This window comes from Centruroides vittatus, unplaced genomic scaffold (genome assembly GCF_030686945.1).
Source record: "Centruroides vittatus isolate TY-2023 unplaced genomic scaffold, ASM3068694v2 contig_378, whole genome shotgun sequence".
In the NCBI taxonomy this organism is placed as follows: domain Eukaryota; kingdom Metazoa; phylum Arthropoda; class Arachnida; order Scorpiones; family Buthidae; genus Centruroides; species Centruroides vittatus.
In genome coordinates, this window is record NW_027122199.1 from 165,868 (window position 1) to 225,990 (window position 60,123).

Sequence of the window (60,123 nt, forward strand, 5' to 3'; positions counted from 1 at the left end):
ATGGAGCGTGTCGTCATATCGCTATATTTGATTATTGATAAAATATATAAAAATAATAAAAAAAATAAATCAATTCGTTTCATCTAATCGTAGATTATTATTATTAATATCAATTTTAAAAAATTAAAATTAATTGAATATATAAGTTACAAAAATTATACACATCTGATAATTCCGAATTATCATCAATTAGAGTGATGGAGAGAAAGGAAAATGGCGGCGGGTTTTAGCTCGGTTTTGAAACTTTCCGACTTGAACGATTTTATCACTCCTTCTCAGGTGACTCTTCTTTATTTCTATTTACTTATCTTTATGATTTTTAAAAATAAGGTGAAGCAGATACGAGCCGAAAACGAATTATAATTTCCTACTCTATGAATTTCGTTGTGTTGTTAAACACTACAAGGTACAGTACGAGTTAATTTTTCGCGTCATTCATAGACATCGATATATTTACTTAAAAAAGAAAAGTGTAATTATTTAAAGATGCCATTTGATATGAAATAATCTTATGTATTTACGAATGTAAATAAAAGGTAACTACCTGGAAAAATTATATGTATTTATTTTTTTCTTTATTTTTTGTGTAACTGAGAGGGCGCTATTTCTTTAAGCATGTGCTTGCCATAACTTCGACGTCACACGTGCCCTCGATTTTCACATTGTTGGAAGTGAATGACTGTATTAAAAGTTTGTACCAAGCACTGTATATTTGAAGAATACTCTGTCATCTGGCAGGAAGGTCTGCCAGTCTCACACATCTACCGACAACGGTACATACCTCTGAATTTTGTCCAAATCCATTCTCGACTCAGCTTGGCTAATTTTCCAATGTCCACTTCAAGCCTACTTGGGGGATACTATAGATTGCCACCTATGGAATTTGGGTCTTTGAGTATATATCTGAACTCAGGAGACCGAGACGAGTTCAACGATACCCTACTTTTGGACCAGAGACGAAAAATAATAAAGTTATCATACTTTTTTCCAGCGATCGCACGATGATCAGAAGTTGCGTTGCTCTCTCTGCTCTCATATTGCGTGTTTAACTCTACTGGAGATGACTGTAGTCCAACGTCATGGTTTGCAGACTTTACCGCAAGATGGCAGTACTAGCAACTATGGTGCCGATCTTCATGAGAGCATTAAAAAAGTATGGTACTTAAAAAGTATGATAACTTTTTTATTTTTCGTTCCAGTCCAAAAATAGGGTACTGTTGAACTCGGTCTCGCGTCCCCTGAGTTCAAATATATCATCATTGACCTGGCAGAATCTATCAGTTTGTATACCGCACCCATCATTCATATGGTGGACTCTGGGCCATGCAGGTATCCTCCTAAACGAGGCCGCAGACAAAGCTGCTGTGGTGGATGCTACTGCTGTCTGACCTCTCCCATCACATGTGGAGTTCGACGATACAAATGTTAATCGATACTTGGTCACCAATCTTTGCTACAAAGGGTGAGATCACCTTTGCCTCTTTGTTATGTGGGTTTACAATCATGCTTCAACCTGACAGGCAGAGACACTGCTGACTCGTTTGGGGAAAGACGGCCCCATTGAATAGTTTCCTATACTCTCGTTGCCTTTGTGATTTGCCGGACTGCCCCCCTGTGGCACACTGGAAATGACGATCCACTTCTGGCTTCATTGCCTGCAGTACAACGGGGCCTGTCATGATCTCTGTACCACTTTGCCTCTAAATCTCACTGTAGTACAATCCCTTATGCCAATATATTGGCTGAAAGTTGACACCTCTCCACGACAGCAAGTGGTGGCATTAGAACTCTATATCTATCACACAGGTTGCTTCTTGTAACCACTAGGTGGCACTCGTTGGAGAAAAGAGCCTATGTAGCTGTAGTCTCCATATGAACCTAAGCATAGAAAGAAAGAAAGAAAGACTGTATTAATAATGGCAGCCTAATTGCCTACTTAATCCCAAATTTACTTAATTAATTTGAATTGTTATAGCTTGAAACTAAATTAGAAAATTTGGTTTGTTATTTGTTACAATGGAGAATTACCTGGTAAAATGGCTTTAATGTAGCTGGATGAGCAAGCCAATGACATAATCTGTTTTAAATGAAATGGGCTATGTCATTGGCTCACTTACTAGGATATTAAAGCCATTTTAACAGACAAAATCTTTAATGTCTAAAGATTGTTTGATATTTAAACTTAAATACATGTATAAGTACATAGTTGAATGCTTTCGAAATAAAAATTTGTTTGATAAGCTCTAAAAAACATATTCAGATGTAAATAAATAAAAAAAATGGATTTAGTTGAACATATACAAGCAACTTTCTAAAAGCTCTGCGATTTGAATACCATCTTCAAGTTGGAACATAAGAATTTAAAGAAAACTGTGACCATTAATGTTGTGGTTCTAACTTGGATATAGCGCTATTTGGAAGTATGGGAGTTGTGGCAACCGTGTTTGAATGAGCACAGTTGGTTTTAATGTTGAAAAGACAAGATAACCTGTATCGAGGGACATGTTTTATGATGCTGGCAAGAACAACATTTGTTGCACTCTGTGAGGAATGTGCGCTCTGTGCCACATGGCAAAAGTAGTTTATCCGTGTTTTTTAAAGTACAGGGTTGTCCAAAATGAAAACTACCATTTTAATTTACTACAATTATGTTAATTATTATCCAAGAAATGTGTGATGTATGCCACTCGATAGAATAACTCGGAATTTCTTCTCTATCTGCATTCAAACTTGTCTACTGCCTCCGGGAAGTGACATAAACAAAAATAGTGATGCTGCAACAGAGAAGGCATTCTGTGTTCTCGGTTTGCAAAGTAAAAATCACACATTATTGTGCAACATGAGTAATCTTCAACAGCTGTAGAATTTTGGCTACCTTGGGAGGACAGACAGCAGATATGGCATAGTAAGCATAGGAAGAATTTGAGTATTGTCACATGTGCCATGTTATATGAGGTGCACACATTGAGAAATTGTTATGGGCGAATGTAAACCTTGGATGGTTTTCCAGTATTTTAATGAACATTACAACATTCTTGGATAATAATTAACATTTAAAATGGTAGCATTCTTTTCGGAAAACCTTGTAGTTTGTGTTTGCACTAGTTGTACCGGATAATAAAGTATTTATTAGGTTATGTTAATTATAAAGGTAATAATTATATGACAATTTTTTTAATTTTAGGAATGCATAAAGCCTGTAAAAATAGAAAAAAAGGAAGGTAAAACAGGTTCTATCAAAATTGGAAACGATGGAGACTATTTCAGTGTTTCAGAGGTCAGTACTCATTCGTGATACTTCTGTAATTGATAAGTAATATTTTGAGATAACTACATTATAAGAATTGATTTTTAATCACCATATCGGGATGATTAAACAAAGTTTAGTTAATGTTACCCTAGGTATACAAAATGGCGGCTCGTCTTGGACTTCGGCATACAGAAGCCAGGAAACAGTGGGGATGCACGTTTTCTAAACCTAACGTATTTTAATAATTTAGTTGCTAATAATTATGATAATTTATTAGAATAGGTTAGGTTTAGAAAACGTGCATTCCCACTGTTTCCTTGCTTCTGTGTGCCGGAATCCGAGACGAGCCGCCATTTTGTATTCCTAGGGTAACATTAACCCAAAGTTTGTGTGTGAAGTGTACACTTGATAATGGTGGTGACAAGTTTTAAATGTGATCTGTTGAGTCTATGGTAGATAAATGTTCAAGGTTTTCTCTTTATGTAACAGTGTGGTAATGCCCACCAAAACCACCAAACTGTGGTAGTCGGTTGCAGATTTGTGCCTCACTAACACTGGCCACATGGAGTTTAGAGGGTTTTCTTCATGTATCTAATACCTAAATAGGAAACGCTTTACCATGGACACTCCTGGAACCATTCACAATAGTTTAGAATAGAAGAATCAAGAAATCAAATGCAAAAGTAGACTTAGGTTGACTATATATAAAATATCAGTCTATAAGTATGGAGTATGGTTTCCTCTAACCTGAACAACTGTATAATTCAGTAGTAAATTTTAATACACAGTGACTTTAAGATATTAAGAAGTTTTAATTTTAAGCTGTAATACACAAATTTTCTCTTTATTAATGTTTCTTGTAAGCGGTACAGTTAATGCCTGCTCACGCACCTGATTAGTCCCTCAAATGCAGATTGAAGTATTCCTAAAGAAGGCATGATTCTGGATCAATTAGGAAACTTGTTCCAACCCCACTCAAGGTCAAATAATTGCCAATTAAGTCATAATGACAATAGCTTATATAAGGTAATTTACCCTACTGAGTACCCTACTACTAGAGGTAGCAGCCCATAATATGCATAATTGTACCTGTTATATGAGATGCTGGCATAATATAAGTTTTATATAAATGATTTGAAGTTAAAGAAAAATAAATAAACTGTTGGATGATATAAGAAATTTAATTATTGACATAACAATAATAATGAAATTCGTGATTTTAGGATGGAAAAACATCTCGTTTAGAAAAAGCAAAAATTTCTCTAACGGACTGCTTGGCATGCAGTGGGTGCATAACATCCGCCGAGAGCATCTTAATCACTCAACAGAGCCAAGATGAAATATACCGAGTGCTGGCGGAAAATTCTCGGTCTAAGGTAAGAATATTTTGCATAAAAATTGTAATTTTTACTTTATTTTGAGGTAAAAACCTTGAAAATTCTAAACTTATTATTCTACACTCATATTTTGTTTATATTAACAGATAAATGGCGGCTCCATGGGTGGTACATGCCTGCCATTGTAATACATGTCTGCCACTGTAGTATCTGTATATAGCACTCGCTATAATGCTACATTATATAACAAATTCAATATAGCATTGAACAAATGAAGCCCAGCACACTGCTTATAGTTTATGCTATAACTAAGTAAAATGATAGCACGGTTCTGGGATAGGATATATTTAAAGCCTGTAGTATAACCAATGGATATGCTAACACACTTTCCTTTTATTTTCTACTTGTACTGTTATAGTTCTGTTGGAAACCAACACTAAGCTGTTCCACATATTTTAAGTGCCATTCAGTCCCTTTGAAGACTTTCTTACCCACTGTGGAGGTTCTGATAGAAGAATCAAAGAGTTCTTAGATCTTCAAATAAGTGGTGAAACTCCCTTAAACTGTTTCCACTAACATTAATAGCATGCACCTGTCACTATAGTATCCGTATAAAGCACTATAATGCTACATTATATTGCTATATAACCGTTAAGTAATGAATTTGCATCCATAAAGCTAACAAAAAACATGAATTGTGAAAAGTCTGACCCTGTTTCTTTCTCTCAGACAAGTACATTTTCTATATTTTCAATGTAAATTATAATTATTTTTTGCTAGGATAATCAAAAAACGGTGGTTGTTTCCGTGTCACCCCAAGCCAGAGCTTCTCTTGCGGCGAAATATAATCTCTCGGTGATGGAGACCGCCCAGAAATTAACTGCGTTTTTTAAGAAATTAGGTAAGTAAATGTATGTTGTTGATCAAATTTGTTTCTATTTCCAGTTTAGTAAAAGTTCTCTTTGTAGAAATGCAACGTACAATTTTTCTGAATTGAAGTGTAATTAACGAGCTGCGTATATTATGTGTAATTAAATTTTATGTAAGAAAAATTTAGATAATTAATGGAATATTTTAGAAGGAAGAATGTTTTAGAAAGGTCATAAGATGGAACTTTAAAACAAATAAAAGTTTTTTTATTGGTTTTTAAAAAGTTATTAATGTTTCGTGCAAATTAAATCCCGTATCTGGGTGTACAAACGGGCCGAGAGCAGAAATACAGCAGACACTAGTACAATAATGCGATGAGTATGTCGTAATAAAACAAAGAATTAGTTCATTCTTGGGCTATATTAAAGTTAATTAAATTAACTAATTAATTGAAATTTGGTCTAAAGCTAGGCTGCCACATAGCCAATTTGTATAAAGATTAATAGTTAGAAATTAATTTTGGAATAATTAAACAATTTAGATAAGACCAGTACCTATCTTAAGATCAAATTTTGAAAATTAGTTAATTATATTAGCCTTAAATAAAATCCGAATATAATTGGGCAATTTTGACTTATATTACTTGATATTTACGTAGAATTTTTGTATTGTTAAATCATATTTGTTAAGTTTTATTAAATCTAATTCTTAATTAATGAATATCCTAATTAAATCCCTTTTAAACCTTTGTAAAAGTCAGTTTTATTCCCATCAGGTATTCATTATGTTTTTGACACAACATTTTCTCGATGCTTCAGTCTTTTGGAGAACCAAAAAGAATTTGTACACAGGTATCTGGCTAAAGACATGCAAAACGATGCATTACCGATGCTAACGTCTGCCTGTCCAGGTATTAAATTATATATTATTTATTCTTAAGTGAAATTTAGAACTGTTATGACTCGACTTTATTCTTGTAAGGATGGATATGTTATGCCGAGAAGACCCACGGCGACTATATTTTACCTTACATTAGCACCACCAAATCGCCGCAGCAAATTATGGGTTCGATAGTTAAAGATTATTTGGGAAGCAAAATTAATAGAAAACCAAATGAAGTAAGTGATAAATTATGAATTATAGAGAAAGAGATAAAAAGAATTTACATATTTGTTATCACTGTAAAGGAATTAAGGGGTATAACATGGTATACTAGGTTTTTCAATAAGTTTTGTGGTTCGATAAGAGATGGTGCTATTAGGTTTGTCGCTTTATTTCTCTAAAAACAGTACTACTATTTTATGAACATGTGAAGTTTCATGTAGATCTGTCAACTCATTCGTATATTTACAGCTGTTCAAAGTTGACGTGTCACTATTTTTTTACAATGGAAAAAATTGAATATTGTGCAGTGATAAAATTCTTATTTTTGGAAGGTGTAGCACCAAAACAAATTCATGAACGATTGTTAAAAGTGTCATAAGGACTCTTTATCTTCAATTAGAACAGTAGAAAGATGGGTTGCTGAATTTATACATGGTCGTACGAGTCTTGAAGACGATCCACGTGAAGGATGTCCAAAAAATGCATCAACACCCAAAATCGTAGCAAAAATACAACATATAGTTTTGGGAGATCGTCGATTAACCAAGAGAGATTTAGTAGAAGCCCTAGGGGATCTCATTAGGCAGTGTGAGCAATATTTTGTCTCAAGTTTTGGGATACAGAAAGATGTGTGCACAATGGGTGCTGCATTTGCTAACAATGGAACAAAAACACATTCGAATGCAACTTTCTCAGCAACATTTGGAGTGTTTTAGAAAAGATAAAAAGGATTTTGTGTGTCGTTTCATCACTGATCATGGATGAGACTTGGTGTCGTTTCATTTGGGATCATGGATGAGACTTGGGTCTACCACCATGATCCTGAATCAAAACAAGAGGCTAAAGAGTGGTGTGAGTTCGGTACTTCAGCTCTGAAGTGAGTTAGGGTCCAGAAATCGGCCAAGAAGGTGTTAGCATCAGTTTTTTTGGGATGCAAAAGGAATTTTGTTCATGGATTACTTCCAAACTGGTAAAACAATAAACTCGGATTATTATTGTAACCTTTTCGACCAGCTGGATGTAAAAATTCATGAGAAAAGATCTGGTTTACAGAAGAAGAAAATCATTTTTCATCAAGACAACGCACCCTCTCACACAGCTCAAAAAACCATCGCGAAAAACTGTGAATTAAGGTACGAATTGTTGCAACATCCACCCTATTCACCAGATTTAGCTCCCTCTGACTTCTGGCTGTTCTCACATCTCAAAAAATTCATGTGTGGGAAACAGTTTTCATCGAACGAAGAGGTAATAGCAGTCGTGGAAGCGTATTTTGACACTCTTTTGGATTCTCACTTCAGAGATGGAATCCATAAATTAGAAGATCACTGGAACAAGTGTATTGAAGTTCAGGGAGGATTATATTGAATAATAATAATGCATTTCAAACAATAAAATCGTGTTTTTCTTATCGAATGACAAAACTTATTGAACAACCAGGTATGCAGTGCATAAAAGACAAAACAATGTTGCCATTAAAGAACAAAGTATTAACTTATGAATTAATTAATCATTTTCCATGCCGATCAGCCTCTTGTAGAAGTAAGCCAGGTGAGGCTTACTTGTAAAGAACATCATTAAGGCTTATAGTATGTAAGAACCAACTCTTGTATTAACAAATGATCTTGCATTCTACAATCCTTGTCTGTTATGTACCAAAGTGTATGAACATCACATTTATGAAACAAATTAAATATATCACTTACTGAACTTTATCATGTTTTATGACTCAGGTATGTGCTGCTTAACAGCTGAGATATGTTTCAAAAAATACATCATAGAATGTACTTTGACAAACCTTGTATGGTATGATCTGCTACTCATATAGGTTGTATACAGGGTGCGTAATAAAGTTCTTGTATGCTAACATATATGAGTGATGCACGACATATGACACACAGTAATGAATGCAACACAAAGACATAAATATATGAGAAATAAACATGTTATTGTCTGCTTCACATGCACCTTAGCAGTTCGTACTTTCTATTCTTATACATGGGGTGCCATTTTTTACTAAGTTGGTCACTCTGTATGACTTTGCAATTTACTTTATCTCATATCATGCATCATTTTTGAGATAGGAGTGCTAACTTCTATTGCGGTGCGATGAATAGTCTCGTCTCGTATTGCATAATCACTTTATTCTAACTATACATCATGTTCATAACTGTAGTTATCTGCATTCATTAGTTAAGTGGGTGTATAAGGACTTTACTAAACACCCTGTATATAATGCAATGAGCTAAGTTTCTTATTGAACCTTAAGAAATCAACAGTTTGATCAATGGGCACTAATAAAGACAATAAAAACTAAACCTTATGAGACCTCTGCATATACACTCTGTCATCAAGTAGAACATTGTTAAGTGGCACTAACCTGTACTTATTTATTAAGAGAAATTAAATTTAATTCTATTGTAATAAGTATATTGTTTTTCCTATTTGTTTAGATATACCACGTTACTGTTATGCCTTGTTATGATAAGAAACTAGAAGCTTCCAGGTCTGATTTTTATCAGGATCTGTATCGGACACGAGATGTCGACTGTGTCGTTACCACAAGTAAGAAAAATTCTTTATGAATATGCCGTTGAATACTTCAAAAACAATTATAGTTTTTGCTTATCTTTTACAATTACACTTAATTAAGCTTGATGATAAAACAAATTAATATATACACCATTCAGAAATAAGGAATATCATTCCTAAATTCAGCTTAATAGAAGAAAAACAATTCTTTTGAAAAATAAATTGTTGAGAATTAACAGGACACTGAACCATATTTTTGTTTGATTTTTTTTTTTTTAACTTCTTTCACACTGTGGGCACTAAGAGCCTTTTTTCCCCATACCCATTGGGATTTGTCAGGCCCACAATTGGGGCAGTTAGGTAGTGAAGAACAAGTTTCAACATATCTGAGCATACCACACATGAAAAATTCTGGAAAATTACTTACTCGGATTCATTCCCACATTTCCCAGAGTGGTTTCGAAACTTAAAAATTATATTATTTTTATGTTTTCTTCAAATTTCGTGGACTTTTCGTAATATACCGCTCTCGTGTCACAGGAACCCAAATAGTAGCAAAGTTTTCTTTTTTATAGATTGTTTTCCTTGTATATAAAAGGAATTTCATGTAGGTTAAATGGAAGGAACTTGTTCAGAAAGGTTGTTAAATAATACTTTCAACTATTACTTAATTGTCTTTCTGTAATATGTGGACTTACTAAGAAGTATGAGGTCTTGCATGGATGAGAATGTCCAGACACTCTTGGCACTGTCTAGGGTTGCCACCTCATAACTTAGTCTCGCCCGGAGATGATGATTTAAGAAATCAAAAAAAAAAAAAAAAACAACCCCCAGGGACGTTTCTATAGAGTCTCAGGAGGTGAAGGGTCTAAAGTAGGGTGAATACTAGCTGACCGTACATTTCTAAATATTTTTAAAAAATTACACTTTTTATTGCTATTTCCGATCACCGGACTTAAACGTATATATAATAAAATTTATTAATTAAAAAAATTAAGAAACTATTGAATGTCGTTTCTGACATCAGAAAGTAGCTTTAAATAACTTTTCCAAAGTAAAATCCATGCACTAGAACTTTAGAACGATGAATGAAATTCGATAAAAAAATCCCATAAAAAAAACAATTAAGCGTTAATCGCGCGTCATTAAAGGTTGATTAAAATCGCGATAAAATTTTTTTGCGCGGGTAAAAATTTTTGAAAAAATTTGGAGACTTAAAAAACATCCGAAAATCAAAAAATATTTTTTTTTTGAGGGTCCAACAGAACCGTTTGTTATGTAACGTCATTTAACCTGCTCCAGACTGACTAGAGTGTGGGCCGATAGGAGTAACTATATACTATAACTTACCATTAATCATCAACCAACACAAACACTGATTATCAAACTATCATCTATGTAGGTTATATCATGTCACTCTCAATAGGCATTTCTTGACAGAATAGTCACAAGAGAAAGTACAACTATATAGCATGCCGCAGCACTGCGCCTACGCTGGTTATAGACATTATGTCTTTAAGCCAGCGACCACCACTTCGGTACACAGGGGTAGAAATATATGCGATGGTTTGCATATAATTTTGTACATATTCATTTCAACTTGCACAACTCGGAGAAATATTAATTAACTGCGGAGCCTGGAGATAACTCACTGAATCCCGGAGTCTCTGGGTCAAACCCGGATAGGTGGCAACCTTACACCCGTCCCCTAATAATTTTATAAAATAATATTTTTTTTATTGAATTGTTCACATCATGTGATAACAAGAATGTGTTTATTCCTGTCAGTTTATGAATAACATTCAAATCTAATGAATAACTGTCATGACACCATCAGCATTGAGGGTTCTAAGATTCACAGACATCTCCAATTAAGATCAAATAAATTGTCAATGTCAACCTGTTCCTATATCCCAATAAGGGCTAGGTTTCACCAAAAAATAGGTAAGGGGATCAATCAAATTACGAGGACAAAGATTTGAAACCAATTGGAATGTAAGATTGAGTGACCCAGTCTATAAAACATGACTTCTTTTTCTTAGTTTCTATCTGTCTTCGTTTGCCGCCAATTCTTTAATTAGCCAAACACTATCGGAGACTATTGTTTGTACTGTACCCCTCTATTGTACAAGGATCATTTTCTCACTCGATAAATGGCCTTTTAAAACAGATTAACGAGTTGTCCTTCATCTCAAATGCACTCACCTAAATACCTGTTCTTTATCCACTTGTGCCGTATAAACTCACAGAAGACTCCAAATTGTTTTTATATTTGTTTTGTGTTTGGCGAAATGCATTTAGGGAATTTATCAACGTAATAAAGTGTTTTCTCTGCACTTGGGTTTGCCTTTAACTTTTTTATTTTTCACTTTTATTTCATTATTTACATTAATGTTTTAGAGTTTTAAAGTTACCTGCCCTCCGTAAGTCAGAATGGAAATAAAAGATTTTCATGTATTTCTCTACAATACAATTACATAAGAATGAAATATATTATTAAATTTTTCTAAGTGATGTATTTATTTTATTTTCAGTTGAAGTCGATGCGATGCTGGAGAAAGAAGGAATCAGTTTTGTGGATCTTCCGAATGAGAAACTTGATTCAGAGTATGAATTATTTCATAATGTTTTATGAATTTATAAATATTTATATATATTAATTTCTGGAAAAGTTTGGAAACTTACTTAAAGACTAAATGGACTTTAATTATTATAGTCTGATGACTGAGTGGCTAAGGTTGCAGTCTACCACTCTTGGAGACCTGGGATCGAATCTGGATGGGTTGAAAAATCCCTGCGCTTTTTTGGGGGAGTGATCCATCTAGATATGTCGAGCCCTGTCTCTTGCCACCCAGCTGCCCAATTGTGGACCTGGCCGAACTTTTCTTGTAAAATGTATTATTTAAAATAAATTGATGTGATTATCACTTTACAGCAACTGGAACATGATATTTAATACCACCATACCTTTCTCACTCTTCCAGCAATAAGTATTTTTATTATCATAAACATTTTTGGTGTCTTTCTTAAATCAATGTTGTTGACCATGTTGCCTGATAAAGTGCTTTAATATAACTAGGTAAAAGCAAGCAATGACAGGGCCTGAAATCATCTATGTCTATGGCTTGCTTAACTAGCTGCTTTAAGTTGCAGTGTGTCCATTAAGACAATGGTTTTGACGTAAGCATAATTTATATAAGGCACAAATATCTTAATCTGATCTTGGTACATGAATGTCCATAATTTTACAAACAATTTACATTTGGTTATTTATGAATTATGATGTACTTCTATAATTTAGATTCCTTAATTACGGAAGTAAAGAATTAATTGGCCACTCCGGTTCCGCTTCTGGAGGCTACTGCGAATACGTCTTTTCGTACGCCGCATTTCATCTGTTCGGAAAGAAGGTGGAAAATTTACAGTTTAAAACTTTAAGGTATGGATTATTTTTATTTTGTTGGAGGGAATAAAATAATTACAAATTATCTATCAACATTATTAAAATCCTGCATGTATGCCAAGGTATGACAATCGATATCCTCATTTCAAAAATAATGCCCGTAACAAAAGTTTTATTAAGATCATGCATATATATCTTGTTGTGTCAGGAGCCATATATTGTGTATATAAGAAATTAATTATAATAATTATATATACAGGAGATGCAGTAACGGTATAGATAACTCACATTGGCTTGCAAGCCACAGTTTGGCCACCGATAGTATATATTGTAGTTTCTTGATTTTAAAGCCCTGATCACACTATGCGATTTGCAGCCATGCAGGTGACCGCAAATGCAACAAGCGCGAGTCGTGCGCGTCTTCTCGTGGTCACACATTGTGCGTTGACGTTGCAACTCGGAAACACGTGACCCTATAATAAACCAATAAAATTACAGTAGCTTGTTTTTGACTACTTCCGTGAGTTTACCGACATTTTACGTTTTACTTCATAGTATTTATGGAATTTTAGCCACTTTTCTTATTAAAATGGTAAGCAGTTTCTTTTCTGGAATGAATAAAATAAAAAAACGGCAATTATTTTGATATAGCTGGCAAGAATACACAAAAAGATAAAATCTTCGATAAAACAAAGAATTAAAATCCCACAGGTATTCGTGAGCCCGAATAAGTTCGATCAATCTCGATTCTATAAAAGTATAAATCCTCTAACTATCCGCCATGAGAACAAACTATTTTTAATGTTGTCGCTGTATGATGTGACACAAAGGTGTTTGCTGATTGGATGTGCGTTTGCAATCGGCGTGAGTAGAACAAACTTTTTGTTTCTAGTTGTGGTTGCAGTTGCGCCGGTTTTTGAGGGGGGATTACTAGTTAACGGAAACAGCCGTTGCGGTTTCAGTCGCCCGCGCGGCTGGAAATCACATAGTGTGACCAGGGCTTAAGACACCATGAAATTGAAATCAAATTTTAAGATTTTTTTATGGAGAAAAATTTAAAAAAAATCAGTTTTATATTAAGTTTTGTCAAGTAATAATGAGGTAGAAAGTCAATACAAATAACCATATTTCCATGTTGTTCTGCATATACAAGAACTATTTACTTTAATGCCTGAATTCCTTATCGGTCTTGTCAAATCCGTGACGTGCATAGAAAGGTCTCTTAATATTGGAAGTAAATAAAGATTATCTTATAATATTTTTATTTAGTTTTATAAGATATTTAAAATCTTAAATCCTATGAAAGTGCATGTTAATTAATACAAATCACGTATTTTTGATATTGATGAATACTTTGTACCGAATAAAATTTAATTTAATTTGTCTTATTGAGTTTTCTCAATATACCATTTAACAGGAATAGAGATTTCCGAGAAATTACGCTGGAAACGGAAGAAGGAATCGTCTTAAAATTTGCCATAGCAAATGGCTTTAGGAACATACAAAATATCATTCAGAAAATAAAACGGAAAAAGTGTCCTTATCACTTCGTGGAAATAATGGCTTGTCCTTCAGGTAATTATGTATCTATTGTGTTTTAGATAATGCTAGGGATGATCAGAACGTCTGTGATTTAAATATTTTCATTTATAAATTGCACGAGGTGTTTTTTGTACTTTTACAATACATGTAACAAGTGTATGATGCTGCTCATTGTATATTATTTCATTTAAAGTACACTATTACAGGTTTTATGATGCAATAATATTTTCAGGTTGCATCAACGGCGGTGCTCAGATTCGTCCGGAAGATGGCAAGATGCAAAACGAATTGCTGGACAGAGTCGAAGAGCTCTATCGATCGGTGAAGACAGAGCAACCGGAAGAGAATGAACTCGTTGAAACTCTCTATTCCGACTGGCTGGGAGGAACCGACACTTTGAAATGCCAACAGATGTTGCATACGAAATATCATGCCGTAGAAAAAATGAAAAATGCATTAGCTATTAAGTGGTAAATTATCATATTTGTATATTTTGTACAGAATAAAATTGTATATTAGTATAAAATTATCACGTCAGTTTCTTGTTTTTAATATAAATTAAACAATATGTGCTATATGCCCGGTGAATGTAAAACAGTGAACAAAAGTCCAGGCCATTTACTTTTTTGAGGACCCAATGTATTAAAAAACAATTTTTTTAATACATTGGGTCCTCAATTTAATACAATACAATTTTTAATAATGGCAATTTTTTCATTACCATTTTAGCCAGGTTTAGCATGGTCTGGGGACCTGGGTTTGAATCTGGACGGGTCGATAAATCCCCAGGAATTTTTCAGGGGGGTGGTCTGTCTGGATATGTCAGGTTCTGTCCCTCACCACCCAGTCACCTCATTGTGGGCCTGGCCGAACCCATAATGGGCTTGCCAAAAAGAGGTCCTCTTAGTGCCCACAGGGCAGAAAGAATTACAAAAAAAAAAAAAAAAAAAAGCCAGGTTTGGCAGTAATTGAGAAGACCCAATATATCAACAGATTTCACAAAAAATCCTGGAGCCCACCACTGGCTGATGGAATAAAACCACCAAACACTGTAAGTTTGTGCTTCGCCAACAGGTTGCCCACATGAAGCATTACCACTTAATAATAATAGCTTCATGTGTAACTCGATCTTCTCAGAGAAACTCCTCCATGGCAGGTTGCTTTGTGTTGCATTGTCTTCTACTATCAACCCTAGATGGCTGGATTGTTAAGTGATTAAGGTGGCAGCCTAGCATTCTGGGAACCCAAGATTGAATCCACACGGGTGGGTAAATCCAAGAAATAGAATGGCCGAGTGGTTCATCCATCACCACTCAGCTGCTGTATTGTGGGCCTGGCCAAACCCATAATGGGCTTACTAAAAATGGCCTTCAAAGTGAAGAGAGTTAAAAAAAAATACTATCAAAACAATTAGTGCCCACAGAACAAAAAGCTCAATTAAAGCGTAAATGAGTTCCAAAATTCAAAAATTTATTTAATTTTCGGTTATTTCATTTTTCAAAAATACATATTTTACAATTCAATAATCTTCACCGTTCGAATTTCATTGAAGAATGTAATTAAATAACTAAATTTGTACATAAATCCTTTTTGTAGTCCTTTAAAAATCTGTGTTTCATGGCTTTGCTAGTCAAAATTCTGCTGTTTGGATCTTCACAAAGGAGTAGTTGGATGCAATTTTGGCAAAGTGCAATAAGATCATCATCAAATTGCGTAGAGGGGAATGCTGTTTGTATCATTTTCGAAAAATAAGACAGGTCATTACGTATTTGAATAAGCAACGCTTGAACTTCTATCGCCCAACCGCGCCATGTTACTGAATTTTTCGCGTCGTTCCATCTTCTACTTGGGTTTTTATATAACGCTTGCTTAGTAAATGCCTCTAGGCATAATATACCAAAGGCCCACAGATCTAATTTTTCGGAATCGAATCTGCCTTGGCCTAATTGTTTCTCTTGAAATAGATAGATTTCGGGTGGCCTGTAGACGTCGGGCATGCCCATTTGGCCCAATATAACCTCTTTTTGTCTGGTCAGAAAACTAAAATCGGATAACATGGCCGTAGCTCTATCAGAAAGCAGTTCGTTTCCTAATTTTATATCCAAGTGGTACAAGTGCCTGCAGTGTAAGTAATTCAGGCCGCATAGAAGCTCGTACATCCATTTTCTCAGAAATTCGAAAGATTGAGGGTGGTTGCAAAAACTTTCGGAATTCAGCTTGCTTAACATGGTGCAATTTTTAGAAGGCATAACGAAAACTATGACCCCGCATTCGGATAAATTCAGGATGTTATAAAGAGGCACAATATTGGGGTGGAGTAAGTAGATCCAATCGTGCAATTCGGATCTGCTGCATGTAGTTACTATCTTTACTGCAACTTGCTTTTTTCTGTTTCTGTCGTACATGGATAAAACTGTTCCATATGTTCCACAACCGAGTTTCTGTATGTATTCAAATTTGTAGCTGTTTGTGAGAATATTTACAGATTCTCTTGTGCAATCGTTTAAAAATGATGCCGCCATTTTCATTTACAATGCTTGTATTTTAATTCATTGTTTCGTAACAAAGTCGAAGATAATACAGTTTTTCAAGCAGGATTATTGCATTTAGTTAAGTGTACTAACAGATAGAGTATGACGGCCGGATGGCGCGATTAAGGTGTAATTCTATCGTTCTGGGGATCAGAGAACGAATTTGAGTTGTTTTTTGGTCCACAATGGGGAAGCGTGGTAAGGGACAGACCTGACATATCCGAGACGGACAATCCTCAAAAAATTCCTGGCGTTTTTTGACCCTTTCGGGTTCCCAGATCGGTAAGCTGACACTTAACCGCTCGGCCATTTTTTTGATTATTTCATCTGACCTTTCATAACTTAAAAATTGCAAGCATAATTTCATCAAAAAACTCAAAAATTCTGTTTTTTAAAGTTACGACGTTTATACATTTCGTTTAAAATAAATTCACATAAATTATTGATCGATATTTTTGTCGGATGGCAGCTATCCACCCGATCAATAAGCCTTAACAACTTCATCTTTCATTATCATCGTCTTCATCCCATTCTATAAAGGGCGAATTTAGACCTAGCAGCTATATGGGAAGAAGGGGCAAACTTACAGGAGGTAACAATGGCTTAAGTCCTCCTCGTTGACACAAAAATAATTAAAATTTATCTGTTCGAACTTCTGGCCCACGGCTGACCACGAGGAGTTTTCCGGATTTTCATAACGTCAGTAACCCATAAATAGGAACAAGTTTCCCATAAAAAAAATCTCCCAGAACGCATTCTACTATCGGCATATCGCCCACATGTCGCGTTGCCGTATGAAACCAAACTAAACTGCTCTGGGACCCGGAATCTAATCCGTACGGTCGAAAAAAACCCGAGGAATTTATTAGGCTCTGTCCCTCACCACCCTTGCCGCTTCATTGTGAACCTGACCGAATCCACAATGGGCTTGATAAAAAGCTCCGTAAGCACTAACAGGGCTTTTTACTTTTATTTTTACGCCTTGATGGATTACTAAGTTTGTTTTGAACGTAGATTTTTCAATCGTGGTAACATATAAATTATTATAGTGTTGAGTATCTAGTGGTATGGCACGGAATTACGGTTACTATTGATTGGTTTTCTGTGTGTTTATTATTGTGAGGTAGCATTATTATAAAAATGGATGGATACAACCCTTAGACAATTAGTAAACCTGGCTGCCATATTGTGTATCTGGCCGAATCAGCGATGGACACACCGATCAGTGGCTGAGTGGATAAAACAGCTGAACATTGGTCGCGGGTTTGCGTTTCTCCTCGAGTTTTCCCGGGTTTATTCACGTTGGTAACACCTATATAGAGGCGTGTTTCTCATAGAATGTCCTTTGGGAAGCTTCCCTTTGCGTTGCCGTAAGCAAATAAGTCGAACTATGATGGATACGATTAAAAATAAGGTCCTACAGGGGAAAAAAAGCTAGACTATGGCCAGACGTAACCATGGATCGATCTATTTTCAATGATCATGCATGAAACCATCGATAGTTTTCAGGCCATCACACAGCACTGCGCAGGACTTCAGCCTACCCGAATCTGAAATGAAAATAGAAAAAACGGATTACTTGATGTCCGTGAGATGGCCGGGTGGTTAAGATGGCAACTATCGCTCTGAGGGACCAAGACTCAATTCGGACGATCGAAAAATCTTTGGAATTTTTCGGAGATGGTCCGTCCGTTCTGATAAGTTGATCCCGTCCCTCACCACCCTTTCGCCCCATCACTGGCCTGACCATAATTGAACCGTAACGGATATAAATGGTGTGGCCTAACCCACAATGGGCACGATAAACAAAGCTCTCGGGCGAAGCAAGTTAAAAAAAAAAAAGTATATTATCGTTTTTAGTGAGAATTTATTATAAATAATTTTTAAAAATAAACAATTCGTATTAAATTTTTAAAATTAAAAAGAAAACTTTTATTATTTTTATTTTTAAAAAAATAATAAAAAAATATATATTTTTTTCTGGAGCGCTGACAAATTCAACAGCGCCACCACACGTCCGAATTAAGAAAGACAAGCCACGCGGATGTGTTGCGGCGTGGGTCAAGCAGATACGAGTCTAGATTTGTTTATATAGAAGTTTTGTATATTCGTATATTAATAAAAAAAGAGGAAATGGGAGATAGTACAGAAGAACAGACGGCACCCGAATCGTGGGAACAGTACACAGACGATAGTAGAAAAGCGGATGAAAACTTATCGAAAAGTATCTCGACCTTAAACGTGGATGCACCTCCATTTGTGCCTTCGTTTGCCACCTTATCAGCTGTCCAAGAACAACTAACTTTGCATCAAACTAACGAAAACGATAGTAAGTACGCGTGTAATAACTTATATTATCTCTTCCACCATCCAATTCTATCGCTAACCTAACCACCAATGGTTAACCTATGGCGATTAGGCTTAGCCCTGGGTCACGTCGTGCAATAAGGTTGCGAAAATGTTACCAATTCGCGGATAAAATCCGATAATGGAGCGTAATTTAACACGTTGCAATCTTCTACTCGATAGAAATTACCAATGATGAGAAATTCGCGCGAGATTTTTCGTGCGGTGTGGTGTTACGTTCACAATAGATGACAATGAAACGTATTGTAAAGTTGATTAGTCATGTATAGTTAAGCAAAATCGCCCGAAATTTCCAACTTTGTGTAGCGAGAAGTGACTTTGTCTCGCGAGAAAAAAATGTAGGCCTAAATTTAGAAACGTATTTTTGACTTTTTTATTTTATTTATTTTTTCTTGCTGCCGTGTTACAAATCTACCAATTGTAAAAAACTTTTTTTTGCCAATGGTGCTGGATTATATATTTATAAAATAAATGGATGCGAATTTATCGGTGAACGTTTGTGTGGGACGACTCCATATGTTATAACATAATTGTGGTCGTGCGAGGGAGTTTAGGCGTATAAAAAATGAAGCTTTTTCCCCATTTGGACAAAATCTAACTTTGTCTTTGTTTTCGAGGGTCTTCGAAGTTCCGGATGGGCCGATTTCGGAGACTCGTAGACCGTCGATTCCTAGACTTTCTTACGCGCTCGAAGACGTAGCATACTGCTCCGACGAGGTCCGACTGCCTCGTTCGGAGTTGCATTTTTACCTATTATCGACTTCTACGTGACAATATTATGTGTTATAAATCGTGTACGAAACCATTTATATAATTGCTTTGTATTGATAGATTTACGTGTTGGAACATGTTTTAAATGTCATATTGAAAAGAAACAAGAGAACGATTAATACGTCTTTTTATTACAAATGATTTACAAATTACAAATTATAAACTCAATTAGAAAGTACAAAAAAATATGGTCAAACTATCTTTAAATTGCATTTGTTTGTTACTTTTATATATTAAATTTGGGTTTGAATTTAGCAGTGTATAGTATATCAAATGACGTATAATCAATATATAATAGTATATTGATTTTAAAGTATCAGTTTACTGAATGATCTATTGAGACCTCTCGCTGATTGTTTTCGAGATGTCTCGAATGCTTGCTTAAATGGATTCGTGTGTTGAAATGCTTATGAAAAACTATTTGTGAAGAACTGCTTAAGTTAGTAATTCATGCGAGTTTGGCCAGTTTTAGGCTGATGTCTTATATACCTTCCTTGAATGTTATCTAGGCTTTAATAATTTATCATGAGTAGTTTAGGTTACACTTCATATCCTGTATTTCAATTGTGTTGGCTAATTCTATTGTGGGTCTGACCTTGGAATGGACAAACATCTGGCCTAGCAACATACCCCCATATAATACATTGGGTAGCATGCATCAAGTAATAGTTTACGGAATTAAAAGTATAATTATAATATACAGAATTAAAAGCATTTGTGAATAGAGGCTGGTCAATGAATCGTTAGGTATAAATTACTCAATGTACATTTCAATAATAATTTATTCATACTTATACATCATAATGGCATTTTAATACATTTTCTCGTGAAACCTTTTCTTCTTCTCTTTGATACTTCTCTGAACTCATTTCCGATTTCCTTCTCTGGTTTCTCGATCGAACATCCAACAATAGTCAGCTAACATATTGACATCCCATTTTCCTTGGTAACGTCTCTCGATATCATGGGCATCCTGGCGAAATCTTTCACCCTGTTCTTCTCTGTAGGCTCCCAAGTTTTCAGGAAAATAGTCAATATGGGAGTGTAAGAAATGAACTTTTAAGCTCATCTTGCATCCTTGAGCTTCATACGCTGCCAGCATGCGTTGTACAATGGTTTTGTAGTCAGGGTCCTTAGTATATCTCCAAAAACTTATGCACTACATTCTTGAAAGAGTCCCAAGCTTCTTTTTCCTTTTCTCCCGTTGTTTCCAAAAAGAGGGGATCAGATAAAAGTTTTCTTATGTCAGGGCCAGTGAAAACTCCCTCTTTTAACTTGGCTTCAGACAGTTTTGGGAACTTGGAACACAGATATTTGAAACAATCCCCATCTCTTGGCAGTGATTTGATAAACTGCTTTATGTGCCCCAATTTAATATGAAGAGGTGGTAATAACACTTTTTCTGGGGAACTAATGTTGTATTGATGACATTTTTCTCGCCAGGGGTTAAACTGTCTCGTGGTGGCCAGTTAGTTTTTGTCCAGTGCAGCTGTCTCACTCTACTAACCCATAAACAAAGAAAGCAAGGATATTTTGTATAACCTCAACATGGTTAGTGTTTTGAAATCTCCACAAACCATTCATTGATGCTCTTGATATATGATTTTCTCAAGAATCGTAGCCAAGTCAGTATAGTTTTCTCTCATATGAACAGAGTGTCCCATAGGAAGAGATGCAAATACATTTCCATTGTGCAGCAAGACTGCTTTGAGGCCAGTTTTAGACGAATCAATGAATGTGTGCTATTCTGATGAATTATATTCTATTTCAACGCACTTCATGAGCCCATGAACATCATTACAATAAAACAGATTTCCCTCTTTGGAGAAAAACTGAGTATATTCTTTCTCTCGATGCCTGTACCACGAAAATGAGGTCTCAAATGATAGCAGGTTTTTGTTTTTTAGCCTTAATCCTAGCAATTCGGCCGCATCTTTTGAAAGACCTAAGTCTCTTACTAGTTGAGCTCACTCTGAGGAAAAAAGTTGAGGTCCTTCGTCGACAGAAAAATCTGAGCTAGATTCATCCTGGGAAGCTAATGTGTATGGGTCCTTTGACTCGCTCAGGATGTCATCTAAATTAGAAGGTGGCTGTGGAACTGGTATTTCAGAACCATGGGACACTGGACGAATAGCTGAGTCGAGGTTAGGGTAAAATATTTTATTTTTATTTTTTGTTGAAACATGATCTAATCCAACAGCAGGTTGTTTATATTTATTTCGAGTATCCCAGATAACATGTCAAAACATGCTCAACCTCACCTGTTTCTACACAATCGTGCGACCTTCCTCCTAACGCTAAAACTAACCTACTCCCTCTACCACTACTGTCTTCAACCATTAACATATTTTTTTATTTATTGCCAAGTCCAGCTATAATTGACAGAATTAATGTGAGAAGTCTTCGTTTTAAGGCCATTTTTTAAATAAAAAAAAAAAGAATACTAAATTTTAAGTTGACTAGGAATTTTACACTAAATACAAACAAAGACTTGAGCGTAACAAAAAAATTGACAAGATGGAATTTTTTTGGTGGTTTTTTTTCGTTTTTACCAAGTTGAAATCTAGAGAAAATGTTTTCTACTTGCAGACCTGTGTTATTCTTTACCTCATTCTCTAATTATAAAACTGGAGAATGAGATAAAGAAAATTGAAGACAAAGTTTCATTAATAATTTATGATTGTGCATAAACCATTACATGAGGAAACTGGTTTTTAGGAAGCCTTATTTTTCTCTCCTCAGTGGCATATACAAAATACTTTCAATGTCAGACAGGTAGAAACCTTCTTGATATCGAAGGTATTTTGTGATGATAACTGAGGGTGGAAGATAAGACTTCCCCGAAAAAGTTCTGCAATAAGAGTGGTTCCTTAAGTGATTTATTTTGTTGCGATTGTATGACACAGAGTCATCACTGTTTAGAAAATTCTACAACCTTTTAAACACACGCAAAAAAATTATATGGAATTAAACATAGACATAGACTATATTAAATCGTTGGGTTATCTTCGTGCCACATAAAGGCTAATCAAATTAATTAAATAATTAAAATTTGTCCACGTTATGCGATTATGCCATTTTGCGCGAAGATTAATACTAAAAATTAATTGAGTTTTAAGTAATTTTGGAAAATTCTGGAGGAAGAGTGTGATCGGGAACAGGATTGGGACACGAACGCGCAACTTCTGCATTCTGGACAGGCCTGTTACTAGTTGCACTACCAAAATCTTTTCTCTTCACATTGTTGTACAAAAACAATAATCAAATTCTGAATTTATCAATTATAAATTGACAGAGTAAGCTCGAAATTGGCCGAGTGCCATAAAAACCAATGGACGTAGACAAACTTGGTCGGCATAGCAATTAACCTGTATGGTTATATACTTAAAATTAATACACGTTCGGAAGGGATTAGACGGATGCGTAGGTGCCTCTTCGTCCCGGTAAGACATCTGCATGATGATAAGTTACGGGTTCAATCTTGCAAAATATAAATTGCTTAATTAAACCGAAAATTAACTTCTCGCCATTAATTTTAGCACAAGATGGTATTCTAACCGTTTCTGTTTATATTAGATTCTATTTTTCGTAAATACTTCAAATATACGAGTCGTTTTTAATATTTAAAACTATAATAAGTTAAAATTCGAGTATGCAGATTTGAAATTACCTTCAGAAAAATAATATATAACAAGTTTTTCATAGAGTGATTTATTTTTTAACATTTGCATTGATTAATTGGGAATTAATGACGCAACAAAAATAAACAAAATTATACTCCCCTTTATGCATTTTTCATTAGTTTTCTTGTTTCTTTCTTTGAAATTTCTCTTGCGTGTAAGTAACATTTCGAGGGGTTTCTGTAACGTAAATTGTCGGCATATAATTTATTAATACTTTTGTTTTTATCGTTTTTGCTTTCTGGATGGTATGTAGTTTTGCAGGTGAGTGACTGCGGCAGTGATTGATAGACAGGTTGGTGTCCGACTCTACCGGATCGGTGTAGGCATTGAAATTTTATTTTTAGATTGTTTTCTGAAGATAATAAGTTCAAAGACACGCGCAGTTGTGAGTTTTTTATATTAATCGTTTGCTCGAATAAAATATTTTTGTGTTTGAACCAAATATAGAGATGAATGAAGAGATACAATGTAATTTAGAAAACTCAAATGCTATTGGGCTCTACTATGATCATCTGGAGCAGGGATTCACATCTTTTCGAGTCAATATGCCATATAATAAGTACAGTTATCTTTCAAATATTAATAATTTGTGTATGTTGAAGTTTTAGACGTTAATTTTGAAGAAATGAAGTGAATAGACTTTAATTAGAGTAAAGTGATCAATCAGCCAATAGTGACTTGTTCCATTGTTCAAAATTTGGGAAGGAATTATATTATAATCATAGACTATCAGCAACACCAAGACATTTCATACATTTTCATATTGTTCATGGTCTGTAGTTTCTGCAATTGTAATATTCCTTCCCATATCAATGTCCGTATTTTTGGAAAAACATTGTGATATCGCTATATACATGACACATTTATTAGAAAACTGGAAAAGTGCCATCAAAAGTTGGGAGGATGAGCAATAATGTTGTAATTTTGACACCCGTAACTTCTGAGTTAGAGGTAACAATAACTGCTACTGGCAATACTGTTGATGTGCAAGAACATAAGACAACAGACCAATAAAATGGTGGTGCTTCTTCAGCAGTGTATGAAGAAGGAAGGGTGTAGTGTTTAATTTTTGACAAAAACCAATCAAATGCAGGAGACGACTACACGAGTTGCACACAGATGTACGAGTAGAGTTCTAAAATTCCAAAAATGGCCACACTTCTGTGGAAGATTCTCCATTTCATTCACTGTAGTCCCATCTGTAGAGAATCTTCCACAGATCTGTGGCTGTCTTTGGAATCTTGGAATGCTACTTATACACTTGTATACAACTCATGTCTCCTTACACTGTACCTGCATCTGCCAATGGATGTAGATTCTTTTTGTTGTCAAAAATTGGAGAAAACTACACTATTGCTTTATGCACTACTGGAGAGACACGGCCATTTTATCAGTCCGTCTCTTATGTTCTTGCGCATTAATAGTGTTGCCAGTTGCAGTTACTGTTACCTCTGACTTGTAAGTTTCGCGTTTCAAAATGACTATACTACTGCTTATTCTCTCGACTTTTAATAGCACTTTTCTGGTTTTATATTGAATATGCCTTGTATACATTTATCTGATGATGTTCATATGAGTGTTTTCTGTAATGAGGTTTAAGAGAAGAAGAACGTTTTAGTCATTTCTGTTAATGTGAAAATGGTATGCAATGCCCTTTACAGTTAAATATTTTTGGCATTGTTTCCAAAAATGACTGACGATTGGAAAATTCCATCTCATCTATCGGTCATCACTGTAAAGATAAACAGTTCATAATAATATATACTTATATATATGCATATTTTCAAACTGTTTCTTAGAACTTTCATTCAGTCCTTAACTAATTGAATACAGTAAAGTTATAAAGGACTTAACAATTCTACTTAAGGATGAATTTAGTTAATTATTATCAATAGGAATTGAATAATAATTTAATGTCTAATTGAATATGTGTGTTTTATAAAGTAGTGAAGTAACAGGTAAGTGCTGTCTAGCTCAACTCTTGAATGAAAACGTTATAGGAAAATAACAATAATTAAGCAATATCTAAATAGCTTTTCCATGTATTTATGTAGAACATTTTAACGGTAAATTTTTTTTGTGAACGATTTTAAACTCTTCTTTCTCCCCGATAAATAAAAGTGTGCAGTCTAATTTTACCTTTTTTAAACCAGAATACAGTAAAAAAACATTTGGGGCTGGTTTCAAAGTGCTAAAATACTTTTCCTGACATTTTCCGTGTTGAAATGGCGACGAATTGCATATGCCGCAAAATATGACAATAGTTTTCAATAAAAATGTATTAAGATAAACAATTAATAGTTAATTTATAGCGACCTTGGTAAGGACGGAGCATAAACTACTAGAAACCTGCATCTTCAAGGCTGTCGTCGAACATATTTTCCTTAACCGAACTTTTACAATTAAAGCAATTTTGCCGCTTCTTACGCAGATACATTTCGAAGATAATAATTTAATAAAACGGAGACTCGATTTATAATTTTACGGCCGTTCGTTCTTAGTCGTTGCCTTTGTAGTCGTTACGAAGGAATCAATAGCGAAAGTAAAGTAAAGTTAAAAAAATCCATTTGAAAACAATTAGGACATTCTATCGGAAGTTATTTTAATGTATAGCCGAGGAATCTGTCTTGTTTCCGAGAACCGAAACGGTTTTGATTAGCTTAATCAATATCTTTTTGCATGCAACACAAAGATATATTTTTTTATTCCATATTTTATATTTAATTGCTTTTGTTTGATTTGTAAGCATTTATTCATGCTTTTGTAAATAAAAATATAATTAATTTTGAAAGTAAAACGAAAGATTTAAACTTAATACAGAATAAGCACATTCAGTGTTTGCAGCAGCTCCTTTGGGTCAACGACCTCGTCACATGGAAATACTTTACAGTGATCCGATGTTGCATTGCAGTTTTTTAATGACGTCGACCTTTTTTTTTTGTTCATTTGAAACTAGAATACCTATCAATTTTTTAATATTTTATACATAAAAATCGTCTTGGGCTCGATTTAAATTGTATTTTTGTTGTAATAATCATAATGGGAAGAAGGGTCAACGACCGTCTTGGATGTCACTGTGTCTATGCTAATCCGTTCAAGGTTTGCGTAAAAATCCTTGAACTGGTTTTGTGCGTCGGAGACAAGTTGAAGGTAATTGGCATTCTTGATATTTTTTTCATTTTTACACTAATAGCTTTTTGGCATTCTTGCATTTTGTGTTAAAATTAAAAAAAAGAAAACCAATTATAAGGGACACGATGAAATTTCTACTAAATCTTTTTCTAAATATATCGTAATTTAAAAATTGTAGTCAGAAATTGAAATTCTTTATTTTTAGCTAAAGGGAAAAATACGTTGTTATAATCATTTAGTTAACAAGAGGTAAACAGAGAAACAAGGATGATTGGAGGTTGGAAACTTTTTCTTGAGAAAGTTGTCTGTTATATCCTATTTTCCAGCGTATAAGACGACTTTTTAACTCGGGAAAATATCCTCAAAAGTCTGGGGTTGTCTTATATGCTGGGTATATTCCAAAATCTATATTTTAACTGTAAAAGTCTGGGGTCGTCTTATACGTCTGGTTGTCTTATATGCTGGAAAATACGGTACTTATTTGTCAGTTTTATAATTTTACGTGCAGTAAAAGGCTGTTAGGGGAAAATAGCCCGTCCGATATACAGGAAGGAATCCGATTCTTGCCGACTTTCTTGTCATTTGTAGAGTAGCGCGTTACAAGAGCCGAGATAATTGACTATTTAAAATTTGTCGACTAAAGTTTGAGCTACGTGAAATTTTAAGTAATTATAGAGTTTAAATATTCCATAACTTTCTAAATTTAATACTTTGTTGGAATGGATTTAAACATTAAAACTTACATTTAAGGCACTGCTTAAGAGATTTGTGTTGTAATCTGTTTTAGTAAGGAATCTGCTTCGAATTTTTGAACAGCTCGAGTATATAAGAAATGAAAATTGTTTTGTGATAATTCTCATTAATTTTTGAGTATGTACACTAAATTTTTTAATAATAACTTCTTTCATGAAAAGGTTAAACCATTCAAAAACAATTTTAGTGATACTTAATACTTTGTATTCCTGGATTGTATCTGTCTTCAAGTAGTATCAAAATGTCATTTCTATGTCTATAATTTATGTTCAAAGTGTAGTTTAGTTTTAGCTCGAACTACAGAAAACTGTAATGTATGGTTACTACAGGACTATCGGAGTGGTATTTTGTTCATTTCGGAGTTAAATTTTTAATATGTATTCGTAGCTACTGAGATTTCTTTACTGTTTTCGTGAACTTTTTTTATTCCTAAGCTCGCTGGAAATGAAAGTCAAATATGATTTGACAGAGTTCGTCTGCTCGGATGCTTGGATTTTGATATTGTTACCTGGGTGAACATATGGGTAATACATTGAAAACTTGGGCTAAAACATTGGGGTAAAGACTTGAAATTAAGATCTGAGGGAATTAGATATATATTAACAACTCAAAAGCAAAAATTTTTTTCAATTTGGAGCAAAACTCGAACCCCTACTTACCGTGCAGGTGTGTTCCAGTTACGGTTCCCGGACGGAGGTTCGGGTAGTGTAAATGGCACTCGCATCCATTTTTTTTTAATATACTAATGTTCAATTGATAAAGTGCCGTAAGTAAATAAACAAACGTTAATTTACTTTTGTTTTATATAAACACTTTGTTAAAACAATCTTAGATAATGTTCATGTAACACTTTTTTGTTTAATATATTATAAAGTTTGCTAAAAATTTCAAAAAATTGACTAAATATGAGTGACTAACTGGAGTATCAGATTGAAGAGAAAGCTATATAACTGAATTATAGAGAATAAATATGAATAAAAATGCAAAGAAGGAAGTACTTTTAATAGAATAATTAACAATCCTTGAAAACTAATGCAAAAATATCTTATTTAATGCTATGAAATCCAGTACAGTCAATTAGCAGTAAGTCTTCCATTCATTCTAGAAAGAAACGTAGTTCTAAAATACAGTGGGTGATCGGTTAACGAACGTAATCCGTTCCAAAACTTTGTTATCCGAATTGTTCGTTAACTGATTATTGATTTACCATAGGTTTTTGTGGAAATTTGATTAATTCATTCTGAATATCTACAAAAATAAAAAAATATGTACTTTCTTACTACGTTTATTTATATGTAATAATAAAAATACACATATATAAATATACAGTCTTGCATTTTTATTAGTCATGTTTTTTTTGTTTGTGTGTGTTAAAGAATCTGTCTAATGTCGATTGCTTTTCTCTCTTCAGGATTTTTCAGAAGTAATTAATAGCATTGTAATTGTAAAGATCCCCTAGCCTATTAACTTTAACCTGGTTTGGATGCCATTCTAAGACCACTGTTCTGATATCTTCCCACTTCTTCAAAAGATCTTTAATAGCAGTTATCGGCATTAATCCTCTTTTTCGGAAGAAAACATGTCTCGCCGAGTTTCTTGATGTTCTTCATTCGAGAGTTCTTGGCGTTCTTCTGTCGTCGGATCAGTTTCGGGTTCCATTATGAGCTCTACAATGTTCTTTATTTCTCGGAAGATACAGTATAATCAAGAAGACTCAAGCAGCTAAAGGAGTAACAAAACTCCTTTAGCTGCTTGAGTCTTCTTGATTATACTGTATCTTTCTTAGATAAGATTGAACTGCGGCCTATCTGTTCGAGCCATACTGTCCAGCAACTTCTGCTCACTCTCTACCTTTGCTATTATACTCTCATCTTTTGAAAATAAAAACCAATAAAATTTAATGAGTGTCCACCCGACAGTCTTGCAAATACTATAAAAGAATTGTTTCTGTCAGAAAAATAAAAGGCTGGAATTATAAGGGAGAATTTCGAAGTTCAGAGGAATTCTATCCGATCAGTCTATAATGGATTGAGTATCAATGTCGATGTCTCCTGCGCTTCAAAAAGTTTTGAATTGTTGCCCGAAGACAAGGGAAGACCAATCGGTATTCATTATTTTACGTCACTTCTTGTGTTTGTTCTGTGAGGTGTTCATTATCTGAACATATAAATCTTTCGTGAAAATATTCGTTAACGGATTTGTTCGTTAAGTGATCACTCACTGTATTGATTATATTATTGTGTAAATCATTTCTATAAATTGATTTTGTATAACCATGAATGTAGCTACACAGGATGAAATTTCCCACATTAATGCTCTTCTGCATCTCGCTCTCCTGTCACTATCTATGCTAAGTCTATGCAAGCCGTCAACAGTGCGAGTGACCACATACACAAATTTCCGGTTATGTTTCCGATAACTAAAATTGTTTTAATTGAAATTCATTTTAAATTGCATTTAATGATTTATTCTATACAATGTGTTTAGCACTGTAGTAAGACACATTCCGATCAAGACCTTTATTTTTCAACATAAATTCTAAATCAAATAACTGCTTAAAGTATATATGTATGTATTTGTGTATACTGTATATATAAATACTACAGATGTAGTCATTTCCAGTTATTCAAATGTTACAGGCACAACTGTATTAAAAATCTCTCTACTTTGTACTGATGACATTACATTGTATTGGTATAGTAATACACTTTTGATATTGTTACCCACTAATTATTGTTTAATTTGTCAATACATTGGTTAAGCAGAGAAATTTTTTGCCGAAACTGAGAGGAAATTGCTTGGAGAAATTTGTAAATGCCAAAAACTTTGTATTGAAGTGTTGGCTCATTAAAAGTTTTACCAAAGCTCTATAACATCATACATTTTGTACGACTAGTCGAATAAAAGGAAGTGTAGAAAAACCATTTTTGGTTTTAACTCAAATAAATGCATCACTGACAGAACAGTGATATAGTCAACAACACACCCAACAGCCGTAAGTGAATGGGTTAAATTTAGTAGCGCATCTCTTGCGCAAACCAACAACAAGAATAATTTAATTTAGTATAAACTGGAAGAAAAGAATCGGCCCGAAGCGGGACTCGAACTCGCAACACCCGCTTGCCGTGCAGACATGTTGCCAGTTACGCTACCCGGACCTTCGTTCCGATCTCCTCTTTCGGCACATATGAGCCACGACTGGGGATACATCTGTGCCCATGGCCTGCAACCACAACACAGGCAACTCAGTCGGCCAACAGAAGCCCCAACCAGGCAAGAGTACGAGATACACTGCTTATGAATTGAGTCATAACTGCATGCATACTGTTGTGTTTGGTTACAAATATAATACAGTAGAGCGTCGATAAGTGGAACGCCGGTAAGTGGAATGGCCGGAAAGTGGAACGATTTTCAGTCGGACTGTGTCGTGCTGAATCGAATGTTTTTGATACTAAATTTACTTCTAAAGTATAATTTTCATGTTTTTTATATTCTTTAATATATTTATTTTGTTTGTACAAAATGCAGAAATAATTTTTAACGATACGATAGCCTCGATGATTATTATAAAAATTTTCGTTAGGCTTAAAATCGATGAAAATTCAACACGAAGCGACACGCAACGGAGAAAAATTCAACAGGAAGCGATACGCAATGGAGAAAAATTTGAACATCGGACAGATTAATGTATTTTTTCGTACAAAGTCGGAAACTGGAACAAATCATTAACTGGAAGGACCCCAGTCCCCAATTGGTTCCACTTTTCGACGCTCTACTGTACATTAAATCAAGACATCACAAGCGATCGACCAGTTGATTGCAATCGACTTGCATTTATTGTTTGTATATACAGTAATACCTTGACTTACGCGAACCCGAAGTTACGCAATTTTCAAATCTCATCGATTTATCTTTTGTTTGAGCGCCACGCAACTCTTGATTACTCGCTTCCCCCACACTATTGTTCAACTTACATGTTCAGACGTGTCTGCGTTGATTCCACGCGACACGTCTGAACATTGTCAGGGTAGAATCGTGCAGGAACATGATTCCTGCCTTTATTTTAAACTGGTAACAGTCGCCATTACAAAACGACAGTTGAAGAAGCGACTGTTGGAGTTTGAATGCATATCCGTTGATTGGTTGTCAGACCGTCACACAACCTGCGGACCTCCGATAAAGCTACAACCATCGGGAATCGCTGATTAGTAGACCAAGATTGATAATCTCTGATTTTATGAAGCCTTCTATATGAAAATAACTTCAGTTTACAATTTTAATAATATAATTTGTTATACATATGTATTATATAAGATTTTATAAAACATTTTTTTTTAAATTATTGTTTTCTTTAGTCTCCAGCCCCAATTAAAAATAATTTGTATGTATTTATATGTGAAATTATACTCCAACTTACGCGAATTCGACTTACGTGGTTATTGCTCGGTCTCACCTATCGTGTAAGTTCGGGGTTTTACTGTATATTGAGATTCTTTTGGATTCAGATAAATTACATTAGATTCTTTCTCATAGCATGGATCCTCAAACCTTTTTACTGTCAATCCCTTCAAGGATTTCTCGATATTTTATCTTACCATTTGTCTTTTCTTACCAATAGATTTAGTAAGCATAATAAAATATAAATCTAATAAGCCAGTATTAATCCTTACAGTGTTCTTATACGAAAGAACGACTTAGAGCAGGATCTACTTACTGCAGTTAATACTTACAGGATTTCAAAAAGATCTGCTTACTACATTTCAGTTTGAGGAATGCAGCAAAAGGCCAGTTAAATAGATGTGTATCAGACATCGGCCATATTATTTATTAAACCAAAACATACTGTAAACAAAAAAAGGCTCTAACAGAGGCCCCTTCGTCACCAAGTCTTTACGACTTACATAAACGGTTAGAGGTTTGAAATTTTTCAGCTTTAATTCTTGCACGATTTTAGAAAAAAAAGAATCAAAACTTATGCTGGATATGAAGCCTTAACATACTGTCTTCGGCTCTCGGGTTGCCAGTTTGTAACCCTGACTTAGAGCGTGAAAATTTATAACATCCCGAACTTTCAAATACATTGGATTTGTAAGAAACCATTTTCAACTGACCACTTTGGGGTTCCCTGCTATATTCTGCAGTAGAAATAATATAATTCAAGAGGGGTAGCAAGTTAGTGATACTGAAGAGATGTAAGGGGCCTATAAGAAGAATAATTATCATAACATTTACAAATTTTACTAGATTTTCATAATTTTCTCGAGTTTTAAATAAAATAAACTTGTTTTTTATGTAAATATTAGAAAATATTCCTATGTTTTACACAGTAGGGAAGAAAGACCTGGTAGACTAGGGAACCAGCCCTTGCTGGCAACAAAATCACATTTTTTCGTGGGGTAGGATCACTTGAGGCACTGGTACTAGGCTGAGGTTCATTTTCGTCGTCGTCGTCACCTTTGTCGTCTTTGTTCAACTCTCCTTCAGGAACGAGTCTATCATACAGGGCTTTGGCTTTAGTCCGAATCATACTGGTATCGAGATTAACCTTCTTTATCCGACAGTCCAATATCTACACTGATAAGGCATTCTCCATTTTCACAGTTCGCTTATTACGAGAAGTCAAAACTCGCTTAGTGTCCTTGGAGAACGATATCAAGGCGGTATTATGGATATTCACTTCATCCTTTTTTATGTAGCGAACAGTCGATTCGTTCAATCCGTAAGGGCCTGCAACAGACGCATAGCTATGGCCTGCCTTAAGCATGTCCAATAAATTAACTTTCTCGTTCAATGTCATCATTTTTCTTTTCTTCTTGGGTTCACTAGAGGATTTAGAGGGTGGAGGACGTTTAGGAGCCATTTTCAAGGGTGTCACAAGCATTATTTTGAACAAAAAGACACAAGAGAACAACAAAAATTAGCACATCTCGAGGTTAAGCATCACTCAAACATTGATTTGAATGAGCGCGGTTGTCTTCACTTTGTATGAGAGCGAAGGTGGAAGAAACGTCTAGACCAATCAGCTTGTGAGATTCCCGAGTCAGGAGGGATATCAAATGGCGGAATGCTAGCCAGCCAATCAGAGACGTGGATTTTGAATTGTGTGGCCACTCCCTGCCTTCTGCTAGCGTGCGAGCAACTTTCGCGCCATAATTCCTCAATTTTGAGTTTTTGATGAATATTTTTGAACAATCTGCAATATACTGAGGCCGCGATAAATGAAACGCAAAGTAGCGAGGGATTACTGTATAGCATTAAATACTAAAAGCAATAAGAAATTAATATAAAAGACTAATCTAAAGGAAAGCAATGGAATTGTTTGGCTGGATGCATGGGGTAATGTCTTGTCTTGTAGAAGCTAGTTGGATATGAGCTTCTAGCCTATATCGCCCTGTGATAAAGTGCGACGTAATTGTCATGTAATAGTAGTTGTATGCATTTATGATAGTCGTATCATGGGGAATAATGCCTTCCGGGAGGTCTGTTTAAGGGTAACTGGTCCCTACTCAGGCGTCATTACAGATGTGGAGAAAACCTGGAAAACTTCACCAGGACATGGCCAGCCGTCCTGGTGAACCGCAAACCCACTGCCAAATTTCCAGTGTTCAGGGAATGGAATCGTTGGTCAATGGTGGGCTATCGTGGGGTAATGCTCACGCAAACGAGAAATAACACCACACTGAGCCGGAAAACACGTGGGTTGCCCATTATTTTTGCAAAATTAATAGCGAGATCACTTGAGCACACTGACGAAATCTGAGGCAAATTTTTCGCAAATAAAAATCAACGAAAACCGAAACTGACGATGAATGAAGTCAATGAAAACCGAGGTATTACTGTATAACCTAATTGTATAATAAAGAAAATTTATACTTTTCTCACATTTTCCAGCAGTAACTATTTAATAAACAGATGTTTTTGGCCACATTCAGGGACCTACATCAGGTTAAGCTTATATGAAATCAAACATCTGTAGCGGTTTGAAGTTTGGAAGATTGCCGATTTTCTTTGATGTTGTTATTTTTTAAATTAATTTGAACTTGCTATAGACATTCAATTTTGTATAAGCTTAACCTGACTCAATGTGGCCAAATACATTTGTTTATTAAACAGCTACTGCTAAAAAGTGTGAGGTGTCTCTCTGCATTCCATATCAGAACACCTGACGTCGACGAACACCTAGCGCAGGTAAATAGATAGTTAGTAACGTGCCAAGGTGTATCCTGAGGAAGTTAAATCCAGAATGGTTCCCCATTGCTTTCTCTGGAGCATGGTCTAACGCGAGGGAAAGTGCCTTCTGGGAGGTCTTGTAAGGGAAACTGGCCCCCTATTCAGGTGTTACAAACGTGGAGAAAACCTGGAAAACTCCACATGGCCAGCCCATCCGAGCATGGCACGAACCTGCAACTGAACTCCCAGTGTTTAGCGATTTTAGCGACAGAACTGCTCGGCCACTGAGAAAGGTGTGAACCTTTCTCAGTGGCCAATAAAACAAAAAACTATTAAGATGAACATTACTTAAAATCAATGTTCCCTCTAAGCTGTGTGGCCACGCACTGCTCAAATTGTTGCTGCGCACGAGAATTTATGTGCCGTGCAGGCGATCATGCACACTGATTTGAATTGTTTGTTTACTTATTTCTCACTCTGTCTGCAACATGATTATTGCTACGTATATTTCGATTAAATACATTAAATCATTGACAAAAGATATATATTTTGTATGGAAGTATGTTTTAAAATGAATTTTAATCTCTACTTTATAATTAATTATATATATATATATATGTATATGTATATGCTCAGAATCTGCTCAGCAAAAAGTTTTTTTTGCTCAGAGAAGTATATGTTCTGCTCATATACAAAAAAAATTAGAGGAAACATTGCTCAAAATAGGTCAGTAGATTGGCACAACAGTGATTAAAAGACATCGACATTGCATTGCCGCGGTGGCCGACATTCTGACCTACTTCAAGTAACGGACAGAAGGGAACCTCGGAGAAACCTCTAAGATTCTCTCCTGTCCTTCACTTTCTTCCACCAGTTATTAATTCAGAGTTTGAGGGATTTCCAGTGTCCTTGGCAGACTGAGAACCTTGGAAGTTCTTTCAGCCGAATACCATGAATTCTTTACTTGTGCTTACCATTGATTTCATTTCATATCTGTTAATGAATTATTATTGAATATTTCAAATGTACGTGTTTTAAATTTAATTAATTTATGTCTCGTTAATTAAATTGAAATTGAACACAGCGTAAGTCGCTTTTCATCTACTTGTATATTGAGAAATTTAGACACAAACTTCAGGAGATTTATTGTTAAGTGCTCTGGTAGACTCTCCCATACTCGAAGCGGGTAGTAGAAAAATCCAGATAAGAGAATGCGATAATTTGTAAATAAGACTGTAATATATATGCCTACTCTATGTATAAAAAAATGTACAGTATAATAACATTACCAAATTATTTATATTAAAATAGTTTCAGTTATATGGATCTTGAATATTGAAATAAAAAATAAAATATTTCAGGTACATCAGAAGTTTTAGATTCAAAGAAAAAAGCTGATGGTGCAAACAAATCTCCAACAGATGCGGGAGGTGGAGATGATTTACCAGCAGGTAAAAATGATTTACATATTTTATTTCTACATAAAACTGTTTTGAGAATTGCGTAATTTCGTAGAGGCGAACTAGCCGCTTTACGTTACTCGGCAGAATTAAGCATTTTGCCTTTAGCGTCTTTTAAACTTCACCGGTTAATGTTTTCGACATGTTTAATGGGCCATCTGCGGATGTAGACGGTTCGCTTATTTTGAAATACGGGCGATGTCTCGAGGACAATATCCGCCACTCTCCAATGCAACAAACGATCGACGAAATCCGTTAAAATATTTGCAGAAATACAAAATAACAGTAATAATAAAAGTTAAGAGTAATAAGTAATATAAAAGTATATAAAAATAAGCAATGTAAAGTTTGAAAATACGCATTCTGCAATTTAAATTGGTGATTTAGGGGCGAAGGATTATAAGGTCAAAGTCTAGGACTGATGACGCTTGTTTACAAAATAGTCGCTGTAGCAATTGCAGTGCAAATATCATTACTTGTATGGTTCTGATTGGCATTATTCTTGAGGAATGCAAGTGATATTGATACTTCTAGTTGACGACGTGCCTGCTGCTTCTTGAATAGCAGTAGCAAGTTATAGCATTGTGGGGCCTAGGCAAATTTGAATTAGGGGGCCTCGTGCGCAGTGTTGACTTCCGACATTTTTCTTTGGGGAAATATTTTCTTAGAAGATTGGTAGTGCCCTAGGCCCTTTTTGCCTATAGGATAACACACAACTGCTGCGAACAGACCCTTGAAAACTGGTCTTTCATATTAAATTTCTTGTGCATTATAAGTGATTTGGGCCAGTTCTGTATAAATTATTGAACAAACTGGTCCAAATTTACTAGAGAGATAAAGTGGTTAGAATTGGGTATATATTTATATACAAGAAGAATCATTGATAAAACAATGCTGCGATAAATAATAATCATATGAGCTATTCAAGGAAAAGAGAGTGGGAATATACCCGAGATTTTAAAAGAAATAAAAGCATTTTCTGCTGCTTTATCTTGAATCCTTTCTAATTCATAATAATTTAATTTTTCGTTCATGTTAATAGAATAAGAGAGGATTATCCTCTGTTAATAAAATTAATATATAACTTCAGTTTTGGTCATATGGTTTCATGATATCTAGTTTTTGTTTTGCTTCTTTATAAATGAAGTTCATTGCTTTTTGTTGTCATTTCTTGTGTTTGTAATTAAATAATTGAAAAATGAATGTAACCAAAATCATTACATTTGAATTAAATACGTGAATTTTTATGTATTGTCTGCTCTCGATGATGATTTGTTAGCTTGCTGACATTGGTCATAGACCTGGTATTTAGAACAATGCAGAATCAATTTAAAATGAACATATCGAGCAGAGTCAAATTTTGCATTTAACATCTAATTGTAATAATCAAACCACTTTTCTGGCAATGGATCGATTATCTGGCAAACATTTTTGACTTAATTTACATCTGCCACACATCAATGTAGAACTTTCTATAGTTTCAAAATGGAATGTATCTTCATTCTATAACACTTTTGGAATTTTAAAATGATAGAAATTTCTATGTTGACTTGAGGCAAACTTGTAAATTAAGTAAAAAATGATTATCGGATAACAAATCTTTTGCCAAAAAAGTGCTCTGGTTGTTACATTTAATTATAACAATGTGCGAAGCGTCCCCCCCATGCTTCTGCACCACGGGACTGAACGGTCAGCACCACTTTTTTGATGCCACGTCAGGATTCTGATACCACTGTGTCTTTACGGACAGACGCAGAAAGCTTGATGGTTGCTAATTTCGTTTTGTGTGAGCGATCGTGTTTGTAGGCACTCAGATTTGGGATGGAGACGGTCCGAGAGACAGCGTGTCTGGAGAAAGAAGCGCACTAAACTACCGCATTTCTAAACAATTACCCGTTTTATTGTACAGACTTGTTTACACATAATATACAAATTAGAGTTAATGTATACAGCACCCATAACTATCGTCCACATCAACGATCAACATTATATCGAATCCCTAACTGAAATGAGATTGATAAATATTTTATAAAGGTGAGTTTTTTCCTGGGGACTTCAATGACTTGAGTGATGGGTGATGGAAAAGCCGGTGAAGGTTTGGTAGAAGAGCAGAAGTGGATATAATGTTTCTGGATTAGGTGTAGTTTTCTGATCTGTAGAGATTCTCAAAAAATGATTTGTGCGATATTCAAATTAATTGCACAGTGGGAGCACTGTCCGAGGAGATCGGGTTGAATTCTGACGAGATAGCGATCCTTAATCCCAACGGGATAGCAGACCCTGACTGTAAGGCCGCGACTCCACTAGCGTAAAAACGGCCGTAAAACCCCTCGCCGTAAAAGCTTTTAATCACGTGATCACGATATTTTACGCCTGAGCAGGTTGTAAAACCAACATAAAAGCGAGTTGAGCAGTGTTCAGCTTTCGAAGCGAATACAGTCGTAAAATGGTACCATCCACCAATCAGAAGTCAATGAAATCTAGGTCATCGTGACACGGTACGAAAATGGCGGAAAACGAGCTTTTGTGTACGTTCTCTCGTGGCTACTCTGAGAAGAACTAGGAATAGATCCGAAAAGTTTTATCGAAAACATCTGAAAGTATTCCTATATCTACGACAAGAGGGTATCCCAATTATAATAATGAATGCCTAAAACACGAGATATGAACTGCCAAAGGAAAATCCTTCATTTAGAGGAATATATAATAAAAAAGCTAAGCTTATGTGCTGTAAATTATCTTAATAATACAATAATAAAAGTTAATATATGAAAGTAAAGATATCATTTTTACTACATTTGTAATTATAGTACAGAAAAACTCGTAGAATATAATCATTGTCTTTATATCGATATATCACGTGCACAACCGTAATAGTACCGTCGCCGTAAAAAGCTTTGCTAGCCGGACCTCCACCGCAATCTGAGCGCAAACACAAATTGGTCACGTGATTAAAAGCTTTTACGGCCGTTTTTACGCTAGTGGAATCGTGGCCTTACCAACTCGAGATGATCGACAAACACCCCTGTCGTCATCGATCCTGTTCTTTTATTTTTGAGGTCCTCCCCCTCGTTACTCTTGCCCCTTTTTGGGTAAAGTCCACATCCAATAGTGATTTTTTTTTTTTTGTTAGTTCCCAGTGATACATCCAGAAGATGCATCACTGCTGGACAAGGAAGCAAGTCCATGGGAAAGGATACAATCATATCCTTTACGATGTTTTTTCTTTAACGAAGAAATTTTTGAAATAAAATGCTTCCCTTAAGTCCGGGCTCTCACATCACGATGGATGCTTCTTTTGATAAACTGAATGAAGAAAGCTATTTTGGTTTATCAAAAGAAGCACCTATCATGAATAAAAAGCTTTCCAAACTTATATTTTACAAGCATTTTACTAGACAGATTCCAAATTCCTATCCCTCCTTTGTGATCCACGCTTTTCATCAGGAGAGAAAGATGACAAAAATGTGGTTGTTTTTTTTAAATTCTTTTTGTTCTACGGGCACCATAATGGCAATTTTTATCGTATCCATTATTGGTTTTGCCAGCCCACAATGGGGACAGCCAGATGACAAGGGGATGGGGTTTGACATAACTGGAACACACCACCTGAAAAAATTTCTGGGGCTTTTTGACTGTCCAGATTTTATCTTGGGTTCCTCAAACAGTAGGATGATGTAATAACATATTTATAGTGTAATGACAATATATACTCTGGACTGGGGCTGGTAGATCTCTTATAACTTAACAATATTAAATGGTAATAGGAGACTAAAAATCAGTTAAATGCCAAATTGCAAATGAGATAATTATAGTGTCTTATCCAGAACTTAAAATATCGGTCAAATTTGAACAGGAAAATTAGCATTTTTCATATTTATGGATCCTAAAAGGTTCGGCAGTATTTATATCGGGTATCTGAAAAGTTACTATGCATTGAGAAATTTGTAATGATGTTAAAGTTGCGTGCATGACATTGCTTTCGAGACCCATAAGTTGTATGTCCCGCATTTTCACTTTGTAGTGGATGGAATTTCTGCATGCTTGTGGATGTTCTGGTTTTTGTAATTACTTCTTTACTGATGTCTTAATCTCCCATGGAAGCTCGGCATCTCAATTATTTGGTGAGCTTAGAACTGAGAGTTGTCTGGAATTTCTGGACCTTGTCTAAATGCAGACTTAAAATATAAAATAAACAACAGAAAGTTATAAGTGAAATTGTATGTACAGTAGACGCCCCCGTAACATGGTAGATACGTTCCGTGTTATATGAATTCGTGTCGTACGAGTCACTTAGATTTTACAAATACATGAGCCCAAGTCGATAAACTTACTTGTTATATTTAAAATAACTTGCTTTAGTAATCAGGCTTAAGGCACTACGTGACAACAATTTTTATGGCGTTGAATAATAAATGTTTCCCGCCTAAACTGTCCGTATGTAGGCGTGCCACTGGACGACGGTCATCCAATCAGTGTCCTTACTATGCTGGTAGCTCTGAAGTAGGTCCGCTGCTCATCCGCTATTGGTCCAGATTCGACCAATCCTGTTGAGACACGAGTTGGCCGTGGCAATCCTGCCTCGATTCTTTTAGCGTGTTATATGAACACGATCACAATTTTTCCGCTGTGTTATACAAATCCGTCTTATATGAAACCGTGTTATAAGGGGGTCTTCTGGAACAGATGCAGATTGAAAGTGCACACTTGTTTTGGGCCAAGAATTTTTGGCAACTACTGTCTTGTTAGCCAGAGCATTATCAAAAAGGTACCAACTACCTGGTGATGAGTGCCTAGACAATCTTTTTCTAGAAGCATTCCAGAATACTCTCATAACTGTCATGAAAGTTCATCCTTCGCTTCCATAAAAGCTCACTAACACTGTCTTCATCTTTTGACTTTTCAAGGTAATCTTTCTCTACTGTTGGTGATTATGGTAACTTCCATTCAGCATTTTGACATTTAGTTGAAGGATTTTAGTTGAAAATACATCAACTTTCTTGTTTTGAATCTTCCACTAAGATTTTGCAAATTGTTGTCCTGCTGACACCAAAGTCATATGCCAATATTCTCACAGTTGTGTAATGATCCTCTTGAATCCATTCTCTAATCCTAGCAATCAGTTCCTTGTTTTACACTGAAGTTGACATACAGGTCTGTCATTATCATTGAGGATTAAACCACATGAATATTTGAGCGCGAGATAAACATATAATACCATATAATATGCTTGCTGCATTAGTGTCGCCATCTCATATGCACTTTTCCAGATTTAAAATACAATATGATGATTGCTCTGCTCTATAGAATTTTCATGACAAAGCATTGTACTATCCTTGCAAAATAGCAGCAGATTTCATGTCATGCTTAGTGTGGGACTATATGATGTTGCTGGACTGCAGGTTATGGAACACACTACGGAATGCATGCAATTCTTGCTACATGGCATTTATGTATTGATCAGTATAACATTTAAGGGTATGTCTTACATAGCAACTGCCAGCATGAACATGCTACCGAGTGGAGTGGACAAACTGATACAAGTGAATGTGCATGTTTGGAGTAACTGTGTTTAGTGTACAGCAGGGCAAGTACAGCAAAGGGCTAGTCAAACAGACATATATCAGATGCAGGCCATATTCAATATTAATTGGTAAACTAAACTATACTGTAAACTAAACAAAATGGCTGTAACAAAGGCCATTTTGTTGCCAGGCCTTTACAACCTACTCAAATGGTTAGAAGTTTGAAATTTTTTCTGTTTTAATCCCAGCAAGACGTTAGAAACATCGGTTTTTAGAAAAGAAATCATTAAGGCCACGAGCCGGATGTGAAGCCATAATGGGCCGTATCTAGCCCGCGGACCTCCGGTTTGCGACCCCCGGTGTATGGCAACCACCGGATGATGCTTCCACATGCAAGTGCAGGAAGTAGCTACCAAGCAAGTTTGATTGCTGCTTTCACTGCATCTAAAGAAGAAAACTGGATCAACTTTTTATTTCGGGATTCAATGGCAAAATTTACTGAACTCGTAATGTTTCTTAGAAATATTGCCTGTAAGAACTTCCAGTAATACAATGTAGAAAACTTTCCCATGGAAATCATTCAATGAAGTTGTCTCTCTGCCATTTTGTAAACAATACACGTCCGTTCCAGACAGAGATCGCCCGCAAGCTGGAAGCACGTACAATGGATCCACTTGCAGTCGCCAAACGCTGCCAAGTAGGACATAGCCTAATTCATTATTTAATTGATGAACTTTGTAAATAAAATATGATGATAACATTGCACACCACAAAAGATCTGCAGACCAATGTATTAATTTTTTGATTGAAGACCTTTAGAAGGGGAGTTTGCAGCTACACCCTCTGTGCCTCCCTAAATATGATTTTCGGGAGGTGCACTGGGTGTAGCTATGATTTTATATATGATCCTGTCCTTGCTCATGTATGATTTTATTAAATTCTATCCACATAAATGAGTGTGTAAAAAAACACAACCAACCCAGTATTGCTTCGTGTGTAGACAAAATCCTGGATTCTTTTATCAGGTGTACTAAGGCCAAATAATTGTCAAGTAACTTGGTTGCAGGTAGGTGGTTAAATTGTCATCTCTTGTTAACTTCACCTTAATAGCACGATGAAGTAATCTGGCTGTTCTTTGATATATGCGAGTTTTTGCAACATTTAAATACGTGTGTACGTATTATACAAGCGTGAGCAAGTAAATTGTAATTATTTTGAATTAATTTATACTTTCTGTTAAATGCTAGATTGGGAAAATGTCGAAATAGAGGAATCAAATGCCGAAGAAGCAACAGAAGATGGGCAAGAAGAAGAAGTCGAAATAGAAGTCGTAGCAAAGAGTAAGAAGAAAGTGCTCCAAAAGGAGGAAGAAGGTCCTCGAAAAGAGCACGTCAACGTCGTATTCATTGGACACGTAGGTGAGTGTAAGAATTATCTCGAGTTGTCGATTTTTTCTTCAAAATTTCTTTATGCGATAAAATCCATCGCGAGAAACAAAGCTATTAAAATAGAAACACTGATACGTATCTACGAAATAATATGAAAAGTAAAGGAAAATATGTGTATAAAATGACGATGATACTTTTTAGCTACGTAACGAATAGAATTCAGAAGTTATGGATGCAATAAATTCATTTGCAAATTTTCTGTTGGGTAATTTGTGAATATTTAATTTTAATTCGAGCTGACGTGAAATTTCACTTATTAAATTTCACTCATAACATCTATGCAGACTTAATTTTCTGTTTCGTCTTTGTTTTAAACCAGGCGTTTAGACATTGAACATTCTAATTTCACTTTTAAAACACAGGAACTCCCTGCACTTTGGCAAGTTTCCAAATTAACATCTACGAGCTTACCGGACACACTTTATCGTAGATTTCCCTGGGATTGCTTTAATTTCTGTCCAACCTTGTTCACGTGTTCGAACACATTCCGCGTCCCTGCATTATATTAATATTTAATATCGACGGCAATGCTAGTTCGTACTAGGCAGAGACTCGTGGTCGACCGACGGACGGATCAAAACTCGTTTGAATAAATTGCGATTTTCCTCTACCCGTCTTCTGCTCTGTCTTATAAATGATTGTAAATCATTGGGCTATTTAACAAAATCCTGATTTTCTTGTGTAATTTGGTGACCGTTTCGGGATAAATTCGAATTTTTGGGTCATTTCCTAATCCGAAGTCGCATTTGGCAGTTTGGCAATCGACAGGAAAGAGTTTAAAAAATAATAATAATCGAACGAATAGATTTTTTTAAAGCGCTTGCTTTTAAACGATATTACTATTATTAATATTAATATTTTCTTGTTTCTACAGATGCAGGGAAATCAACTATCGGTGGCCAGTTACTGTATGTTATCTTTTCTTATAATAATACATAATTGCTTATATATTCATTTAATTATTCTAGTTTATAAGAAAAAATCGATTTTACTAATTTAGTTAATATTTTGAATGTTTAACTGATATATTATCACCATTCGTTAAGCTGTGTCATCGTTCTTTATTGAACGGTAGTAAAATTTAGAATCAATTGCTTTATTAGAAGTTGTAAAATTATGATGTTAGATGCTGTTAAGCCATTGAAAACAGTTTTATTAATAAATTTAAATGTATGAAATTTCAAAACTTTTATAACTTAATGTTTCTTTTTAAAAAAGAAAAAGCTAGGTAAGTCTGGAAATTAGTAGAGTGGCGCCTCAACTTAATTCGTTACAGAAGGCCGTTGGAGTACCGAATGAATTTTCCTGTAAGAAACGATGTAGATTAGATTAATCTGTTTCGGACCCTTCTCCGAAAATACACTTATAAAAGCATTTTAATTAGAATTTAACGCTAATTTGACGAGACATTTACACACAAATCGTATAAAAAAAACCAAAAAATACTCATACGCAATACAGAATAACAAAATATGTCAATTAATTTTACGTAGATCGAAAGCATTTATATTTTATCTGCATTAAACTATGCTCGAATTTCATCCATAAGGTTCGGAGATTTGCATTTTTTATAATTTTATGGGGTCGAATGGAAAGTTTTTGGACACTTTTAACAGCAGATGTATGATTTAATTGTAACATTTGTGAAATTTAACCGACAAAGATCCTCAAAGGTAGTTTTTTGGATTGGTTGCTTGATGATACGATTTTTAAAATACATAATAAAGCAGTTAATTCTCTACTCGAGTAGAAAGAGTTTGAGTCGGTCGATAATTATAATTTTTATTTAAACGATCAATTCTATTAAATGTTATTTACCGAATAATAAAATTTTTTTTCTCACGAAAATAGATACTTAACTGGAATGGTCGATAAGAGAACATTGGAGAAATACGAAAGAGAAGCCAAAGAAAAAAATCGCGAATCTTGGTACTTGTCCTGGGCTCTCGACACTAATCAGGTACCAATAATTACTAACAAATACCACATTTAATTAACGTTAAATTTGTCTAAATTAATTTAGAAGTCGCAAAAGGACCCAAATAGAAATTTTGGTAATTTCAGTAAAGTTCTGTAGCTATTACTTCATCCTATAATTCAATAAACTTCAACCTAGAGTAATGGCAATCGGGAATTGCTTCCAGATAATCGTTATTTGTATGAAATAATTTAAAGTTTCTTAGCGTTTGTAGAATATAACATAGGGAAAGTATGGCGATTAATCAATTTTTAACTCCAGTTTTTTGCATTTCTCAAAATTTCGACATTCTAGGAACCCAAAAAAATGGTAACCCAAACTCCTTAAATTCTCTGTGTGTACGTATATTGGTATTTATTTTGCGTTATGTCTCGGGACCGGATTAAGAAAAAATTTTGAAATTTGGCAGGGTCGTTTATATGTGGCGCATTGATGCTATTATATTTTGGTGGTGAAAGGTCAACAGGTGGGGAGATAATTGGTCGAGAGTCGTATCTCTAGTGGGGTCAGACTTAATGAAACTTTTACTTGTTATTGGGATTTACAATGCTTTAAAAACTCCCTCCAACTTCAAAAGTAAGGTCTTTGCCTTACTGTAATAATTAGTAATGTTTTGGTAACGTTTTAAAGACGAGTTCTATTGGTTTAATCAGTTTGTTTTATTATTTTATAAGTGATAAAATGAAACCGGTAAACCCGCGTTCATTATAAAGTTTTGGAAGTCGGTCGATAGTTTACTCAAACACTTTCAAAGTGAGGATACGACTTAAATTATACTAAATTTAGTAATAATAAAGCAGTGAAATTCAATTAGAGATGAAAGTGATTGAAAGTATTCTCCACTTTCATCATATTTATGAACTAAAAATGGTGGTTACAGAACTTTTTACTGCACATAAATTAAAATCTGTAGTATTAAAAACATTTATGTGCATTTCAGGAAGAGAGAGATAAGGGTAAAACAGTGGAAGTCGGAAGAGCTTTCTTCGAAACCGAAAATAAACATTTTACTCTCCTCGATGCTCCCGGTCATCGTAGTTTTGTACCTAACATGATTGGAGGAACCTGCCAGGCCGACCTTGCCGTTCTTGTAAGAATTACTATTTAATTTTACTTTCTACAATTGCTGTTCATCGGTGAGTTCTGATCTCTTTTCTTTTTCTAAAAAATTACTGCTGGTGCTTTGATAATTTTGTAATTAACACATAGAACAAAATAGAGTCGTAATTCAAAAGAATTGGAGTAAAATTTCATACATTATCGTGTGCTTTTTCATGAATTTCTACTCAGGAAAGCACTTGATAATGCACGTAAAGAAAGATAACTCTAGAAACAGTTCGTAGGAGTTAAATTTTGCGACCCTTTCTTCAATTTAAATAAACGTAACCGATCGAAAACGATAATTTATTTCCGTACGATATCTTATTTAAATAAACTTAATATATTTTTTAAATAAATTATTAGGTTATTTCTGCTAGAAAAGGAGAATTTGAAACCGGGTTTGAAAGAGGTGGTCAAACAAGGGAGCATGCAATGTTAGCAAAGACTGCAGGAGTGAAACACATGGTCGTATTAATCAACAAGATGGATGATCCTACGGTAGAATGGTCTGAAGAGAGGTACGTTGATGCCAAAGTGAATAAATTATTGTTTTAGTTTTTGGTATTCAGTTGACTTGTTTCCTTGTAACAAATAAAAAGCTGTTCTTTAGCTTACATATTTGTAAAATTATTAGCAGATATGCTGGTTCCATTCAGGAAAAAAGTAATGAGGACAAAGTTTGGTTGTTTTAGCCTATTTTTTTGTGTTTATCACAAAATGTCAATAGGGTGAGATCTCTGGGAGCAGTTGATTGTTGAGGTTTTATGGCAGTTTATATTTTCCACAGCGTCCTAGAGAGGAAGACTAGTTTCACACCTCTCTTATTTCTATGCATCTCTGACTAGTTGCTGTTTAAACCTTGTGTTTATTTGTGCTTTTTACGCTTGTTATGGAGAAGGGAGCTGAATATTCTCCCTGCTGCTAGGTATGAAAGACTGCAATGATTTTTGTACACTGACAAGACTGTATGTCTAACACTGGACAACACAGATTTTGTCTGATTATCTTCAGCCAGTATCTGGTGTCCAACTGCCGTAAAAATGTCAAATTCTTCGTTTAATTCCATACAATTTGTAATTGTATTTCTGATGCCAGACAGTTATCTGGTATATGTTCTCTATACACTTCTAAACCCTTTGACCTGAACTAAGTTTTTAAACTAATACTGCATTCACACACAATCCATGAATGACTTTGGTCTCAATTTACCCACAATCTTGATTGTAACTAGTCGAACATCGAGCTGTTCACACAAGCAGTCCGCTTGAGAAGAACCTGGCTATTGCAAGCGATGATAAAACTGACATAACTATGCAGTAAGTCATGAACACCAACAAACAAAATGGAAGTTTTGGTCATAAATAAATACTTTTTCTTGCCATTTATCTAATAATAGCCAGATCTCATCATGTCTCCAAATATTTTTTTTATTTCTCTGTTGGTATCCCGACATGTGTTCTACAGCCATTTGTTTCTTCTTGTGCATGTGGGATTGTGGGAACTCTCTTACGACTGGACCTAGTTTCAAGAACTCTCTTGAGTCGATCGCAATTGAACCTTGTTTCAGTCGAGATCAAAACGGTCGAGAGAGGTCACACCAAGGCACAGTCGCTGACCTTGATCACTATCTAGATTGAAATGCTCAATGCTAACGGGGTATAACTGTGAAAAACTTGGTCCAGGTTGGTCAAAGAAGTGTATAGAGAACATATAGGAAGACATCATTCTATTTTGTACAGGATTAATTTGGGGGAAAATGCCTCACTTAAGCATTTCTGATCGTTTTTAGGCAAGACAGTAGAATTAAAAAAATTACTGTAGCTCAAATTTGTAGTTAAGAATGCTGTCAATACGATACAAGTAAATACATCACAGTATATTAGTGCATCATATAAGAAAATAAACATTATTAAACTTTTTTTCTGTGTACGTTATTTATGTAAACATTTTTTATGAGTAACATGCTATCAAGTTGGTTGTAACTGTCATTGTATAATAATAAAATGTTAAGTCCAGCAATCTCCTCTCTCAGAATTACTCAAAATTTTAATAAGTGAAGAATATTGTCTGTGTTTGGAGGTTTGTTGGATGTGTTATTAGCAGCAGCAGCAGCAGCAGCAGACTTGCTCCAAAACAAAATTCAGAAAACTTTAACGAGTTTGTAATATAATTTCTCTAAGTATTATTGCTATGTTTTCAACAGCGTAATCAAAATTGTTTAACTTAATGTTTAATACTTATAAATTTTTGAATTTATGTTTAATTTAGTAATAATATTAGAATATAATTTAATAATAACTGTTCGTATTATCTATCTAACTACAGATACAATGAATGTAAAGAAAAACTCATTCCATATCTAAAAAAATGTGGCTTCAATCCAAAAACAGATTTAGCTTTCATGCCATGTTCTGGATTGACAGGTGCTTTTCTTAGAGACTTAGAAGATGAAAATGTGTGTCCGTGGTATAGGTAAGTTATACTAACATAAAGAAATGTTTTTATATCACGTTTATTTATTAGCAATTTATATTTTTACAACGAAAAACAAAGGAATAGTTTTATAATTAATATTTTTGTATTTATACAGAGGACCAAGCTTCTTATCATACATAGACAGTCTTCCTTCTCTCAATAGATCAATAGAAGGACCTTTTAGAATGCCGGTTGTGGATAAATATAAGGTATGTTTTTTGTTTTAAATCCTGGGAAATGCTTTGAAATGTTTCCCAAAACTATCTTTAATCAACCTTAATGTAGATAAACATTAATATTTAATTATGATCGTGGGTTAGTGTGATAGTGTGTTTGTCAAACTCTCCATATTCGGTAATTATGTACATACGACTTACGTCTTTGTGAGAGATTTTTGTCGCAATTTCTCTCGTATAGATTGAAATAATGGGCAAGATCAAAATATTTTCAGAGAACTTAAACCTATTTTTTATTTTAATGGAATGGTGAATAATCATGAGATTAGTCGGTGACATTAGTGTTTTTAACAGGTTTTAGACTTAACCATGATTTAGATTCTTGGATAAATCTAGTTCATTCTAGCTCTTCAGCATATTAAATGATATTCCAAGGTGGATCTTCTTTAATATTCACGTTGAGCTGTGGTTTATGTATTCCTCCGATCGGAAGGAATTAATTATGACACTTTCTTTATAATAAAGTTATTCAATTAAATCTAATACCTGTATGTGTTAGCCTTTACTGTATTGTTTTATATCCTTATTTTTACATAGACATGTTTTTCTCATTGTATGTGATAAAAGTATTTAACTTCTTATCATATACAAGAGTACTTCATGATATGCAAGTTCTCTATCATTGTAATGGATAATAATAATAATTCTACTTGTTATAAAATTCTTGTTTTCAGGATATGGGAACTGTCGTGTTAGGAAAAGTAGAATCTGGCAGTGTGAAGAGAGGACACCAATTACTTTTAATGCCAAATAGAGTAAGTATCCATAATAATTAATTTAAAGCTGCAGTTTCTCTATTAATTAAGCTTACATCTCTGTGTAAGACTTGATTTAAAACAAATTTGGAATGCTTGGGGATAGATAGGGTTTTCAAGCACTAAAAATTTGTTATGTTTACATTACATTACCATATTTACTTGAATCTTATGTTTCACCTTAATGTCTAAGGGCTAACCTGTGGATTTTGTTTTTAAATAGACAACTAGAGACAAATTTATGTCAACAGAAGTGTTCTGTATTTGTTACAAGTAAAGTAAAAGTTAAAGTAAGTTAAGAAAGTTACATGAATTGTCTTCCATGGTTTTGAAATCGGAAACTTCTTCAATTGCCACATTAGTCTCTTCTGAATCAACATTAATGTTGTTTTAGTCATTTTCCTGCATTTAATTTTAGTAAACTAAAACTACATTAATCAACAGTAGATTTGTTGTTTACTCGCAATTAAAATCGGTGCCATTTAGGGCATTGGAATTGCATCATTTCTAAAGAGTGCCATGTGACTTTTCCTGGAAATTTTATCAAAGTACTTACAATGTTACTGTAATAAACTAATGAGAATGAGCTAAGTCCTCCTGGGAGGCATTACCCTTCGACAGATAGCCAAAGTATCGTGTTGCCAAACACACAAAACCAAAATTAGTAAAGCCTGGAGAATATGCACCATGCTGCTTTTTCTTTGCTCTATGTCTCTAGTCTTGAATCTAAATACATACAAACAATTTGATATTACTAATTTAAGATTAATGTAATTATCAAATTTAGTACAAATTGCAGTCGAATTGCCTGTATGATGTGTATTATGCAGCCATGATGTATATTACATTAGATAGCTACAGAATAAATTTCAGTTTTTTCTTGTTTATCATAATATAACTATGTATAAATATTGAATTAACAGCCTGTATTATACATTTATTGGCCTGTATTTAAGATGATGTAATTTAATCTGTTTGGTTTAATGATGATCACAGGAATGGCAAACAATTACTGATTATTATAGGCTAAAAAAAAAAGATTAGGCCAGTAAAAATTTCAGTTTCACTTATGTAATATTAAAGATTTCTCTGTTTTAAATAAGTAAACAGTATATCTCAATTTAATATAAATATATATGCACATATAACATAACTTTTCTTCTGTAGAAACCTGTGGAAGTTTTACAACTATGGTCCGACGAAGACGAAGTTTTGTCGGTGACATCCGGCGAAAATGTCAAGATAAAGTTAAAAGGAGTAGAAGAAGAAGTAAGATTATTGCATTCTTTCTTATAAAATTTAATATTATATTTCTGTAAGTATATAAATAAAAAATTATCACGAGATTGGGAAAAACGCCACTGACAATATCCAAATTTTGTGTATGGTCTGTTCCTTAGTTAGGACCTCTGCACCGTGACAGCCAGAACAAGTGTGTGGAGAAACTTTGGTTCACTCACCAATGGCACAGTACAATAAACAAAAACATGTAATATTATAATATGCAATAAGCATTATATAAAACAATAACTGGTAGGTTTGTTTCGGTATAATTCAATTTCACATCTCATTGAAGAAGAAGAAAACAATGTTTGATGAGCTGCTTGATCTCGTTAATCATTCTTTGTTTTTGAAATATGTAGGGAGATTACTCAACAGAACATCCGAGTTTTTGTTTTTGCTTCTTTCTATGGTTTTATGGTGGGTTTTTTTTGCTAATGACAAAATCTGTAGTTTCCTTGTTGCCATTTCTATATAGTTTGGAAGTAAAACAGTCAGTACACTGTCTACTATTGGCATGCAATTCAAACTTTTATGCTGTATAAACTTCACTGCAATGTTTCGTTCCGAACAAGTGATACATATAGACAAACTGATTTATTGGCCAAAAAATTGAGCAATATGTTGTCGAATCACAGGTGTGTTTATTATTTATTTTAAATTTTAAAAATCTAACGGATTTGAATTGCTGAAATCTGATTGGTAGATTTGCAGTTTAATAATAAAATTATTAGGTGTAATATGTCATTAAAATTTTGAATCTTACATCATGCAGAGACAATTCTATTTAATAACAGTCTTCAAGTTTGTGTTGTCATACACCCTTGAAAACACAAAAGTGAGAATGCAAAACAAAATTGGACACGAAATTAATCTCGGAGCTTAAATTTTGAGTTAGCGAGATGTGACCTTGAAACTACTTTGTCTTGTATAAGCACAGAATGCATTGAATTTACTTTTGCTTGATTTCACTGCAGTAAAGTTTGAGCTAAGGAAGAGAGAGTATTGTAAGGGTGCAACTATGCAGACGCGAGCGAGCGAGAATATGTGGCGAGAAGAGGCGAGGCGCGATAAATATCAAAACCTGTCAGATATGTGCGAGAACCAGAAATTCGCTCTCGCCAGCGTTATTTCTCGCTTGTGCATGGTTTTCCTTTACGAGAACTAAATCACTCGCAACCTCTCGCTCGCTCTAAATTCGCGTCTGCATAGTCGCACCCTAATAGTCTTAAAATATTTAGTTTCACATATGACAACTGGTATACTTGGTTGATTTATGTTATAGCAGATGTTAATTATTCATTTATTCATTATTACAACACATTTGCGAAGAGTTGATTGTGTATCTGTAACAGTGAAAGGCACGAAGGATATGTCTGAAGATAGAATTGGATGACTTATGAAAAGTTTAATTCAAAAAGACTCTACGAAGTATGAAATTTTTTTCAGTTAACTACTTTGAATATGTTTCAGAAGAAATTCTATTTTTGGATTACTCATCGAGGACAATATCTTTAAGAATTTCTCAAGTTTGGTGTTAAAAATGTTAGAATTTGCTCAGTTGTTAAGAGCTATTTTATTTGATGAATCATCTGAAGAAGAAATACTATGAAGTTGTTTTTAACCAATCTTGTTATTTTAGATTTGGCTATGTGCCACTTAATGTTTGGTGGTCCCATAAGATTATAATGGAACATCTATTGACAAAATTCTTTGTGCGTAAAGATGCAAATTCTGTCTGTGTTAATAATTAATTTTTGGCCAAGTGCAATATTTTGGAACTAAATTCTGATTCTTCATTTCTCTAATTAATTTCATATAGATTCTTGTTATTCTTTGAAGTTAAGTAATTGCTGAACAATAAGGTAATTTGAGACGACAAAAGACATTATTGTAGCTTGTTGAAAAGAACCTCTTTATGCTAAAATGTGTTAAATTCTTTTTTAATTTGCATAATCTTGGAACGTAATTTTCAAACCTTTGTATATTTTTATAAATAGTACAGATCATTTCACATACGAGAGCTGGGCGATGTGCAGTGCTCGATATGCAGTATGAAAATTTTTAAAAGTTCAAGAGCCCCGATTTGTTAATGTGCAATGACTTTGTCATCGATTTATCAACAATTAGCTTCCTTCACTATATAAGTAGATCGGTTCCTGCTACTATGTTAAAAGCCCAGCCGAGATTTGAGAAACAGGTTATATACAAGGCGACAATTGTTTTTGTACTGTACATAGAGAATGAGTTAATCATAAAATTACCATTAATTCTAATATAAAAATATTATTATTTTTTAAAAAGATTGAAATTATCGAATTTTATTTTATATAGGAAGTTTCTTCAGGATTTGTGCTTTGTGATGCTATGAATCCTTGTAGAACAGGAAAAGTATTTGATGCTCAGGTAAGTTGTATATTAAAATTGAGTCATTATATGTATTATTCCTGGGTTAATATAGGATGTTGTTAAGTTATACATTTTTTAGCTACAAAAATTGATTCTGTAGATGACCGAATATGTTAAATTCTTGTAATGCGAATTAAGCCGGATGCACACGTGTGGCGCGGCAAGGAAAAGTGGCAGAATGATGTCACTTTTTCTTGCCGTAAAAGTCGATTTTGTGCTGCTTTCCTCGTGCCGTAAAAGTCAGTTGAAGTTTATCTTTTGCGGCAACTGCTGCCAAGGCACGTTTCTATCAGCCAATAACAGTTTGTTTGGTAGGCACGTGAGAAAATACAATCATGTGGTATTTTAATGGCGTAAAGTTCGACACGGTTAACTGAGATAACTAACATCAGAATAAAGAGGAAAGGATAATAAATTTAACACAAATTCTACACAAATAATCATATATAGTTTAATTTGAAGAACAAAACAACCTGATCTTACTTGAAATAGTATTCTTAATCGAGGAATAAGCATATTTTGTACACCAGTTATTTCTCGATCCAAGAAAATATCTCTAATCCAAAATCTTCGTTTGAATCGTGGATAGCGGCAGTGTCGGTATCGTTCGCCATCTTGGATACTGAATGTATGCACTGAAATGTAAGCGGATTGCCGCTTGTGTGGTTGTGCTGCCGCACGATGATGTGTTTGCGACACCACTTTTCCTTGCCGTGCCACACGTGTGCATCCTCCTTTAGGGTGACTTTTTATGCAAATAAATTCAATCGTTTAACATGCGTCTTATAATGCCATTGACTGCAATTTACTAAATTAGATATAACAGATGATAAAATTATTTGTTAAATAATTTAATATATCAATAGTAATAAATCAAAATGGATTTTTTAAATTGTTAACTTTTTTATAGGTGGTTATTTTAGAACATAAATCAATCATTTGCCCTGGCTACAGTGCTGTTCTACATATACATGCTTCTATAGAAGAAGTATCTGTCAAAGTAAGTGTCAATTTCCTCTAAGCTTGCATTTGTTAATGATTTTTGATCTAAATCTATTCTATTTTTCTGGATTAAGGGGGAAAAGTTGTTTAAATGGTAAATAAACATATGAAAATTGAAGAAGTGATTATCAGAAATAAGGGTTAAACCTATTAATTAAATCGTTATTAATATTATCAGAAAACAGGGCTAGAATAAGTAATTTACCAAACTACACCTTTCACACACTTGCAGCACAAAGTTTTACAGTTTACAAATGGTTTTGGACTCTTTCAGAGTCTGCTTCAGGTTATACTTGTTGTTTTACAAACAATTGCCAAGAACTTTAATTTTGGAATGTTTTTTCATTTCTATTTTATAGATGTATCAATTTTGAATGATTTATGGTGCTTGTTTTAAGCTGGCATGATTAACAAATGATATAAATAGTAAACTAAGTAATAGTAAATACATGTAAACATTTAACGAAAAGATCATAAAATTAATATATGTTAAATAAGAAAAGTAATCGACTCAGATCTGACTATTTATTGTTGCGGTTAGGGGGTTATTGACGAATGCCTGCCATGCATTTCACGAGTTGTTAAATATTTCCCAAGATTCTAAGATTCCAACTTTTCGTATGTCGAATAACCACTGTAACCAGCCTTGCCTCATTCCAGACATCTTGGGCTCACTTGCATATTGGGCTAGAACAGTATAAAACTTTGTACTGGGTGTATTTTTCAGTAAATTGTTGTTAATTCAAGGTTAGAAATTCACAATAACACAGTTCTAAATTCTTTATTGCTGTCAATCAATTCTTTGAATTTCTCAATTAACAAAGAGTAGCATTACATAATTATTTATTATTTTAATTATAATGTAAACTGGCATATTGGTGAAAACAATGTTGTTGACAATAACCAAATAGACAGCATAAGTGCAGTTGGATAGGTGTTAGTGAGTAAAGCATACACTCCAACAGTAACCAGCTCTCCGACTGCTCACTTGATACATTCACAAAGCTTTTATGAATTATAAGAGTAGTAGTACACATCAGATAGTGTGGAACCTTGATTAATCAGGGCTGTTTTTTATATTGAAATGTGTATATACCGTATATTTTTGATTATATTCATACATGCGGATTTAAATTTTGATTTATACTAATGTCGGTTGTTATTAATCTATCTATACTTTATTGCAGGCATTGATTTGTTTAATCGATAAGAAAACGGGTGAGAAGAGCAAAACACGGCCGAGGTTTGTCAAGCAGGACCAGATTGCGATCATGAGAATGGAATGCGCTGGCGTGATTTGTTTGGAACCTTTCAAAGAATTCCCTCAGATGGGACGCTTCACACTCAGAGACGAAGGCACATAATACCTTTTCATACAGAATACTTTACCATTCTTTTGTAAGTAACAGTATTTTTTCTAATATTTTACTTAACATTGCAGGTAAGACAATTGCAATCGGCAAAGTTCTTCGGATGGTGGAATAATTCCAAATTCAAACTATCGGATTCCCGTCTAAATGGAAAAGAAAATTTGACAGCTGATTTTGACGAAGACACTCGATTGGCCAATATCACAAGCTCAGACTTTTTCCATCCAGGGTTTATTATGTGCAGGAAAAAAAAAAGATTTTGTATGGTTCGAGAAACGTTGTTTGGTGTAACTACCAAAAACTAAGGGTGAAGTTTTTCTTTATATAAAAAAAAATCAATACAGTTAAATATTGTTATGACATGAAACCGTGTAGTCAAGTGGTCACATAAGGCAAGCAGAAAAAGCAAAAGTACCCTGATAAAATGAATGTTAGAATGTCTGCATGTCTTGCATAATTAGAAAACTAATGATCGCATCAAAAGCACCTTTTACAAAATCGATACGGAAAAAAAAAACTTGGCTTCAGAACTAATTTTTTTAAGAAAAGGGGAAAAAAAATCATATTAATAAAAGGATACGATACGATTATATGTAGTTAGATGGTTAAAAGTTTGAAAAATGAATTTAAAAAAAAAAGAGAGAAAACTAGTTGTTTTACCATTACATAATATTCGAAAAATCTAGCTTATCCTTTTATTTATAAATGTTGTTTTTTATATGCCCACTAAAAACCGATTGGCGCAAATTTACTTGGAGGAAAACGAAACCTGCCCCCATTCTTTTGGCCGCAAATTTTATATTTCCCGTTGGAATTCATGCAGCGCACTCACTAACCGTGGATGGATTTTATCGGAACGTTAGCAAAATGTAACTGTCAAATACACACGCATAAGTTTTGTATTATTTTCAAAACATGCTTAACATTATATTAATGTGATACTACTTTTATTGAGATGTTTTCAATTAAGTGTTAATCACATGAATGAAAATAAAGCTGACGAATCTTAAAAGAAAGAAAAGGGGAAAAAGATATATATATATATATATATATATTATATATATTATATATATAAATGTACTTTTTTTTATTTTAAGATGCCGTTTTTGCAAATTTAACCTCTTGAGTACACTTTTGCTTATCGTTTCATTTTATATCGCTTCTTCTTAGTTTATAAATAAGAATTTTTCTTTCGTATAATTTCATTACAAAAGATATTCATACCTGTTATTATAGAAGGTGAATGGATTTTTGTCTCACCAGAAAAAGTAACTTCATTAATAACATATTTCTTGTTTTATTGAGATTACTTGAAAGCTGTATTTATTGAAAAGTGGGATAGTAAATTGTTTCTTCCTAGCTAACGAGTACTGGTATTTAATTTTCGATTCGAAGAATGATGCACCCTCTCCGTTTGGATCAAAACTCCTTCGATGAAAGCTCGTCCCTGCCATTTTTTCTTAAAGGTAGATCCCTGGCTAAAAAATGGATTCAAACTTGCCCCATTGGGAATTGGTATGGCAAATATTGTACAAAATATATTTATAAAGCTTTCTATACGGTTCGAATGCTGTTAGATTTATAATTTTTTGATCATTTAATACGAATTTATTTTTTCTTTTTTTTTAAAATAAATTGCATGACCGAATATCTGCTTTATGTTACGTAAAGGATGCTTCTTATGCTTAAGTTTATGTCTATATATATAGGTCGAATTATGTAAAGTTTTGTTAAATAAAAAGACATTTTTTAAGTTTAATAAACTTTTAGAAATGATTGAAAATAAAAGCTTTGGATGAGGTACGAAAACACATTTTCTTCCTTATTCCAACTGTAGATGTAGTGCCAAATAATACATAATAAGAATTCAGTTTTTGATCCTCTAAGCATTAAAATGATTCACTAAACAAACGTAGTGAAGTGTATTAGATGCATTGCAAGACAATGCAGCTTTAATACAGCTGGATGAGAAAACCAATCATGTCTCTCATTTGTAATGGACTATATCATTGGCTTGCTTATCCAGCTATATTAAATCTGCTTTTCTAGGTAATATGCCCTTGTGTTAGGTTTATATTTTGGACATTTTTGGCCACCTTGATAAATACAAATAAAAATAGACATAAATATTCAACAGTAATTGATATGTATTACCATAAAGTTAATTAGTGCAGACAAGTGAAATGTTCGTAATTAAAAGTTCGCTGGCAGGACAGTTAGACATAATCATAATTTATTAATTTTAGCTTTTCCCTTTACATGGAGGAAAAGGGAACTAAGATGTCTTCTTTGTAAATGTGATGATTCGTGTATTATTCAGTAAAAACTATTACCTGTATCTTCTAAATTTATTTGATAAAGTTAACAAATTTTGAAATGAAAAACTCATACATAGGTCCATTGCCGAGGACAGTCTCACAATTTGGATCCTTGGATGGATCCAGAGATCAAGTGATTTAAATAGAAAGTTATTTTTAAAAACCATAGTTTAAACTTTGATTGGCACCCTAAATTGGGAACATATAACTGGTATCAGCGTAGAAATATATTCCAAATGTCGGTTGATTGATGTATGAGAAGTGATAAAAAGTATGGTGAATGATGGAATAGTGACAATACATGAAACTTGCAATTAATCCCACTAAAAATAGTCTCCTCTGCTTGCATTACAAGTATTTCGATGTGCTTGCCACTTGTCAACATTCTTTGAAATATCTCTTACCTTTAATTGGGCTTTTGGAGCTGCTTCAAATTCAGAAATTGCCCAAAAACACTTCATCGTCCACTTATCTTTAGGGAAGAGCCAGAAATCGCTTGGTACCAAGTTCGCAAGTATGGTGGATCGGTCACATGTTAATGTTTTTGGACAAAACTTCCCACGTGACAAGTGATGGCGAATGAAACCTTTTGCCGTTTTCTGCATGCACCATTTTGCAAATGTTTATTACTCTTTTATATACAAACTCCAAACAATTCTGGCTGGAGAAAGGCGATCATCATCATGATTGACTGGTCCTTGACCAAAGACCTTGACTGGTAAATTTTTTGTTTGGAGAGGGGTGATTTCTAATGAGTACTCCGAACCTTGGTCTTAAGGTGTAACCGTACATTTGCGACTCATTTCTTGTCACGACACTTCACAAAAAGTTTTCCATCCGAAGTGGCATGGTCACACCATTCCAACGAAATTGACAAATACTCTTCTTTCTGTTCGGAAGTCATACCAAAAACCTGCCTTGTGGCTGAGTGGATAAAACCAGTGTTCGGTGGGCTGTCCATATGGAGTTTTCCGGGTTTTCATTACGTTAGTAACACCTAAATTGGGATTCGTTTTCCTTAAAAGAACTCCCAAGAGGCATCTCTAGGCAGATCACCTATGTGTCGCGTTGCCTTATACGAATAAAACCAACCAAAAACTGAAAACCTGCCTTCTCTTGTTTAAGTCGAGCAAGTTCGAACTTGTGAGACATGAATAGAAGGATGCTAACGATTCGATAGGTGGAGAAATATACCAAAATCCATCATATTTTATGATCACCTCTTATATCAAGGTTTATATAAACAGTGACAGGACACCAATGTTCGTAAGTATTTGCAGAAGTTCCTAAATGAAAGAAGTTATGCATGTAAACTGAAGTTATTTTATTTTTATAATGAATTAAATAAATATAAAAATTCATTAAACAGTAGGTAATATCAATTTCAACATTATTTATTCTGTTGTTTATTTTATAATAAAATGATTATTAAGCAACAAACATTAAAATATGTAATTTGTACTATATTACATTTACAATTATCATGAAAAATTAATTTAAAATGGCTAAAACTGGATCTGTTAATAGGATATCTAATTACTAGATGTAGTTTTTTATCATATTTTAGTGAAATTTGGTCGTCATGGTGCTGTATAAAATTATCTTTCCTCCGCTCTAACATTCAATTGTGAATCCTCAAAATATATCTGAAGAAATCCAGCTAATTGAGATCGAAAAAACAGCCAAATTCGCTCTACAAACATCGTATACACTACCACAGGAACCAACATGGCGACTATCGCAATGCATCACGGTGACGTGTCCTCATCTTGTATATGCGTCTATTATATATGTTGGGCTCGATGAGCGGGAAAAAAACATCAGAACACGAGCTTTGGGGTGCGACTAAGCAGATGCAAGCGAGAAATAAAGCGTGAAACGTCGTCACCCCTTCTCGCCATCCTTACAGAAGCAGCTTAACTTCGACCCTAGCTGATGATAGAGCCACGACTACAAACATGAGACTCCCATGCACGTTTTAACGGTGTCTTGGGCCCTAGGCACAAAAGAATTTAGGCCTCTAATGATTTTTATTTGCTACTTCAACGCTGTACAGAAGGAGCACCAATCGCGGTACAATATTAAAATATGGAAATATGGCGGAGCTTGAGGGTAGTGTAGCATGCGAATTTATCGGAAGAGGTGAAATAATTCGAGAGAATCTTATAATTTGATCGGGAAGAGTTTAATATTGAAATCGGCGGCGTACTGGAACATGATTTGAGAATTCCAACTTCACAACCACTGGCCAACTTTACTAACTAATGTCAGATAGTCCAAAAAATTAAGTAAAGGGGCAGTAAAAACAAAATAAAAAGTA

The 60,123-nt window shown here is 34.4% G+C and overlaps 3 protein-coding genes across 3 annotated transcripts; 2 read left to right on the top strand and 1 right to left on the bottom strand.

The window, feature by feature from the left end:
* Positions 1–206: 206 nt before the first annotated feature.
* LOC136975706 (cytosolic Fe-S cluster assembly factor narfl) lies at positions 207–14,567 on the top strand. Its single transcript, XM_067270805.1, has 11 exons — positions 207–279; positions 3,185–3,277; positions 4,474–4,626; positions 5,368–5,488; positions 6,233–6,367; positions 6,439–6,575; positions 9,015–9,126; positions 11,628–11,700; positions 12,395–12,532; positions 13,914–14,071; positions 14,271–14,567. Exons 1-11 carry the CDS (start codon positions 214–216, stop codon positions 14,510–14,512), a joined length of 1,428 nt encoding a protein of 475 aa, XP_067126906.1. The 5' UTR covers positions 207–213; the 3' UTR covers positions 14,513–14,567.
* A 1,030-nt stretch (positions 14,568–15,597) lies between these two features.
* On the bottom strand, positions 15,598–16,560 carry LOC136975710 (uncharacterized). Its single transcript, XM_067270809.1, has one exon. It carries the CDS (start codon positions 16,558–16,560, stop codon positions 15,598–15,600), a length of 963 nt encoding a protein of 320 aa, XP_067126910.1.
* Positions 16,561–18,589: 2,029 nt separating this feature from the next.
* On the top strand, positions 18,590–57,248 carry eRF3 (eukaryotic translation release factor 3). The gene is made up of 15 exons (XM_067270806.1): positions 18,590–18,898; positions 35,807–35,896; positions 42,678–42,848; positions 43,753–43,786; positions 44,730–44,838; positions 45,797–45,946; positions 46,321–46,475; positions 48,283–48,429; positions 48,548–48,641; positions 49,343–49,423; positions 50,591–50,692; positions 53,039–53,110; positions 54,024–54,113; positions 55,303–55,471; positions 55,557–57,248. The coding sequence occupies exons 1-15, from the start codon at positions 18,703–18,705 to the stop codon at positions 55,598–55,600; spliced, it is 1,704 nt and encodes a 567-aa protein (XP_067126907.1). The 5' UTR covers positions 18,590–18,702; the 3' UTR covers positions 55,601–57,248.
* Positions 57,249–60,123: the final 2,875 nt, after the last annotated feature.

What these genes read in the sequence shown, in the direction of transcription:
- LOC136975710 (XM_067270809.1), bottom strand. Translation starts at nt 16,560, where the DNA reads ATGGCGGCATCATTTTTAAACGATTGCACAAGAGAATCTGTAAATATT.
- LOC136975706 (XM_067270805.1), top strand. Translation starts at nt 214, where the DNA reads ATGGCGGCGGGTTTTAGCTCGGTTTTGAAACTTTCCGACTTGAACGAT. An exon ending in AATGAGAAACTTGATTCAGA is followed by an intron (nt 11,701 to 12,394) that starts GTATGAATTATT and finishes TCTATAATTTAG; the next exon opens with ATTCCTTAATTACGGAAGTA. An exon ending in AATAATGGCTTGTCCTTCAG is followed by an intron (nt 14,072 to 14,270) that starts GTAATTATGTAT and finishes TAATATTTTCAG; the next exon opens with GTTGCATCAACGGCGGTGCT.
- eRF3 (XM_067270806.1), top strand. Translation starts at nt 18,703, where the DNA reads ATGGGAGATAGTACAGAAGAACAGACGGCACCCGAATCGTGGGAACAG. An exon ending in GTAGAATGGTCTGAAGAGAG is followed by an intron (nt 46,476 to 48,282) that starts GTACGTTGATGC and finishes ATCTAACTACAG; the next exon opens with ATACAATGAATGTAAAGAAA. An exon ending in CTTCACACTCAGAGACGAAG is followed by an intron (nt 55,472 to 55,556) that starts GCACATAATACC and finishes TTAACATTGCAG; the next exon opens with GTAAGACAATTGCAATCGGC.